Raw genomic sequence first — 70,368 nt, 5'->3', positions numbered from 1 at the left:
GCCCTGGCGGTGCATGGGATTCTTCCATCCTACGTGCAGGACTCTGCACTTGTCTTTGTTGAACCTCATCAGATTTCTTTTGGCCCAATCCTCTAATTTGTCTAGGTCCCTCTGTATCCTATCCCTACCCTCCAGCGTATCTGCCACTCTTCCCAGTTTCGTATCATCTGCAAACTTGCTGAAGGTGCAATCCATGCCATCCTCCAGATCATTAATGAAGATATTAAACAAAACTGGCCCTAGGACCGACCCTTGGGGCACTCCTCTTGATACCAGCTGCCAATTAGACATCGAGCCATTGATCACTACCCGTTGAGCCCGACGATCTAGCCAGCTTTCTATCCAGCTTATAATCCATTCATCCAGCCCATACTTCTTTAACTTGTTGGCAAGAATACTGTGGGAGACCGTACCAAAAGCTTTGCTAAAGTCAAGGAATAACACGTCCACTGCTTTCCCCTCATCCACAGAACCAGTTAACTCATCATAGAAGGCAATTAGGTTAGTCAGGCATGACTTGCCCTTGGTGAATCCATGCTGACTGCTCCTGATAACTTTCCTCTCCTCAAAGTGCTTCAAAATTGATTCCTTGAGGACCTGCTCCATGATTTTTCCAGGGACTGAGGTGAGGCTGACTGGCCTGTAGTTCCCCGGATCCTCCTTCTTCCCTTTTTTAAAGATGGGCACTACATTACCCTTTTTGCAGTCATCCGGGACCTCCCCCAATCACCATGAGTTTTCAAAGATAATGGCTAATGGCTCTGCAATCACATCCGCCAACTCCTTTAGCACCCTCGGATGCAGCGCATCGGGCCCCATGGACTTGTGCTCGTCCAGCTTTTCTAAATAGTCCTGTCATCCAGTCCCAGCTTCTGGCAGTCAGAGGTTTAGGGACACCCAGCACATGGGGTTATATCCCTGCCCATTCTGGCTAATAGCCACTGACGGACCTGTCCTCCAGGAAGTTGTCTAATTCTTTTCTGAGCCCAGTTACAGTTTTATTATAGTGCTTACAAATGTATCCAGGGCTCTGTGTGTTCCTTTTGGGGATGCTGGGCACAGGCTGGGGCCTGGCCCAACTGGTGGAGGCACTGGGGGCCTCATGCATGCCTCCAGGGCAGTGCCAGGAGCAGTGTCACAAGGTCCGTTCTCCCCATGTACAGAGCAGCTCCAGCTTGCAGTGGATTTGCCAAGCAAGAGGCAGTGACTTGTGGGTAGAAGGTGCCCTCTAGAGGCGGAGAGCAAGTACTGCTCTGTGGAAGAGGTGCATGTTCTGGTGATGGCTCACCCTGGGGAGCCAATGGCTGAACCCTGGGCACACAGCCCCGCAGGGCACAAGCCAGCAAACCCAGCCAACATCACAAAGACAGAGTGGGCAGCATCTTCTCCATTCCTGCCCTTGGATCGCCATGCTCTAGGTCCTGGGCTGCCCCCACCGCAGAGTTGGGACCCAGGGGGAATCCCAGCTGTCTTTGGGCACAGACAGCTGGTTCCCTTTATCTCATGTCTGACGAGCCAGCCGTTGGGCACAGGAAGGTCAGGTGACTCGCCTGAGGTCACACAGGGTGTCAATGGCAGAGACAAGAACGGAACTGAGCTCTCCTGAGGGCCGGGCCAGAGCCTCTCCCTCCCCTGTGCTCTCTGTGTGATGGGCAGCACCCAGAGCCCCCAGCTAGGATCAGCCCCACCCCACTGTGCTGGGTGCTGCACAAACCCAGAACTCGTCCCTTCCCTTAAGAGCCTGCCTGCTCTGCTATCCCTTCCTCAGCAGCAAGGCAGCACACGCTTCCCTGGCTACCAGGCCAGAGCTGAGCAAGGCACAGCTTTCTGAGTGATGAGCGGGGGGAGTCTTTCAATCGGGGTTGGAGTCACTCTAGGTCATCCAGAAGTTGCTGGGCTCCATGCAGGACTCACTGGGGGGGGGGGGTCTCTGGCCTATCCAGGCCAGACACAGGATGACCACGTGGTCCCTTCTGGTTCGAAAATGGATGAAGCTGGGGGCACCAGGCAGTGGCAAGCGCAGGCCAGGCACCTCAGCCGGTGCATCCAAACACACAGCGCCTGCGAGGCAGAGGCTGGGCCTGCCCAACTGGCAAAGCTGAGTCGCTGGAGAGGCTGCCCAAGTTAGGTGCCTGCTCCCAGCCACCCAGCTAAGGCCCAGGCTGCTGTGCTGGAGGCACCCTGAGGGGCAAGCGCAGACAGTTGCTTGTGCCCTTCGCACCCCATAAAGATTTCTCTGGGGACACTGACACAGCCACTGGGGGGTGTACACTCAACCTGGAGACCCCCAGTCTCTGCCAGGAGGGGGCGCTCTGGCCACTGCTAGACAATGGGCTCTCTGCATATTCCCACTCCCTCTCCCCAACCCCACGTGTGAGGGACGAGCAGCTTTCCCAGCAGCGTTTATTAAAGGCCATGAGAAGACACTTCGACTTTGGCCTCCTTCCCAAGGAAATGTGAATCCTTTGGTGCTAGGGCAGCGTGAGGCCTTCCTCCCCTCTCAGTCTTCATCATCACCATCTCCACGCCCTCCTCCTCTGCCTGGCTAGCGACAGTGATGGTATGTTCAAAAGCAGCTTGCAGGAGCCAGGACATGAGGCCGGTGAGCCTGGTGATGCAGTAGGCAGGGCCCCAGGCTATTGGGGCCACCAGACTCTCCAGGCGCCAGTAGCAGGTCAGCAGCAGCAGCAGCAGCTTAGTAACAAACAGCCTCTCGAATGCCCTCTGGCAGAGACAAAGGCAGGGCAGGGAGATGAGTGGCCAGCACAGGCGGCAGAGTCAGTGCCAGCACCACAGTCACAGCACAGTGTTCGGAGACACCAGGGCAGGCTTCACAGCTCCAGAAACCCGGCCTGCTCAGGTGGCCGGATTGGCAGGGAGGCAGGGACCCAGCGAGGGGCAGTTCAGTAACACTGGCCAGGCAGGTGTGGGGCTAGCCAGGGCCAATCCACACAGTGAGGGGGATTTGCGGAGGCTGCCAGAGGCAGGCTGGCTCTGGGAAGGGAGACGGCAGGCAGACCAGGGGCGTGCACAGAAATTTAACTTTGATCCCTTTTGGGGGGGCACGTTCTCCCACCTCCCCCACACCGGCTCCAGCAGGAGCTTGCTCTCCTCCCCACAGCCCCGGGGCCGGGAGGCGCTCACACCATGTCTTCCAATGCCAGGGGTGTGGCAGAGACCCCAGACTGGGGATTCCCGTGTGAGTGGAACACCCTGTGTCCCGGCAGCCCTCTCCCCGCACTTCTCACCCAGCTCCGCTGCAGCTGCATCTGGACATACTGCTGGACTCTCTGGGAAGCCTTCCATATGAGCAGCAGCAGCAGCATGCAGCCCAGCAGCAGGTGCTGGGCCCAGCAGAAGAACATGTTGGTGCAGGACTCCAGCGAGAGATGGACGTTGCTGACCACGTCCTCCTGCACCTTCCAGAGGCGGAAGTACCAGGCGAGCAGGCTCATACGCAGAGACAGCAGCCAAAAGCAGAAGGGGTTTAGTAAACCTTGCACAACAGCCTTGTGCCTCGAGGGCAAAGAGGCCTCTGGCCCCTGCTCAGAGGCCTGGTCTGAGGCGTTCTGTATCTCAGAACAGGCAACATGCGTATCAGCCACCTCGGGCAGCTGGGCAGCCCAGCGACTGGAAGGGACGAGCTTCCAGAGCAGCCATTTGTAGAAACAAACATGATTCACATAAGGCTGTGGGGAAAAGTGAGAGTGAGGAGCATAGCGCCAGCAGGGGGCACACACTGGCCCAGAACCCAGGGGAGACATGGGATCTACCCCCAGGGGGCACCCACTGCCTCGGGAACAAGGGAGAGACGGCCCTGCCCCCAAGGGGGCACCCACTGCCCCGGGAACAAGGGAGAGACAGCCCTGCCCCCAGGGGGCACCCATTGCCCCGGGAACAAGGGAGAGATGGCCCTGCCCCCAAGGGGGCACCCACTGCCCCGGGAACAAGGGAGAGACAGCCCTGCCCCCAGGGGGCACCCACTGCCCCGGGAACAAGGGAGAGACAGCCCTGCCCCCAGGGGGCACCCACTGCCCCGGGAACAAGGGAGAGACGGCCCTGCCCCCAGGGGGCACCCACTGCCCCGGGAACAAGGGAGAGACAGCCCTGCCCCCAAGGGGGCACCCACTGCCCCGGGAACAAGGGAGAGACGGCCCTGCCCCCAGGGGCACCCACTGCCCCGGGACTGAGGAGATACGGCCCCGCCCCCAGGGGGCACCCACTGCCCCGGGAACAAGGGAGAGACGGCCCTGCCCCCAGGGGGCACCCACTGCCCCGGGACTGAGGAGATACGGCCCCGCCCCCAGGGGGCACCCACTGCCCCGGGAACAAGGGAGAGACGGCCCTGCCCCCAGGGGGCACCCACTGCCCCAGGAACAAGGGAGAAACGGCCCCACCCCCAGGGGGCACCCACTGCCCCGGGACTGAGGAGATACGGCCCCGCCCCCAGGGGGCACCCACTGTCCTGGGACTAAGGAAAGATGGACCTGCCCCCAGGGGGAACCACTGTCCCGGAACTGAGAGACACGGCACCGCCCCCAGGGGGCACCCACTGCCCCGGGACCGAGGGAGAAACGGCCCCACCCCCAGGGGGCACCCAGTGCCCTGGGGCCAGTGCAGTAGGTCTGGGGATGGATGGGTGCACTGGAGAAATGTGCCCAGATCCAGGGTGAGGTTTTCCTTGGGGCTGAGTTGGTTTCTTCCCCAGGCTCTCTGGTCAGCCACCAGGGTGACAGTTCTCACCAGCTCCATCAAGACGTCAGTGAGGCCTGCCATGGCCCTGTGTGTGCCCATAGTGAGGACTCCTGCCCTCCAGCTCCTTCCAGCATTGGGAGCCCCTGGTGCTGAGCTCACACTGAGCACACACTGTGACATCAGGCCCACCCTGCAAGGCACAAGCCAGTTACCATGGCCATGGTTGTTATGGTGATGCCAGAGCCCCAGATTTGTTGCCATAGGGATAATGCAGAGCCAGACAATAGTTGCCATATGGATGAGGTAGCAGCATCTCTGAAGGATGGGTGCCAGGAGAGCTGGGAGGCCTCCTAGCTGCCTGTTAAACAGTGATAACAATTTGTTTCTCCTCAGTTTCGCACTGTTCCTGTGACCCAGGTCCATCCAGCTCCAGCTCCCCTGCTCTTTGAACCCCACCACACAGCTCCAGGCTCCCCATCAGTGCTCCCTGGTTTGTTTTAGCTTCATTAGCCACAGGCTCAGAAGCCCAGGGACAAACTCCCACTGAGGTCAATGGAGCCAGGATTTCACCCCGGGCGCTGAGGAGCCTTGGGGGCTCGTCTGCCCAGACCACGTCAGCAAGCCGCCCAACCCGGGCCAACAGACTGGGCTAGCAGGGCTCATGTGCAGACAGCGCTTTGAAGTTGCGGCTGGGGCTGGAGCTCTGGCTCTGAAGCCCACCCTCCTTCTTAGTCTTCAGAGCCTGTGTTTCAGCCTGAGCTGCATTTTCCACTCGCTGTCTGCACGGCTGTTTATAGCATGAGTCCTGAGCCTGAGTCAGTCAACCCGGGCTGGGAAACTCACTGCCCCAAGCTATGTAGACAGACAGACGAGCACTGTAGCTGAACTCATGGTTACTGGGCTAGCGGCACCTCTGACCCTTCTCTGGTGCATCTCCTCAGCTGTCAACCTCTTGTCTTTATCTCTCCTGGGGAGCAATTTGGCAACTGTCCCACTAGACCAGCCTCTGTATCAGCTGTGGTTGCCCTGCAGACCTGAGTTTGGCCAGCTGCAGTTCTTCCCTTTGGAAATCTGTGACCATGGTGTAGAGACAAAATGGCCTTCTTAAACCAAAGTGTTGATCCTGGCATTGTCTCTTAACTCTTCACTGTTGGCGGAGAGATGGCTTTTTCTTCCTGCCTGTTTCCCAGACAGCCCCTACTGAGATAATCCAATATAGCCACATGTTAAACTCCCCAGTAACCAGCCCAACATACAGTATTACTGTAAGGTGGGTGCACAAGTGGTTGAAAGACCAACTCAAAAAGTAGTTATCAATGGTTCATTGTCAAACTGGGGGGACATATCTAGCGGGGTCCCACAGGGGTCTGTCCAGTACTATTCAACATTTTCTTCCATAACTTGGATAACAGAATGGAGAGTAGGCTTACAAAACTTGTGGATGACACCAAGCTGGGAGGGGTTACAAATGCTTTGGAGGAGAGGATCAGAATTCAAAATGATCGTGACATACTGGAGAACTTGTCTGACATCAACAAGATTTAATTCAGTAAAGACAAGTGCAAATCCTTAGGAAGGATCAATCAAATGTGCAATTACAGAATGGGAAATAACTGGCTAGGCGGTAGTACTGCTGAAAAGGATCTGGGGGTTCTAGTGGATCACAAATTGAATATGAGCCAACAATGTGATGCTATTGGAAAAAGGCTAATATCATTCTGGGGTGTGTTAACAGGCGCGTGGTACGTAAGACACAGAAGGTAATTATCCCTCTCTACTTGGCACTGGTGAGGCCTCAGCTGGAGTCTGTGTTCAGTTCTGGGTACCACACTTAAGAAAGATGTGAACAAATTGGAGAGTCCAGAGGAGAGCAACAAAAATGATAAAAGGTTTAGAAAACCTGAGCAATGAGGAAAGGTTAAAACACTGGACATGTCTGGTCTTGGGAAAAGCAGACTGAGGTGGGAACCTGATAACAGTCGTCAAATATGTGAAGGGCTGTTCTACAGAGGATGGTGATCAATTGTCCTCCATATCCACTGAAGGTAGGACACAAATTACTGGGTTTATTACAGCAAGGGAGATTTAGGTTTGATATTAGGAAAACTTTCTAACTCTCAGGGAGTTAAGCTGTGCAACAGGCTTCCAAGGGAGGTTGTGGAATCCCCAGCACTGAAAGTTTTTAAGAACAGACTGGACAAACACCTCTCCGGGCTGGTCTAGGCAGGGGTGAAAGTAAGATAAAAGACTTACTGGTATGGGGTCCCAGCTCTGGGCCTCCGGAAGGGCCAGGGCCGCTGGTGGAAGGGGCAGGGCTGGGGGTCAGCCTCCCTCAGCCAGCCCTTCCATGCTGCCCAGCTTGTGCCGGCCAGGGCTCCAGCAGCGATTTAAAGCGCCTGGGACTCCAGCCGCTGCTGCAGTAGTGGCGGAGGCGGCCTGGAGCCACGAGCCCTTTTAAATCACCAGGCCCTGGGGCAGCTGCCCCTTTTGCACACCCTCCCCGTCGGCAGCCCTGGGGGGGCAAAAGGGGCAGCGCTTTAACGTCGGCTGTGGACGGGCCGTACCAGCCGATACGGGCCCACTTTCACCTCTGCGTCTAGGTTTACTTAGTCCTGCCTCAGCTCAGGGGGCTGGACTTGGTGACCTCTCAAGGTCCCTTCCAGCCTGACATTTTGGAGATTCTGTGATTCATAAACTATTGCACAACAGCTCCAAGTCCGTCCCTTTGGTGTAAGGGGATTACAAACTGTGCAGCTGCCCTGGAACCAGAGGCTAATCTGGAACCCTCATAGACAGCAGAGATCACAGGCTCCAACTTTCCAATGTGCCAGGGGGTGCCTGACCCCCGGCTCTGCCCCAGGCCCCACCCCCACTCCTACTCCACCCCTTCCCCCAAGTCCCTGCCCCAGACCCCACCTCTTCCCATCCCCGTTCCGCTCGGGAGTGCGCTGCGTCCTCTGGCCTCCCCCTTCCCCCACAGAGCCTCCAGCTGATCACGGAGGGGAAGGTGCTGATTGGTGGGGCCCACCGGCAAGTGGGAGGTGCTGGGGGAGGCAGGGAGGGCTGATGGGGGGCTGCTGGTGGGTGCTTAGCACCCACCATTTTTTCTCTGTAGGTTCTCCAGCCCTGGAGCACCCACAGACTTGGCACCTATGGCAGAGATGGCAGAGTCCACAGGCATTCTCTGTGTCATTCCTGTACACATACTGCTTTATAATAGATGACAAACCAAATAAATGATGGAAGTAGGAACTTTAGCCCAAGTCCATGTGGTGGCTGACTGCGAGCTCACCTCCTGCTACAGCCTGTGGGTTTGGGTCACTCATCAGGATTATTTGGGTAGATCTCAATCACTTCCCTAGCACTGCAGGGGCCTGGGGCACTGGCGCCCCTGGGTCCCTGCTGGTCTCTGCCTGTGTCACATCATAGTCTGAGCTCCCCTGGGCTATGATACTTTGATCTCATTTCAGTCCTTGGGGTATGTGTCCAGGTGCTGGGTGGTTCTGGTGGCCTGTGACGTACACCTGGTCAGACTGGATGATGGTTGTCCCTTCTGGCCTTAAACTCTGGCTGCATGTAAGGCCGGGGCTACCCAGTGTTTGTACTGGTAGAACTAAGTTGCTCAGGGGTGTGATTCTTTTACATCAATAGTTACACCAGGACAACTGCTAGTGCGGGCGCTACTATACCAGGCTAAAGGTGAACGTGTTCCCCCTGCCCCATAGCAATAAGCAATGTCATATCCGCCCCTTACACTGCTGTAACGGTGACCAGGCTGCGGCTTTCTCAGGAGAGAATGGTGCAGCTGTGTGTGTAGATAAGGCCTATGTTAACAAGCCCCCTCAGTGTGATGGTAACTGTAGGGCAATGGCCCTTTAACTAGCTTCTGAGCCAGCCCACGGTGCTCATGGGTTCCAGCGGAGCAGCGGTGCCCAGGCAGCCAGCCCTCCGCATTGGGTAGATTTAATGCAATGGCTATTTGGACCCCAGGTGGCTCTTTCTCTGCATGTTTGCTGTGTAAGGAGCAAAATGCACGGCAGCCACACAGACAGCCCACAGCCCTAGGACCTGGGGCAGCTCCAGGCACCAGCACGGCAAGCGCGTGCCTGGGGCGGCAAGCCGCGGGGGGCGCTCTGCCGGTCGCGGGCGGGCGGCAGGCAGGGTGCCTTCGGCAGCGTGCCTGCGGAGGGTCCACTGGTCCCGCAGCTTCGGCGGACCTCCCGCAGGCGTGCCGTCGAATCCGCAGGACCGGGGACCTCCTGCAGGCAAGCCGCCGAAGGCAGCCTGCCTGCCGTGCTTGGGGCAGCAAAATACCTAGAGCCGCCCCTGCCTAGGACTCCCCGGCCGAGCCCTGCAGGGGGGCTGGCATGGCTCTCCCTCCCCACAGGCTGGGCTGTGCAGCGGGGCAGAGGCCCTGGGCCAGTGAGGAGCTTTTTTTCTGCCCCTTCCCTGGCATGCCTGGGATGCTGCCACGCCCTGCCGGCCACGCTTCGGCCCCCATAACCAGCCGGCCGCAGAGGCAGGGTGGGAGCGCAGGAGACAGTGATCGGGGCCAGGAGACCCAGGCTGGGCCCGCCCCATTCTGAGGCCCCATAGGGGCTGCGGCCAGTGCCGGGACCCAGCCATAGGTGCTGGAACTAGGGGTGTGGGGGGTGCTACCACACCCCCTGGCTTGAAGTGGTTTCCATTATATCCAGGGTTTGCAGTTTAGTTCAGTGGCTCTCAGCACCCCCACTCTACACATTGCTCCAGTGCCCCTGGGTAGAAGGGGAGTGGGGCAGGGTGGGGGTACAGGCTGGGTGTGGGATGGGGGTTTGACTCATAGACTTTAAGGTCAGAAGGGACCATTATGATCATCTAGTCTCACCTCCTGCACAACGCAGGCCACAGAATCTCACCCACCCACTCCTGTAACAAACCCCTGACCTATGTCTGAGCTACTGAAATCCTCAACTTGTCATTTAAAGACTTCAAGCTGCAGAGAATCCTCCAGCAAGTGACCTGTGCCCCATGCTGCAGAGGAAGGCAAAAAACCTCCAGGGCCTCTGCCAATCTGCCCTGGAGGAAAATTCCTTCCTGACCCCAAATATGGTGATCAGCTAAACCCTGAGCATGTGGGCAAGACTCACCCGCCAGCACCCAGGAAAGAATTCTCTGTAGTAACTCAGATCCCATCCCATCTAACATCCCATCCCAGACCACTGGGCACATTTACCGCTAATAGTCAAAGATCAATTAATTGCCAGAATTAGGCTATCCCATCATACCATCACCTCTATAAATTTATCAAGCTTAGTCTTAAAGCCAGATATGTCTTTTGCCCCCACTACTCCCCTTGGAAGACTGTTACAGAACTTCACTCCTCTGATGGTTAGAAACCTTTGTCTAATTTCAAGTCTAAACTTCCTGATGGCCAGTTTATACCCATTTGTTCTTGTGTCCACATTGGTACTGAGCTTAAATAATTCCTCTCCCTCCCTCCCTGGTATTTATCCCTCTGATATATTTATAGAGAGCAATCATATCTCCCCTCAGCCTTCTTTTGGGTAGGCTAAACAAGCCAAACTCTTTGAGTCTCCTTTCATAAGACAGGTTTTCCATTCCTCGGATCATTCTAGTAGCCCGTCTCTGAACCTGTTCCAGTTTGAATTCATCCTTCTTAAACATGGGAGACCAGAACTGCCCACAGTATTCCAGATGAGGTCTCACCAGTGCCTTGTATAACGGTACTAACACCTCCTTATCTCTACTGGAAATACCTCGCCTGATGCATCCCAAGACCGCATTAGCTTTTTTCACAGCCGTATCACATTGGTCTCCTCCTCCATGGCAGGGGTCTCGTCATCCTCACAGTCCTGGCCAGAGGTCTCTGCCCTGCCAGGCCCACATTTTTCCCCTCACCTTGCACCTGCAGGGATCGGTTCTCTGGCCCCACAGCCGGGCAGGGAGCCCTCTGCAGCCAGGCCCACAGTCCTGGCCCTGCAAACTCACTCCCATGACAGCAGGGTTTGTGGAGGGCTCCATGTGCTGCCACCTAGCCAGGGACACCCAATCCCTGCAGATGCAAGGTGCAGGGGACACTGCCCTTCCATCCTTACTGATGGACGTATTTGTTAGTCCGTTTCCTGCCACACCTAGCGAGGGACGACACTGGTACAGTGGTGAGGAGGGTGGTACCAGAACCTGGACAGAAAGCAATAGAAAGAGAACTCTGCTCTCTTTCTAGCCTCCCTCCAGTTCCCATCACACCACCATTCTCTGTCATCGCCCATCCGTACATCCTGGCCCTGCTTCATTACCTCCTGTCACCCATCCCACACCTGCTCCGTTGTCCCTGTGCCCATCCATCTCCCTGCCCCGACTCCCATGGGCCACTTAGTTCATCTCCTGTCCCCACAACCCCTCTCTGTTCTGGCAGGATGTGGCTGTCCTGGAGCACCAAGCCCCACAGCCAGCTGCTGCCTAACCTTGATGTGGCCTGTGCCACTGGACTTGTGTCTCAGGAGGTAACTACAATTTCCTCAACATTAACAATGCAGGGATTGCTAGCATCCCACGTGGACTGTGTCAGGTGCTCCAAGGGAAGGTCTTTGACCCCCTGCAGGAGGGAAGTTTCCTCCTAGCCCCACTAGCTAAGGGGTGGATGGTCCCCCAGAGCAGGGAACTTAACACCTGGCCAGACAGACCCCTGACTGTCTGTGTGATCTGCCTACGCAGACAAATGCTGTTAGTTCTGCTGAGCCACCAGTCAGGAGCTAGCGCTGAGCTGTGCCAGTGCCAGTCCTTCTCCCCCAGTCGTCATTAGCATCCTGCCTGCCCCTTGTCTGGAGTCTCAGGGAAGGCCCTGAGCAGCACATGTGGGGGAGGCTGCGGCTGGGCAGGGGCCATGGGGGGTTCGATTGGACAGGGGTGTGGAGGGGTCGTGGTTGTGGCAGGAGCTGTGGGGGGCTGTGGCTGGGCAGGGGCTGTGGGGGAATCATGGCTGGATGGGGGCCATGGGTGGCCGTGGCTGGGCGGGGGCTGTGGGGGGGCTGTGGCTGGGTGGGGGTTGCGGGGGAGTCATGGCTGGGCGGGGGCTGTGGAGGGGTTGTGTATTGGCCAGTGTCTGTGGGGGGTCATGGCTGGGTCAGCAGTTGTGGGGGGTTTGTGGATTGGGCAGGGGCTGTTGGGGAGGTCGTGGCTGGGGCTGTGGGGGGTTGTGGATTGGGATGGGATTGTGAGGGGATCATGGCTGGGTCAGCAGCTGTCGGGGGGGTGTCTGGGCAGGGCCTGTGGGGGGTCACTTCTGGGCAGGGGCTGTGGGGGGCTGTGGATTGTGCAGGGGCTGTAGCGGGGTCATGGCTGGAACAGGGGATGTTGGGTGTGTGGATTGGGCAGGGGCTGTGGGGGGCTGTGGATTGTGCAGGGGCTGTAGCGGGGTCATGGCTGGAACAGGGGATGTTGGGTGTGTGGATTGGGCAGGGGCTGTGGGGGGCTGTGGATTGTGCAGGGGCTGTAGCGGGGTCATGGCTGGAACAGGGGATGTTGGGTGTGTGGATTGGGCAGGGGCTGTGGGAGTGTAATGATGCTGCCTCTGGGGGAACACAACTGAGAGTATAAATTCAGTACAAATTGCTTAGAGCAGGGCAGTTACAGACCAAGGCTGGGTTTCCTTTACCACTAAGGCACCAAACCAGCCAGCCAGAGAGGAATTCGGTCTCACCCCACTGGCTAACCACACGTCATACAAGCAATTCCCTTAGACACTCCAGTTCCCCAGTATCACCACCAGCGCCACTCGTTATGGGGACGAATGGGTATGAAAACCAACACCCCAATAAAAGAAAAAAGTTTCTTCTGATCCCAAAGGACCAAGCCCCAGACCCAGGTCAATACACAAGTCAGATCTTACCCACAAATCACGCTGTTGCCAATCCTTTAGAATCCAAAATCTAAAGGTTTATTCATAAAAGAAAGAAGATAGATGAGAGTTTAAATGGAATCAATTCCATACAGTAATGGCAAAGTTCTTAGTTCAGGCTTGTAGCAGTGATGGAATAAACTGCAGGCTCAAATCAAGTCTCTGGAACATCCACAGCTGGGATGGGTCATTCAGTCCTTTGTTCAGAGCTTCAGTTTGTAGCAAGGTTCCTCCAGAAGCTGGAGGCGGGATTGAAGACAAAATGGAGATGCTGCTGCTGCCTTTTATAGTCCATTTGCCATGTGGCTTGTGCTTTCTTTGTTCCAACCACAAGCCACCCAGCAAATGGCATGGAAAAACCTCAGAGTTCTGTCCATAGGCAGGTCCCTGCATGCCTTGCTGAGTCACAAGGTATATCTGCCTTCTCTCCATGGGTCAATTGTGTAGCTGATGGGCCTTAATGAGCCGTCAAGCAGGCTAGGCAGAGCTGATGCCAAACTGGGGTGTCACCCAGAAGCACAGCACAAATTTGAAATACAGACAGGATAGAGCCAATACTTATAACTTTAAATACAAAAATGATGCAGAGAGCACAATCATAACCAGCAAATCATAACCTTTTCATAGACACCTCACTCGACACCTTTGTACAATATTTGCTGCAAATATATAACAGTGGTTGCAACAATGACCTATATGGTCACAGTTTATGTCAATAATGTCACGGGGGGCTCATGGCTGGGCAAGGGCTGGGGGGGGGGCATGGCTGGGGCAGGGGCTGTGGGGGGGGCATGGCTGGGCAGGGGCTGTGGGGGGCTCATGGCTGGGCAAGGGCTGGGGGGGGCATGGCTGGGGCAGGGGCTGGCGGGGGGGAATGGCTGGGCAGGGGCTGTGGGGGATAATGGCTGGGGCAGGGGCTGTGGCGGGGGTGGATTGTGCAGGGGCTGTGGTGAGGTCATGGCTAGGTCAGGGGCTGTGGGGGGGTTGTGGATTTGGCAGGACCTGTGGGGGGTTGTGGCTGGCGCAGCGGCTCTGGGGGGTTATGTGTGGGGCAGGGGCTGCGGGGGGGTTGTGTGTGGGGCAGGGGCTGCGGGGGGGTTGTGTGTGGGGCAGGGGCTGCGGGGTGTTGTGGCTGGGGCAGGGGCTGCGGGGGGGTTGTGTGTGGGGCAGGACCTGCGGGGGGGTTGTGTGTGGGGCAGGGGCTGCGGGGGGGTTGTGGCTGGGGCAGGGGCTGCGGGGGGGTTGAGGCTGGGGCAGGGGCTGCGGGGGGGGGGGTTGTGTGTGGGGCAGGGGCTGCGGGGGGGGGTTGTGGCTGGCTCAGGGGCTCCAGCCTCCTGTCCCTCAGTGCTGCCTGTTCCACAGCTGGTTAGACCAGTAACGAAGGGCCTGGAGCCGCTGCCCGTGTCCCCAGGAGCTGCTTCCAAAGCCGCCCTGCACTGACCTCCCCGTCTGGAACTGGCCAGTATGGCCCTTCTGGGCAGCACTGAGGGACTGGGCTGATGCTTCCCAGCCAGGGGCTACAGAGGAGCCCAGCTCCCGGAGAGGGTTTGCAGGGTGGTCTCTTGTGGCTGCAGCAGGAGGGTGTGAGAGGGCAGGAAACCCCGGGCCCCCTGCTCCAGGCTGGGGAAGGTCCAGCCCCTTCAGCTATAGAGCCTGGGGGGCCCACGGTCACAGCTGAGAACAAAGAATAAAGAGCCCTGAGGAAAGGGCTACAGGCTGACTGGACGTGCCTGATTGGCCCAGGCCTGATCAGGTCCACCAGCCTTTGTGGGCCGACTAGACGGCACTTAGAAACGATGGGAGTACGTGTGGTGTAAGAGCCTACACAGAACAGAACAGACAGGGAGAGAGCACACGTCCAGTGGGATGTGGGTGGGGAGCAGGCATGGGGAGGGAGGGGGGGTGCATGGGGCAGGACACCAGCAAGGAGGGGATACGTGTAGGGAGGTGACAAGTGGGGTGAGACATGGGCAAGGAGGAAATATGTGCGGGACGTGTGGGGTGGGACGTGGGGGGGATACACGAGTAGGTGGGACATGTGGGGTGGAATGCAGGGGGGATACACGAGTAGGTGGGATGTGTGGGGTGGAATGCAGGGGGATACACGAGAAAGTGGGATGGATGGGATGCAGTGGCGGGGAACATGGGGAGGTGGGACAGGTTGAGTGGGATGCAGGCAGGGGAGATACACATGGTGGGGTGGGATGCGGGGGGGATACACATGGTGGGGTGGGATAGGCTGCAGGCAGGGAAACGCATGGGGAGGTGGGGTGGGATGCAGGGGGGATACACATCGGGAGGTGGGATGGGGAGGGTGGGATGCAGGCAGGGAAACGCGTGGGGAAGTGGGACAGGTGGGGTGAGATGCAGGTAGGAGGATACATGTGGGGCAGGACCCAGACCGGGAGGGGAACCCCTGCAAATTTCACACACTTCGGCTTGAAGCCAACATCTGTTTGGATGGCTGTGAAGGGGCCCCTGCGAGCACGTGGGATGGGCCGGGGTGAGGGGGGGATCTCCAGGGGGGGCAAGGCAGGGCTCCTCACACATAGTTCTTAAGGGCATAGCTCCCCAGGCTGGAGTGCTTCACCGCTTTGTACTTCATGGGGTACGGCGCATCTTGGCTGGGGGGGCAGGAGCAGCACAGGGTGGCCCCCCCAAACACCAAGAGGGCACTTGAGGCCCAGCCCACATAGAGGGAAGCCCCCAGCTCCCTCTTTAAAGCCTCTGGCACCATGGGGTTGTAGAAGTTGCTGATGATGGTGTTGGCCGACCAGGACACAGGGATGAGCAGCCCAATCCCGGCCAGAATGAAGACAGCCCCGGCGGTGATGGAGATCTTGGCCTTGGCTCCCTTGTCATCGACGCACCTGGTGCACTCGGCCCCAAAGATGGCAATAAGGAGGGCAAGGAAGGACACCACAATGGAGACCACAACTAGGGCTCGGGCTGCCTGGAGGTCCGAGGAGAGGTCCAGCAGCGAGTCGTAGACCTTGCACTGCATTTGGCCTGTGCTCTCGTACACACAGTTCATCCACAGCCCCTCCCAGAACACCTGGGCCACGATGATGTTGGAGCCAATGAAGGCCGTCACCTTCCACATGGGCAGCGCACAGGTCAGGATGGTGCCTAGCCAGCCCAGCACCGACAAGGCCAGGCCCCCCATCTGCACAGCCATCACCACCATGGCTTACGGGCAACTCACGCTCTCACCTTTGGAGACAGTGGGAAGAGCGGATTAGAGATGCTGCACTGCACACACACACATCCCTCAAACCGAATGCCGGTAGTTTGTGGGAGGTGAAACCAGGGGCTGCAACAGCACGGGGAGATGGAGCAAGGCCCCAAATTAGCTGGTCAGACTCAGAAGACTTGGCTCTGCCACAGTCTCCCTCGGTCACCTTGGGCAAGTCACTCTGACCTTGCTGTGCCTCGGTTTCCCATCGCTACGATGTGAGAAGAAGTCGCACTTGGGGTCTTATGCTGGGCGTCTGCACCACAGGCCAAGTTCTAGGAGACAGAGCTGGCTTCCCATAGGCAGAGCAGCCGTGATACCAATGGTTACCTTTGCCCAACCCTGTCCATTATACCCACCAATGCCAAACTTTACCTGTTCAGGCTGAGCTTTTTCGGTGACTACTCTTCATGAAGGTGGATTGTGTGTGTGCATGTGTACATGTATGTACATGTGTATATGTACATATATAAGTGTGCACATATATGTACATATGTGTATGTGTGCTCATGATTTTCTGAATATTCCAGCTCCCCAGGCCATACTCCCCAGCCTCAGTGAGTGGCCCACGCTAACCAGCCTCTGCCCCCAATTCCAATACCTCTTAGCCTAGGGGGAGGTGCACTGGGCTGAGAGCCAGGAGTTCGAGACAGAACAAGGAGTAATGGTCTCAAGTTGCAGAGGGGGAGGTTTAGGTTGGATATTAGGAAAAACGTTTTCACTAGGAGGATGGTGAAGCACTGGACTGGGTTCCCTAGGGAGGTGGTGGAATCTCCTTCCTTAGAGGTTTTTAAGGTCAGGCTTGACAAAGCCCTGGCTGGGATGATTTACTGGGGAATTGGTCCTGCTTTGAGCAGGGGGTTGGCAACTGTTCAATATCTTTTCATCTTAGAATCATAGAATCATAGAATATCAGGGATGGAAGGGACCTCAGGAGGTCATCTAGTCCAACCCCCTGCTCAAAGCAGGACCAACCTCAACTAAATCATCCCAGCCAGGGCTTTGTCAAGCCTGAGCTTAAAAACCTCTAAGGAAGGAGATTCCACTACCTCCCTAGGTAACCCATTCCAGTTCTTCACCACCCTACTAGTGAAAAAGTTTTTCCTAATATCCAGCCTAAACCTCCCCCTCTGCAACTTGAGACCATTACTCCTTGTTCTGTCATCTGAGAGCTGAGCACAGTGTAGATCCATCCTCTTTGGAACCCCCTTTCAAGAAGTTGAAAGCAACTATTAAATCCCACCTCATTCTTCTCTTCTGCAGACTAAATAATCCTAGTTCCCTCAGCCTCTTCTCATAAATCATGTGCTCCAGCCCCCTAATCATTTTTGTTGCCCTCTGCTGGACTCTTTCCAATTTTTCCACATCCTTCTTGTAGTGTGGGGCCCAAAACTGGACACAGTACTACAGATGAGGCCTCACCAGTGTCGAATAGAGGGGAATGATCACATCCCTCGATCTGCTGGCAATGCCCCTACTTATACAGCCCAAAATGCCATTAGCCTTCTTGGCAACAAGGGCACACTGTTGACTCATATCCAGCTTCTCGTCCACTGTAACCCCTAGGTCCTTTTCTGCAGAACTGCTGCCTAGCCACTCGGTCCCTAGTTTGTAGCAGTGCATGGGATTCTTCCTTCCTAAGTGCAGGACTCTGCACTTGTCCTTGTTGAACCTCATCAGGTTTCTTTTGGCCAATCCTCTAATTTGTTTAGGTCCCTCTGTATCCTATCCCTACCCTCCAGCGTATCTACCACTCCTCCCAATTTAGTGTCATCTGCAAACTTGCTGAGGGTGCAATCCAGCCATCCTCCAGATCATTAATGAAGATATTGAACAAAACCGGCCCCAGGACCAACCCTTGGGACACTCTGCTTGATACCAGCTGCCAACTAGACATCGAGCCATTGATCACTACCCGTTGAGCCCAACGATTTAGCCAGCTTTCTATCCATCTTATAATCCATTCATCCAGCCCATACTTCTTTAACTTGCTGGCAAGAATACTGTGGGAGACCATATCAAAAGCTTTGCTAAAGTCAAGGAATAACATGTCCACTGCTTTCTCCTCATCCACAGACCCAGTTATCTCCTCATAGAAGGCAATTAGGTTAGTCAGGCATGACTTGCCCTTGGTGAATCCATGTTGACGGTTCCTGATCACTTTCCTCTCCTCAAAGTGCTTCAAAATTGATCTTTATCATTTAATGTGTGGCCCAGTGCCTTATTTACTGTCCACTATTCAAAAACTGCACCAAAAACAGAATTACTAATTTCTAATGGGCTTTTCTGTGGTGCTCATCACTACAGTACCTGAGTGCTTCAGAACACCTGTGTTCCCACAGGGAGATGGTGTTATTCTCATTTTACACTTGGGGAACTAAAGCACAGACAGATTAAAGGCAAAATTAATTAATTTGAGTGTCCGACTTGAGTTGCCTTGCACCTGAATTTGACTCAACACTTTTATTTATAGCACTTTATATCAGAACAGGCAGTTACAATATCTTCACACAGCTCCTGTTGAATTCAGCTGCAGCTGTGGGTGCTCAGCACTTCTGCAACTCAAACCCAAGTGTCTCATGCTGGGCACCCAGAAAACAAGGAACAAACAATTAATGACCAACTGTGAACATTGCATCCTACAGGAACTCTGTGGCTTAATCATGAGACCATCCTTTCTCTTCCTGCAGACCCCTGCCCCCTGCACTACACAGCCTCCAACTTCTGCAACAAATGAGGTTCTACAGATAAGAGACTCCTTCGCTGCACCAGCCTGATTCATCCCAGAGCACTCTCCATCCTGTGCAGTGAATGAGGCTGGGGCCCTCTGGAAAACTAGTGTGTAATCATATCATTAAAGACTGTATTGGCATAGAATATCAGGGTTGGAAGGAACCTCAGAAGGTACCTAGTCCAACACCCTGCTCAAAGCAGGACCAATCCCCAGACAGATTTTTACCCCAGTTCTCTAAATGGCCCCCTCAAGGATTGAACTCACAACCTTGGGTTTAACAGGCCAATGCTCAAACCACTGAGCTGTCCTTCTCCCTATGCATAGCCCCAAGGGGGCCCAATAAAGGTTGCATGGACAACTTTAATTTTTGCAGTACCATTGTAGCTCTGTTGGTCCCAGGACAAGGTGGCTGAAGTAACATCTTTTATTGGACCAACTTCTAAATCAGACCAAATAGTTAAAGTTTGACAAAGTTATAAGCAACTGAAAATACGGTTTTATATCAGAAAGAGTTAGGAGACCCTAGTGCTAGACATCACCTAACTGTTCTGAAAGTAATTCCGGGATTCTAACATATTCTCCTAGTTACGTGCTTCCTGCAGGGTTTGCACCAGTTTCAGCCAAGAGCTGGCCAGCTGAAGGGTTCCCACTGCTGTAATAAAAGAAGGGATACCAGCTCTGAGTGGCTTGTAGAAGGCTGATCTTTTGGTCGGGGTGCCTGTTGAGCTGTAGCTTGTCCTGCTGTGGTTGGCTGGTCATGAGTCAGGCTGGAAGGTGTCATTAACCACAGAAATGCAGAGGGTTGTTTTGCAGGGACTGTTGAATGCTCAGCAATTGCTGGTAACTATGAAGTTACTCGCTGGCTGGCTAAGTGCGGTTCTCATTACAGAATGAACTGAAGTAAACACACCAGCATATGAATCCGTGACAGTGTTTGGTTACCAGACACAGCTGTGGATCACTAGGTAGTGTCACAAAGCCCTGCAGAGTGGACACGCCCTGTTACTGCTCCAAAGGAACAACACTGCTATTTGTGTCATTTGTCCCATTGTCTTTGGTTGTAGTCTCACTTCCCTGCTCCCCATTCCTCTCTCCTCCGTTTTGCTCCGGCTCCTTCCTCTTCTCTCTCTCTGGGGTGGGCTCCGGGGCAACAGATTCCTCCTAAAAGTGGGGGGCCACATAGCCATGCCTCCTCCGTGGCCCCACCCCTGCTCCTCCTCTTCCCCGAGGCCCTGCCCCCTGGCCAAGCTGGAAGCCAGAGCTGGGCTGGGGAGTCTGGGCCCATCCACCTGCCCGGGGCAGCCCCTACCCATGTCCCTGCCCTGCGGCGTGCAGGGTCCGTGGCTCCCCACAGCTGCCTGCACAGCTGTTACCCCGACCCGGCTCTGCTTTCCGGCCTGGCCGAGGGGCAGGGCCTTGAGGGCTGAAGAGCCACAGCCAGGCCATGGACCCTCCATCTGCCCTGCACAGGAAGCCTGGGGAGTGGGGACATGGGCTGGGGCTGCTCTTGGGCCCCTCCCCCACCCTGGGCAGGTGGAGGGTCTTCAGCTCCCCACAGCTGCTCAGACTCCCCGGGCTGCTCTTACCTGGGCCGGGCTCCAGCTTCCGGCCTGGCAGGGGGCTGGGCCTGTGGTGAAAAGTGGGAGGGCCATGGCCTGTGGCCCCCCTTCCCCCCGTTTGGTGCCCCTGGGTGGGCTCCCATCCCCCTGACCTTGCAGAAGTCCCTGCTAACCATGGGAACCCATCAGAGCCCCTCCTTTGTAACAGGAGCCCCTGGAGTCACTGGAAACGGACATGTTACAAGTGTCATCTGTTCATCACCCTGACCCATATCAGATGCTGGGGCCCTCTCTTCCCAGAGCTGCTGTGGGTGTGTCATGCCCTGCTCACTTGGGGTCAGGATGGAACAAAAGGTGTTAGCATTAAGGACAAAAGATGGAGTCAGTTCTGGGGCCGGTTTTGTTCAATATCTTCATTAATGATCTGGAGGATGGCGTGGACTGCACCCTCAGCAAGTTCACAGATGACACTAAGCTGTGGGGAGAGGTAGATACACTGGAGGGTAGGGATAGGGTCAAGAGTGACCTAGACAAATTGGAGAATTGGGCCAAAAGAAAGCTGATGAGGTTCAACAAGGACAAGTGCAGAGTGCTGCACTTAGGACAGAAGAATCCCATGCACCGTAACAGAGTGGGGACTGACTGGCTAAGTGGCAGTTCTGCAGAAAAGGACCTGGGGATTACAGTGGATGAGAAGCTGGATATGAGTCAGCAGTGTGCCCTTGTTGCCAAGAAGGCCAATGGCATATTGGGCTGCATTAGTAGGAGTATTGCCAGCAGATCGAGGGAAGTGATTATTCCAATCTATTTGGCACTGGTGAGGCCACATCTGGAGTATTGCATCCAGTTTTGGGGCCCCCACTACAGAAAGGATATGTAAAAATTGGAGAGAGTCCAGTAGAGGCAACGAAAATGATCAGGGGGCTGGGACACATGACTTCTGAGAAGAGGCTGAGGGAACTGGGCTTATTTAGTCTGTAGAAGAGCAGAGTGAGGAGGGGATTTGATAGCAGCCTTCAGCTACCTGACGGGGGGTTCCAAAGAGGATGGAGCTAGGCTGTTCTCAGTGGTGGCAGATGAGAGAACAAGGAGCAATGGTCTCAAGTTGCAGCGGGGGAGGTTTAGGTTGGATATTAGGAAAAACTATTTCACTAGGAGGGTGGTGAAGCACTGGAATGGGTTACCTAGGGAGGTGGGGGAATCTCCATCCTTACAGGTTTTTAAGGCCCAGCTTGACACAGCCCTGGCTGGGATGATTTAGTTGGGTTTGGTCCTGCTTTGAGCAGGGGGTTGGACTAAATGACCTCCTGAGGTCTCGTCCAACCCTGATATTCTATAATTCTATAAAGGAGGTTTATTTAAGTATATCAGGAACAAAAAGAATCCTGACAATGGCATTGGTCCATTGCTAGAGGGAAATGGTAGAATTATCAAAAATTACAGGGCCGCCCAGAGGATTCAGGGGGCCTGGGGCAGTGCAATTTTGGGGGCCCCTTCCCTAAAAAAAAGTTGCAATACTATAGATACTGTATTCTTGTGGGGGCCTCTGCAGGACTCGGGGTCTGGGGCAAATTGCCCCACTTCCCCCCCCCCCCCCGCCCCCTCTGGGCGGCCCTGAAAAATTATGCCATAAAGACAGAAGTGTTCAATAAATATATCTGTTCTGTATTTGGGAAGAAAACTGATGATGTCGTCATATCACATGATAACACTCTTTCCATTTCACTAGTATCTTAGGAGGATTTTAAACAGAAGCCACTAAAGTTGGACATTTTTAAATCAACAGGTCCAGATAACTTGCATCCAAGAGTTCTGAAAGAGCTGGCTGAGGAGCTTGCTTGACCACTAATGTTGATTTTCAATAAGTCTTAGAACGCTGGGTAAGTTCCAGAAGACTGGAAGAACGCTAATGTTGTACTAATATTTAAAAAGGGTAAATGATGACCTGGGTATAGGCCTATTAGGCTTACATCCATCCCAGGCAAGATAATGGAGCAGGCGATATGGGATTTGATTAGAGTAATGTAAGAGAAAGTAATGTAATTAATGCCAATTAACATGGGTTTATGGCAGTAGCTCTCAACATTTCCAGACTACTGTACCCCTTGCAGGAATCTGATTTGTTTTGCATACCCCAAATTTCACCTCACTTAAAAACTACTTGCTTACTAAATCAGACATAAAAATACAAAAGTGTCACAGCACACTATGACTAAAAAATTGCATACCTACTCATTTTTACCATAGAGTTATAAGATAAATCAATTGGAATATCAATATTGTACTTACATTTCAGCGTATAGCATATAGAGCAGCATAAACAAGTCATAGACTGTAGGAAATTTTAGTTTGTACCGACTTTGCTAGTGGTTTTTGCGTAGCCTGTAGTAAAACTAGGCAAATACCTAGATGAGTTGATGGACCCCCAGAAGACCTCTGTGTATCCCCAGGTTTATGGAAAATAGATCCTGTCACACTAACTAAATATCTTCTTTGATGAGATTAGAAGTTTAGATGATGACGGGAATAATGTTGATATAATATAGTTAGACGTCTGAAAGGCATTTGACTTGGTACCGCATGACATTTTCATTAAAAAACTACAAAGATGCAAAACGAAAATGGCACACATGAAATTAATTAACAGCTGGCTAACTAATAAGTCTCAAAGTGTAATTGTAAGTGGGGAATCATCATTGAACAGTGTGTTTCTAGTGGAATCCTGCAGGGAGGGATCTTTCTTGGCCCTAGGCTATTTAACATTTTTATTAACGACCTCGAAGAAAACATAAAATCATCGTGGATAAAGTTTGCAGATGACACAATGATGGAGGGCATGGTAAATAATGAAGAGGACAGGTTTCTGACACAGAGCGATCTGGATCACATGGTAAGCTTGGCCCAAGCCAACAATGTGCATGTTAATACGGCTAAATGTAAATGGATACATCTAGGGACAAAGGATGTCATTCACACTTACATCATGGGAGAGCCCCTGCTGGAGCCCCAGGCCCTTTAAATTGCCCCCTGGGGAAGCCGGGCTGACCCGGTATGGCGCACCGGCTTACTTTCACCTGTGTATACAGGAGGCCAGACTAGATGATCACAATGATCCCATCTGGCCTTGAAATCTATTAATCTATGAACCTGCCTGGCTCAGACGGGAAGGGAACTTGGGAGAGAACTGGAGGAGGCAGCTGCAGCAAGTGGAATTACAGAGAAGCCAGGGAGGGTGAAAGCCTTCTCCCTGCTGCATGTGGCAGGTGCAGAGGTGCTGGAGATCTACAGTAAGCCCCAGTGGGAGTGGGAGAGGACTGCAAACCCCTCGACAAAGCCATTCAGCAGTGCCCGGTATACTGTGACCCAGGCCAGAACGTCACTCAGGAAAGGCTGGCTGCCACATGAGCCCCTGGAGCATGTCACAGATGCATGAGTCTTGCCATCTCTTGTGATTTTATGGTGAGTCTTGTGATGTTTGATGTTGTTACTGAAGCACCAGATCCTGGAGTCCTGTGATTATGGGAGAATTTCAGCTTTCATTTTTAAAAAGTGATTTTCTAGTCCCCTGGTTGCAGAGAAAAGCTGGAAAACAGGCTCCCCCAAGTCCAGCAGGTAAACAGAGACCCCAACTTACAATTTTGTAAAACTCTCATGATTTGGGGGGCCTGGCTTTGTTATTTTGGAGCTCAGGGGGCTGGCAAATCTGCAGGCCTATGTGATAAAGCTAAATCATGTGAAATGAAACGATTAACAGATGGACTAATCAGTGGCCATATTATTTGAGGTATAACTGATAACAAGGTGACCAGGGTATAACCTTTGTAGCCCTGACCATGGCAGGTGGCTGGGGCCAGGAAATAAAGATCATACTCCAGTGTGTGGCACCCTTATTCCCTCCTAAGCCAGGGGTCAGCGAGCCCTGAGGGCGCAACATGGGGACAGCACCATTCAGCGAGGAGACGACCTTGCTGCCCCCACAGCCAGCAGCGAATGGGGAAGCAGCTCTCCTCAGGGCCATGCGTCCCCCTGACACAACCTCCCTCAGCTCGTCACTCACCTAGGCCCGGGGTGAGGCGGAAGGCCTGTCAGTGGAGGTGTTGGGGCCACAATGGACCTGAGGACGGGGCTGGCATAGGAGATCTCACAGCAACTGGGCGCTATGATTCCCAGCCTGGGCAGACCGACTCGCACTAGCTCTGCGTGCATGGGCGGCAACTCAGGCCAGTGCCCAGAGCTCAGACCCAAGGCTCAGGCCAGCTTGGACCGGTGGCTAGCCGGAGCTGCTGCCAGCGCTGCAAAGACCACGCCGAGCTAGTGGTGTGGGCTGGGAGCTTCACTCCCATCTGCAGTGCAGACGTACCCTCAGAGCACTGAGACCTCAAGGGTGGCCCCAGCCTGACCTCTGCCACCCCCAAGGGGATGATCCTTCATTTCCCCAGTAGCCTGCTTGCTGCCTCATCCAGCAAGCCCTGTGCCCCAGTCTTCCTTAGCAGAGTCCCACTGCCCATTCCAGACTCCTGCGTTCCCAGGCCAAAAGGGTCACTGTGACAATCTAGCCTGACCTGCTATATAACACAGGCCAGAGACGTGCCCCACAGGCATTCCCAGAGCAGAGCTTCACTGAAAAACGGGCAGTACCTTCGATTACACCTGGGGATTACAGTGGATGAGAAGCTGGATATGAGTCAGCAGTGTGCCCTTGTTGCCAAGAAGACCAACGGCATATTGGGCTGTATTAGTAGGAGCATTGCCAGCAGATCAAGGGAAGTGATTATTCCCCTCTATTTGGCACTGGTGAGGCCACATCTGGAGTATTGCGTCCAGTTCCCCCCTCCCCCCCTACAGAATGGACAAATTGGAGAGAGGCCAGTGGAGGGCAATGAAAATGATCAGGGGGCTGGGGCACATGACTTACAAGGAGACGCTGAGGGAACTGGGCTTATTTAGTCTGCAGAAAAGAAGAGTGAGGGGAGATTTGATAGCAGCCTTCAGCTACCTGAAGGGGGGTTCCAGAGAGGATGGAGCTTGGCTGTTCTCAGTGGTGGCAGTGACAGAACAAGGAGCAATGGTCTCAAGTTGCACTGGGGGAGGTCTAGGTTGGATTTTAGGAAAATCTATTTCACTAGGAGGGTGGTGAAGCACTGGAATGGGTTCCCTAGGGAGGTGGTGGAATCTCCTTCCTTAGAGGTTTTTAAGGTCAGGCTTGATGAAGCCCTGGCTGGGATGATTTAGTTGTGGTTGGTCCTGCTTTGAGCAGGGAGTTGCACTAGGTGACCTGCTGAGGTCTCTTCCAACCCTGAGATTCTATGATTCTATGAATCCACCACAGTCTCTGATAAACTGTCCCAATCAGCAATCAGGCCCAGGCCCAGCAACTGGGGAGGTGGCAGAGTGTGTGGGAAGAACAGGCTAGGAGCGGGGTGCGGCTCTGGAGGGGGGGTCGTGGGGTGTGTATGGAGCACAGACTGGAGGCAGGGAGGGATTCTGGAGAGGGGGATGTCGGGTGTGTTGGGAAAACAGGCTTCGGGTGAGGCTCTGGAAGGGGGACGTAGGGTGTGTGGGGAGCACAGGCCGGGAGTGGGGCTCTGGAGGAGGGATGTGGGGTGAGCACAGGCCAGGGCCGGGGTGGGGCTCTGGATGGGGGGACGTGGGGTTTGTGGGGAGCACAAGCCATGGGTGGGTCTCTGGGGGGGGATGTGGGATATATGGGGAGCACTGGCCCGGACGGGTAGTTCAAGACAAGTGTTGCTGCTGTACCAGGCCTGCAGCCCTGATGCTGGAACCCCCCGATCCATCCCCTGCCCCATGCCCCATAGCTGCCTACAACGTCCGTGAACGAGCTGCCGCAAGGCGTGGGCCACAGGCTCAGCCCACGTTCGTTGGATGGGGAAACGAGACACAGCACAGCAGGGCTTGGAGCAGCTGCAGTTTAATGTAGAAAATCGCACTCATTTATTAACATTTCACATCGGCAGGAAGATCACAGCCTGGCCCCCAGTCTGTGGAAGGGGGCTCCCATGTCACTCTGGGGCACAACCCCCTTCCAGCACTCTCCTGGCATCCCAGCGCCCCAGCTCGCCCCGCCCATCCTCCTCCTGGCACTCCCAGCCCCGGAGCCAGCCACTCTGCTTGTCATCAGCGGAGCTCTGCCCCGTGCTCCAGCTCTCGGGGGCAGCCTATGGGTCTCCACTGGGGAAGCAAATCAGCCACACCTACGGGGGGGCCCTTCCCAGAGGCGAGCCCTGGAGCTGCCTGGTCTAGTCTGTATAATTGGGAGCCAACATCAGGCCGCAGGATGTGCCCGGTGCCTCGTTGGGTGCCTGCCCCTCCCCAGGGATGGCAGCCCACAGGAGGTGTAGCCAGCTGACTGATCTGGGCAGCCTCCAGGCTGTTCCTGTTGCAGTGGTCTGGGTGCAGCTGCCCTGTTCCAGACTCAGCTGGAGCGAGACATGGGTGGCAGCCGGCTCCCAGGGAGGGTGTGCGCCACCAGAGGAAGCACCTTTCCTTTCTGCTCTTGCTCAACCTGCCTGGCTCTGCTCCCACCTCCCAAACCGGTTTGCCCAGCTGGGCCACTGACATCCAGTCCCCAGCACTGCCCCTCCTGCGGGTGCCGCTGACACAGAAATCACAGGTGCAGCTAAACAAATACAGGCCTGAGAATGGGTCAAAGCAGAAACACACAGCAGGGGTGGGCCGGTGGGAAACAGCTCCCTGCTCAGCAGCCCAGCCCCTCAGGATGGGCCATCTGAACTAAGCACTGTGTGACGGATACTAGGAGCTGGCCAGAGCCCTGTCTCCACTCGGAGTGTTGCCATTATGGCTCTATAGGTACAGCCACGGGGGCAAACCTCCCAGGGGAGCTGCAGCTTGTCCAGCAAGAGTGCTGCAGCCAATACAGCTTAGCCTGGCGCCCTGAGAGAAATAAGCTATGCCAGCAAAGGACTTTTCTGCTGGTATTCCTGCGCCTACTTGGCAGCTTTTGCCAACACAGAAATGTGGTACAAAGCACACCCCTACGTGACACTGTGCTACCAGCAGAAGTTTCTAGTGTAGACCTGGCCAGAGCCACCAAGAGCAAGACAGATCCCTAGAGAGTGAGACAGAGACACGCACTGAACGACAACGCTGCGAGTCAACAGGCACACACAGAAACTCAGAGACACACCCAGAGACACAGACAGAAACGCAGCCACGGAGACATGACGCACGCCCAGCCTGAGACACTGACAGACACATGGACACACACAGGGGGCCTGTTGCAGTTTCACTCTAATGAGACAGTCTCAGACTGAAAGCTCCCGCTTTGACCCCTGTGCAAGGGCCTGTCCAAAATGCCAGCACCTGCTGGAGACCCGAGTTCTGGTACTGGAAGGAGGCCTAGCGGCCCCCACCCTTCCCTCAGGCGCTGCAGGGGAGGAATGGCAACGCCTGGGCCTCGCTGCGGCTTTCCTTCCTCTGCAGGAGCTGGGCTCACTCCTCCCGGCCAGGGAGGACCTGCCCTGCTCCAGCGTCATCTCTCTGTCCCCCTGAAGCATGGCGCTGCCAGAGCAGTCAGGGACGGTTTCTAGCTATTCTCCATGTTAACTTGGATTAAAGAACCAGCTGAAATCTCAAGGGAAACAGAGAAGCAACTACCCTCCCCCCGCTCCCGCACATATTCCCCAGTGCACCCCTCCCCCACCTCCCCCTCCTGAGTGGGCACAGGTGGTGCCAGAGCTGCGAGGGGGCTGGCTGACAACGCCGGAGCTAGCCGTGCCGTGGGGAGATGCCCAGCAGAGCCCTGACTGGCAGCCAGGTCCAAGCTGCCTGGCTTTGCTCAGGTGACCTTGGGGAATTTCAGGAGCTCTCTGTGCACTGGCACAAACAAGCTGCAGTGGCAGATTCTTAGCACTGGGGCCCGTGCAGCCGCTCACCAGCTGCACCTGTCAGCCAGGCATGTGCCGAGGGCGTGTCTGAGCAGCCAGCCTGCCCTGGCACTGTGGGGCTTCTGCTCTCAGGAGGCCGAGCCGCTCTGCCAAGGCCCCCGCCCACAGAAAGGCCACAGTCTTCTCCTTAGGGAAGCTCCTTGCCAGCTTCTGTCTGTGTTCAGCCATCAAGTCCAGGGCCACGGGGGGACAGCTGGGCTCAGGCAGAGGCACAAGGTACAAGCAGAGCAGCGGACTGGATCTGGACAGGATGGCAGCTCCTTGATTGTCTTGCTGGGGTAGGAGGGGTGGCCCCCGGGGTGGAGGAGGCACGGAGCACGCGCGGTCCCTAGACGTAGTTGCTGGCCGGCACTGAGCGAGCAGTCGTGTACTTGGCAGAGTAGGGTTTCTCATTCCGGGGGGGGCAGCTGCAGCAGAGCAGGGCCCCCCCGATGAGCAGGAGAGCAGATGCAGCCCAGCCGATGTACAGGGAGGCCCCCAGTTCTCTCTTCTGCGCCTCGGTGACCATAGGGTTGTAGAAATCCCGGATGATGTTGTTGGCTGACCAGGAGACAGGGATGAGGATCATGATGCCAGCAATGATGAAGATGATCCCAGAGACGATCATGACTTTGGCTTTGGCAGAAGCGTCCTCCACGCAGTTGGTGCATTTCCCTCCAATGATGGCCAGGAGGAGGCCGAGCACGGCCAGCACGATGGCGATCACCACCAGGGCACGTGCCGCCTGCAGGTCCTGGGGCAGCGCCAGCATGGAGTCGTAGACCTTGCACTGCATCTGGCCCGTGCTTTGCACCACGCAGTTCATCCACAGCCCCTCCCAGATGATCTGAGCCACCACAATGTTGTTCCCGATGAAGGCCGTCACCCTCCACATGGGGAGCCCACAGCACAGGATGGTGCCCAGCCAGCCAATGACAGAGAGGGCAATGCCCAGCACCTGGAGCCCCATCGAAGCCATCACTCCCTGCTCTCTGCCTTGCACAAGCCCAGACAGAGCTGACTGGCGTCCCTGGAAGCGGAGGTGCAATGCTCCTCGGCTGGACCATTTGGAGAAGTTATATGCCTTTGCAGTGGGTGGAGTTTCATCCCCCTTGCTCCATCCACTTTGCACAGACAAAATGTGTAAAACCAGTTCCCCAGGATTCCTGGGCTCTTCATTCTCACCACAGCAGTGGTGCTCCAGGACAGATTACAGAGGGACCAGTTCTCACGCCCTGCCATGGAGTCTGCTCCCAGGGGCACACAGCTGGGCAGCCTTACACCTCCCTCCATTTGTCCTAAATTAGGATTTTCCCCATCTTTGCTCAAGTTCCATCTGGAAAGAGCCCCCCAGGTAATGGGCGGGGGGGAGCAGGCTCTGCAGGTGGAGGGAAGGAAGCTTGCAGAGAGGGTCTAAGTCAGTGGTTCTCAAACTTTAGTACTGATGACCCCTTTCACACAGCAATCCTCTGCGTGCGTCCTCCATTATACATTAAAAACAATTTTTTATATATTTAACACCATTATAAATGCTGGAGGCAAAACGGGGTTTGGGGTGGAGGCTGACAGCTTGTGACCCCCCCATGTAATAAACTTGCGACCCCCTGAGGGGTCCCGACCCCCAGTTTGAGAACCCCTGGTCTAAGTGCTGGAGCAGGAGTCTGGGCTCAGTTCCCAGCTCTGCCACTGACCACTGTGTGATTTTGGCCATGTCGTGCCTCAGTTTCCGCCCCCTGTAGAATGGCGCTCCCGGGGGCGCTGCTGTTATAGGGTTGGGCTCTCCACAGCTGTCAGTGATTATCTTCTGGGCCCCTCCCCACTGGGCAGCCCCTCTTTAGCACACTGCTGGGAGCCTGCTGGGAGCCTGGTCCCGCCCAGTCCCAGCAGGCAGAGCACAAGCTGCTGCCCTCGTTTGTACCAAGGCTGGTTGTTGACAGCATCCAGGTATGAATCAGGCCTCAGGGATGTGGTGTCCCCAGTGTGTCTGGCCCCGCCAATCACTGAGAGCCCCAAACCGGTCTGAGCTGCTGGCTGCTGCATATTGCCAGAGAGGAAGGGCTGGGCAGATCCCTGTGAACAAGCACTGCACACAAGAGCTTTCTGTGGACTGTCATCACACAGCATCCCTCCCTCCTTCCCTCCTCCCTAGCACAGCAGTGTCCCACAGGCGCCTGCAGCCATCACACCGCCCTGCTGTCCCAATCACTGACTCAGCCCAGAACCCTGCTGGGCGGCCCTGCCCAGAGAGAGGTTGGGGGAGGAACAGGCAGACTGGGGCAGGGAGTGGTGCAGACCTGCCTTTTGCCCTGGGGTGGCTGGGGCTGATAGCTGGGGTGTAGCAATCCCTTGGGTCTGCACGCAGCTAGCAGCACCCATGGGCCCAGTACTCCTGGCTGAGAAACCCTTGCTATCAGGGCAAAGGTGCAGGAGGTCATGGGCCTGGCCCAGGAGGGGTGTTGGGGAGCCCAAGGCAGATCTACTTCCCCAGCCCAGGTCACAACGGGTCCATGTCATGGGGTGCGCTCATTGAGAGCACAGCTGGTTACGGCTGACTCACGGCCTTAGCTTGGGCTGGGACACAAGCGGGATCTTATGTTGCTTCCGAAGGGAAATCCACTGCAGAAGAGACAGCTGGGCCCCAAGCTTCACGGCCCTGCAGAGCCACCAGCTGGCAATGGAGGAGTCACAGGTACTTGGGGGGATAGAAGACAATGGAGAAATGGTCTCTCTTGCCCGTAAATCTCTATCCGTCCCCAGACAAACCCCTCTAGCTATCTAGGCATTTCTGCACCATCCCTGTGGTTTCGAGGCAGCCATGACCACTGCCCAGACCCAGAGAGTGAAAATGGGCAGTTCCTGGGAGAACGCCAGGAGCAGGGTCCTGAACCCTTGGTCCTTCCCAGAGACCAGCACGACACCAGCCCAGGCACGCAGCCAGTGGCCACTCGTGACAAGTATGTGATCCAGAAATCAGAGCCCACCCACTGAGAAGAACCTCCCCCATGCCCCTGCATCTCACCATCCGGGAGGGACTGTCTGGGAATGGCAGAACAACAGGACCCAGTGCCCCCAGCTCCCTGAATTCAGCCTAGCGAGCAATGGGGATCACAGATGCTGCAGGAAAACAGCAGAGTATCCTTGTGAGGAAGCCTCAGACTCCTGCAGTGTGGGAGGAGACCCAAGGAACAAACTGTGTGCTTCAGCTTCTCCTCAAGGCTAGGGCAGTGTGACAGCATGGAGACCAGAGACTTATCTAGACAACCAAACAAAAGCCCAACAGTTAAATCACCTTGGTTATTGTCACCTCCACTGTGATCCTTCCACAGCCAGTCCTCCTGATGCTCCCCTTACATCACCACCTGGATACAGATGACTCACCTGGATACAGATGACTGATATGCATCTAGGGACTCAGGAGCAGCAGGCACAGACTATCAAGAGAAACTCTTATGAGCAGAGCAAAGGCATATCACCCTCTTTACTAGCCTAGTGGAAAATTCACAATAGTATAAGCCCAGAGAGCATGAGTTCTAGTCATCTACTGACGGCTGTTAATATTGCTGGACACTTCGCTACCCTTATTAGGCATCGCACTGTGCCTTGAGGGCAACTATCACTTATGTGTTTAACAGAAAAGGTACCTGAGAAAAGGTCACGTCAGGTACAGCTTGGAACAGAACCTAGGCCTCTAACACAACAGATGAAGAAGGCACCGTCATTTTGCCACTCAGAAGGTCTATATCAGTACAGCAGTTTCTGTAACCCACATTAACCCAGTCTGGCTCTGTGTCAACCCCTAGTGACTAGATGACATAAAGAGGTTTATGAATGCAACTGCTTCCGCGCTAAAACAGCTCAAGCAATAAAGGCTCCTTCTTGTACATACAGACAGTTAGGGGTCAGTCAGCCAGATGACTCAGACAAAGGCAGTGCTGCAATTGACTATGTTGTCTGGGCCATGTACTGCCTGCTTGGTAATAACATGGGAGGACACCATGCTTGTAAAACTAACCTAGCTCTTTCTAAAGAGAGCAACTAGCACTCTAGCCATATGCACGCAGACAAGTTCCATGCAGGCAGCTACACTCACTGTAGCCAGGAGACCACTGAGGGCACCCACTGGCTCCCATACATGCTAACAGTATGCTCCTCTGGCCCATTAGGTGCTCCTGTAAGTGAGGTAGAACCTGGGTTGTAGAACTGAAAGTTAGATGTTCAAACTCTGTGGATATCCCATATAGTGCTGAAAAAATATGCATGAAGAAACCTGCAGAAATTGTTGGATTAGTATAACACTTCTGTACTTAGAAGTGAATTTGGATGTTATCTTAATACATGTTTTGCTGTTGCATTGTCAGTGTTTGTATTGTGGTTAATGGGAGCTGCACTTTAAGAATAGGGTGGGGCACTTCACTGAAGACTGTTTGAGAAGGACGGCAGCATGTGGGAGATTTTACCTGTTTGTCTGGAAAGGCGAGATAGGGCCTGTGTGAGCTTCAAAAAGGTCAGAACTTACTTTTCCTGAAAACAGTCTCATTCATGAAGATAAGTGCTCAGGGGGGAACTGATGGCCTCAGGACACTGCTAATGAGCTACAGAGCCTGAATCCTGCCCTGCGCAGCACTGTTCAACCTTGTTCTCATGTAATGGCTGTTTGGTGGCCTCCACGTGAGGCGAGTTTGGTGAGTCCTAGTTCCTGCCCCTAGACCACAAACTCACTATTTTATGCTCGGGGTGGGAGACTCAAGGGGGACTCGGGTGCTTAACTGCCATTCTTCAGACAGGTGAGGGGTAGCTCAGTGGTTTGAGCATTGGCCTGTTAAACCCAGAATTGTGAGTTCAATCCTTGAGGGGGCCATTTAAGGATCTAGGGCAAAATCAGTACTCAGTCCTTCTAGTGAAGGCAAGGGGCTGGCCTCAATGACCTCCAAGGTCCCTTCCAGCTCTACGCAATAGGTATATTTTATTTTATTTATTTTACCTCTCTGTCAGGGAGTAAAACCGGTACTGACCCTGAACCCCAGCTTTGTCCTAGCTCCTGGTCCTGAACCAGAACTGAACTGAAAAAAATGTGGGTTCCCAGTTAAAATAAAAGGTCTGAATTTGTAACATTGACAGACCGCTCTGGTCAGGATCAAACCTGGAACTTCTAGAGCTTAGTGCATGAACCTCTACTACATGAGCTAAAAGCCACCTGGGCCTTAGCTAAGGCTGAAGCAGACTCATTAATCTCTCGCTCAATGCCACTAGAGACGACAGAGCACCACACCCAGGAGGTGTGTGGGTTACACATTTTTTTAGCTCCATATTTAAAAAACACTGTGATCTTATTTTCATTATAAAACAAGACAACAAAACGGTAGCAGCGGAAGCTCCTAAGAGCTACAAAATCTTGCAGCTAACAATAAAAAAGAAATTAATTTGTCGTTCTATTCAAAATGTAGCTCCTTTACTGGAGCATTAAGTCAGCAGTTCAGGGGATCTCTAGGAAGCATTTTGTCATAAGATGAATCTCTTTAATAATTCCCTCCCAAAACCTTCTAATTCTGGGACACACACAACCACCACATGCACAAGTATGTCCCCTGCTTCCCCACAACCCCTCCAGCACAGCGCCTCTCTAGTAGTAAAAATAGGATGGATCTGAACTGCCATCTTCACAGTTATGATTTTTGGGCATAGTGATGAAAAAATGATGGAGCTTGTTAATAACAATGATGCTATAGGCAGCCACACAGGCAAGAATCCTAACTCAGGCCTAAGCCTTTGAACATGTCAAACAGCAGGTGCTGTTTCTGTGTCACACTGAGGATGCAGCATGAATAACAGCTAACTAGCCAGGCTGAACCACAAACTCTTACAAGGTTGTGAAGTAATTTCCTCTTTTACCTCCTCTTCTATTTTAGATGCTTTATGCTTATAGAATCATAGAATCATAGAATATCAGGGTTGGAAGAGACCTCAGGAGCTCATCTAGTCCAACTCCCTGCTCAAAGCAGGACCAGCCCATTTGTACTAGAGCTATAGTAGATCAAACTATATATTGGATACACCAGGGGGGCTGGAACAATTTTTATAGTGGGGGTGCTGATGACGGAAACCATGGAAACCATGTATTTGGTGTTTGTTATTACTACTTCATGCCGGGGGAGCGGCAGCCCCCCCAGCACCACTGGGATACGCTATTCTACGGTATAATAAGCTAGGAACGAAGGTGTGCCGATGCCTAACTCCTAGGTGCCCTGCCACCCAGTGGAATTTGCAGCCCAGAGCTAGGCACCCACAGTTGGACCCACAAGGGGAATTAGGTGCCCAACTGCCACTTTAGGTGCCTAAACCCAATTTCTGGATCCTCAAAACCTTGGCTAAGAAGCTGCCTGACCCTTTAAGCACCTGAAAGCCCCAGGACCTAGATCCACAAATGCCAAATCCCTAAGTGCCTATGTGTCTGCCTCTAGACCCGTACACTGTTCAGACATCTCTCTCCTGCCCAAGCCCCAGCGCGATCCACAGAGCAGGAGAAGAGGGGCGCTCCTCCCGCACCCATGCGCAGAGACTGCCTACCGAATCGGGTCCCATGCAGACTCTGGCGGGTGCCTCCCTTATAACTTTTAGCCCAGTGGTTAGAGCCCTCACCTGGGATGTGGGAGACTCAGGTTCAATCCCCACTCTACCGGCGGGGGGGGAAGGATTTGAACAGGGGTCTCCCACCTCCCAAAAGAGTGCAGTAATCACTGACCTACAGGGTGTTCTGATTGAAGGAAAAGGGCCCCTCAGTCTCTTCTGTGGGAGCTGTTCCACTTTGGATAAATACAGAGAGAGGCTGAGCCTGTAGGCCAGGCAGCCTCTGTGGGAGGCCCAGGCCCAGGTCCAGTCCTCCTGCTCCAATGACTCTTCAATTATTTATCCAAACTGGAGCAGCTTCACCAGCAGACTAGCCCATAGCCCTGTGGTTAGCACCCACTCCTGGGAGTCCTGTTCAAATCCTTTCTCCCCTCTTGCAGATGGGGGACTTGAACCTGAGTCTCCCACACCCCAGCTGAGTGCTCTAGTCACTGGGTGAAAAGTTACCAGGCAGGTGGCTCTTCCTCCAGCTCTTTCCAGAGGCAGGTGCCTAACTCATTCTGACACGGAATGACTGAGGGAACGTCAACACTGCAATAAAAGCCCCCCGGCACAACCGCAGCTGGCTTGGGCTCTGGGCTATAAAATAGCAGTAGAGAGGTGCGGGCTCTGGCTGGAGACCAGGTTCTGAAGCCCTGGGGGGCGGGGGCAGGGTCTGGGAGCCCAGGCTCCAGCCTGAGTCCAAATGTCTCCACTGCAATTTTTAGCTCTGCAACCCAAGCCCCATGACCCCAAGTCAGCTGAGACTCGGTGCCAGGGGTGTTTTATTACAGCCTCGACATACCCGTAGACACCTACGCTACCGGACTCCAGCAGAGGGGTTCCCGGCTGTGGATCACAAGTAGAGATAGGCGCCTCCCTGCAGCCTGGACTTAGGTACCAAACTCCGAGGGAGGGGCAGGGCTTAGGAAACATCCATCTCATCACCATCTCCCATTGGCTAACACTGGCAGCTCCCCGCCCAGCGTGCTGGCGTTGGTGACTCGCATTCTGAGGTGCCTCTCGCTCCCCGTGCCTTGTAGAGGGAGCCTAGGTGCCTAACCCAGGCTCTGTGGGTCACAGTGGTTTGTTCCTGTGATCTTCTAAATGCCGAAATGCTGAGTGTTGCAACACCCGAGTCCTACTGGGGATCCGGGCCTGGTACCTAACTCCCAGCTGGGAATGCCGCTAGGCAGCAGGACACCTAACTGTCAGGCACGACAATACCTGTGTGGATGTAGGCCCTGAAGGGCTCAGTGTGAGAAGGGGAGCTGCAGGAAGCAGGCTGGCTCCTGGGGCTCCTCCCGCCCCAGCAGATGGGCTGCAAGGCCAGGGGAAGAGTGCCCAGGAGCAGGAGAGTCAGGCAAAGAAGTTGCTGGGCCTAGGTAAAGGTAGTTATTGGATCTGTGCTGAGCTGCTTTATTTGGGGGTTACGTGTCAGTGCAACCCATAAACGGTGCCCTGAAGAAAGGGCCTGCGCAGACCCTGGCGCACACACCAGCCATCTACAAGAAAGAGAACTCATTTTTAACAAAACTGCATCTCACGAGGGATTGATTTTGCATTAAAGGAGCTGACGCAGCCCCGTGTCATGCTGAAGCTGTATGACTGGCAGTTGCACTGAGAACCTGTTGCACCTGGGGCTCCTACTAACCTTATTACCGAGGTTCAGGGACTAATCCAGGACCGGTACAGAGATGCATACAGCTGTTTTGTGCTATTTCATTAATTGCTCTCTCCTGTTGGTGATGACCAAGCAAATGAGTCAAATGACTTGACATTGCTGCAGGACAGAGCCATCCAGGAGTGTGAGGAGACTTTCCAGAAAGACTGACTTCAAAATGGACATGTCTGCAGACAGCAAAGAGTGCTAATGGAAAGAGCATGCAATTGCATAGAGTTGGCCAAAGGAGCTCACCACAGAGGGCCCAGGGAAGGTGACTTGTGGAAGTAGGCTGGAGCCATGAAGAGTTGGCCAAAGGAGCTCACCACAGGGCCCACAGAAGGTAACTTGCGGAAGCAGGTTACTGACTGGAGATGAGCCAGTGGGTATTCAGCGGATGGCCCAACATGTACTATACAAACTGATATGGCACAAAATATTTTGCACAAAGAAACGGGAATTATCCAGAGACAAAGTGGCAAGAAGCCATAAAGGGGACAAAACTCATCTTCTGGTTTGACATTTCAAGCTTTCCCAAGAGGCATGAATGAAAACAAAGTTTTGTTCAATATGTCACTACCTGAAGTTGAAACATCTGGACAAGAGAGACTGTTAACAGGACTGTCGTCACCTGGCCAGCAAGTGTGCCCTCTGTTGGGTAACAGCGAAGGATACTTTGGCTCCTAACTGCCCCACTAGGGGCTCAATCCAACATTTAGATGCCACTGGCATTCTCAAAACCTTCACTGACCTACTGCCTAACCTCGCCGCACCTCACTATCTGTTGGTGGACATGAGAAAGATGCCTAAATACTGATGCCACCCCACAGCTAACGAGCTGCTTTGAGCCCTCGCTCATGCTGACACATCAACTGGCTGCTCAGATGAAATATTCCCCACCCGCCTCCCCAGCAGAACTCGGTCTGGTAGGTGTTCTCAAACCATGCCTACAGGATCAGGCCCTGCACAAAACTGCCAGGGGCAGGCAAACTGGTCGTTCTTCAGGCTCACAAGTGTGCACACACTCCCAGGACAGCCAGTAGCCCAGCACACCCTGTTTAAATCCCTCCTCTTCCTGATTTGGAGCAGGGACTTGAACCTGACTCTCCCACATCCCAAGTGAGTGCACTGGGCTACAGAATCACTCGCACACTCGCACTGGCCCAATGAATATTTCAGTAGTTACAGGAAATGGAACGGCTTCAACAAGTCAGATTAACAGAGACACGTGCCAGAACAGTCAAGAGCCTGGCAGTCCGGCACTTGCCTGGGAGAGCTGCATTCATGGCCTTGTTCAAAATCAGGCAAAGGAGAGACTGCCAGACTGGGAATCCTAATAAAAAAATAGGCCTCTGGCCTGACAGGCCGGGATCAATAGGAGCTAGGTACCTAAGTACCTTTATGAATCTGAGAGCTAAGCCCTGCCCCTCTCCTCAGCATTTCCTATTAGCTTTCTTAGGCATCCCCCCACTCCGCATGCTTCTGAGAACTCGTCTTACAGACCTGGTTCTCCCCACACACTGTATCATGGAGCCGTTAGCTTAAATCAGGGCTCAGAATCCCACTAGGCAGCGGGATGCCTAAGGATTCCGTGTTGCAGTGCCATAAGTTCCTTTCTGAATGTGGCCCCTCTGTCTTTTAAAGTCCTATCTGGGGAGACCACTGCAAAATTCAGAAAAAGAGTAAGACTCCAACTGTCCTAATGCCTTGAGTGACTCACCTGAATGAACTCTGATCTCACTCAAGAACCAGTCATTGCAACAGTGAAGCTAAGCTGGAGAACCCACATTCATACCAGTTCCAACTGTTAAGTAGCAGAACAACTTTTATTCATGTGACGATTTGGTCATGTTAGGCTAAATGCTTCTCAGAAAGTATGTACCTTTATTAAAACCCTCTGAATGACTCAAATGTATGTGCACTTGTATTTCACTAACAAGTTTAGTCTTAGTTATTTACAAGTCATGCTGATTCATTATGTCAGTTGAGAGTGCTAGGACAAGAGAAACTCATCACTCTAGCTCAGCCTAATAATGATGTAATTGAAACCTGGGCTTCATTACAGCAAAAGTTACTTTGTCAAATCCTGAGTGTTTTAAAGACGTCAACCTAAAAATTAGACAACTTTCAAGAGAATTAGACAAAAAGAAGAAGACACTTTAAATTGGCTTATAAACTAAAGATTTTCCCACTATTGCTGTAATTCATCTTTTTATGAAGAAACAAACAAGAAAAATTACAAAAAAAAAAACCAATAAAAATGATTTGACCACTATTTGAACCTTTGGTTAAAGTGGCATAAGAACCTGCAGCACTAGTGAAATTCCAGAGAAATTAGAACAACTTCATAATTATGACATGCATATTACAGTTTGGGCTTAGCGTATGATAGTCTTGTGCATGTGTAAGTGGCAAAGTATGGCTCTGAGTCATGGGCAAGGTCATTCTGAACTGAAAACTAACATTCTTTGATAACGAAGTCATTTGTCTAAAATTCTAAATCCTGCTATAAAATTGTTAGGTGGAACTGACAAGAGCAGTTCCATAATTCCACTGGGATATAATCTTGATGGGAAGTAAATATGGAGCTGTAATTAAGGATCCATAATTCCGTGCTGGAACCACAATCACTTGCACCAGACTAGTACAGAACTAGGACAAATGTTATCTTTGCAACAAGGTTATGATAACACCTTAACTGATTCATCGTCTCTTGATAACTGTAATTTTTCATGTTAAATTCCATTTTGACATTGTAAATATTATCAGCCAACCATCTGAATTCTGCTTTTTGTAATTTCTTATTAGCCAACACACCTTTTAAAGCAAATAATCCTCAAAGATTTATATAAATTCTCCAGTTTGTACTTTAGCTAAGGAATACAAATCCAAAGAACAGTGAGAAATCTAGAGAAGGAACTGTAGAAGCAGCAAAGAATCCTGTGGCACCTTATAGACTAACAGATATTTTTGCAGCATGAGCTTTCGTGGGTGAATACCCACTTCTTCGGATGCAAGTCTTGATGGGAAGTAAATATGGAGCTGTAATTAAGGATCCATAATTCCGTGCTGGAACCACAATCACTTGCACCAGACTAGTACAGAACTAGGACAAACGTTATCTTTGCAACAAGGTTATGATAACACCTTAACTGATTCATCGTCTCTTGATAACTGTAATTTTTCATGTTTTTCATTCCCTGTTAGTCTATAAGGTGCCACAGGATTCTTTGCTGCTTCTACAGAACCAGACTAACACGGCTACCCCTCTGAGAGAAGGAACTGGCAAGTTAAACCATGTCACCAATGTGCATTACATATGCCCGCGCTCTCTGTCTCTCAGTAGCGGAGAGGGCCGCTGGCATGGTGTGCTCCAGCCGTATCGGCCTCTAGCATGGAGCATTGTGGTTGGCGTGGGCCTTTGGCCTGGAGCATGCTAGTGCCACGGGAACCCCCCCGGTACTGTCCTTCTGCATCTAGCAGTCAGAGGCCTGAGCCTCCCTTGCTTTGCAGTGTAGCCCTTGTGCAGGGTCCCCAGGAGAGTTCTGAGCAGCAGGGAAAGTTTCCTTCCCAACACCTCTCTCAGTACAGCAAACCTTCCCCTACAGAGGCAGCTCAAGGGGCCCTCTGGGGAAGCAGGCACTGGCCTCCTGCTGTTGCACAGCACAAGTTGCAGGGCTCACGTACACACACCCTAGTGCAAGATGGCAGACAGGCAGTCTGTTGTTCTTTGCATCCTACCCCGCCTGCTCTCCTAGCCAAGACAGGAGCTGCCATTGATGCCAAGAGCTGATTTACCTGCTGTTGAAGAAGGGCCCTCATGAGATACTCAACAACAGAGCATCTGTGTGTTCTGGATGGGAGAGGATCTAGCAGCCCAGCTCCTGAAACACAATCAGACAGGAAGTGTTTACAGCCCCTGCCCAGAGGCACGTTTTCCAATCCTTTAATAATTCTCATGGCTCTTCCCTGGACCCTTTCCAATGTAGCAACATTCTTCCTGCATTGTGGGCACCAGAACTGGACACAGGATTCCAGCAGTGGTCGCACCACTGCCAGATACAGAGGTAAAATAACCTCTCGACTCCTAATCAAGATTCCCCTGCATTAGCCCTTTTGGCCACGGCATCACACTGTGAGCTCATGTTCAGCAGATTATCCACCATGACCCCCACATGCTTTTCAGAGTCGCTGCTCCCACAATACAGCCTGTCACAGAGGGTGGGGGAGTCAGGGCTCTGCACCCCCCACTTCCTGCAATTCACCATGACTCTCAGCCAGCCAGTAACACAGAAGGTTTATTAGACGACAGGAACACAGTCCAAAACAGAGCTTGTAGGTACAGATAACAGGACCCCTCAGTCAGGTCCATCTTGGGGAGCAGGGAGCCCAGACCCTGGGTCTGGGCCTCCCTCCATTTCCCCAGCCAGCTCCAAACTGAAACTCCCTCCAGCCCCTCCTCTGACCTTTGTCTCTTTCCCCGGGCCAGGAGGTCACCTGATCTCTTTGTTCTTCAGCACCTTCAGTTGGCACCTTGCAGGGGAGGGGCCCAGGCCATCAGTTGCCAGGAGACAGGGTGTCGCCATTCTCTGTGCAGACACCATCACACTTGCCCTCTCGGGCTCTGCAACAATCACACCCCCTTATCCCACCACCTAGATACTTAAGAACTGCATAGGGGAAACTGAGGCACCCACACAGTATTCAGAGAAAACATTATGAACATTCCCACTTCATCACACAGCCCCCATCCTGTAGGTACGGCCTGCATTCTTTGTTCCTCCATGGATAACTTTACATTTGTTTGCTTGCATCCCGTTTACCAACCGATCCTGATCTCTCTGTATCACTGACCTCTTCATTACTGACCACTCCCCCAATCGTGTCATCTGCAAACTTGATCAATGATGACTTTCTGTTCTCTTCCAGGTCATTGATAAAAATGTTAAATAGCCTAGGGCCAAGAACCAGTCCCTGTGGAATCCCGCTAGAAGCACACCTGCTCAATGGCGATTCCCCATTTACAATTACTTTTTTCAACCAACAGTTAGGCAGCTTTTAATCTATTTAATGTGTGTCATGTTAATTTTATATTGTTCTAATTTAATACTCAAAATGGCATGCAGTACCGTGTCAAACGCTGTACAGAAGTTTCAGTCTATTACATCAATACTATTCCCTTTAGTAATCTCAACAAGAGAAGATATCAAATTACTCTAACAGAAGAGGGAGGGATAGCTCAGTGGTTTGAGCACTGGTCTACTAAACCCAGGGTTGTGAGTTCAATCCCTAAAGGGGGTGTTTAGGGGTCTGGGGCAAAAACAAAACAAAAACCTATCAGGGATGGTACTTGGTCCTGCTAGTGAATGCAGGGGACTGGACTGGATGACCTTCCAACTCTATGAGATAGGTATATCACCATGTATCATTTTCCATAAGCCTGCGCTGATTGACATGAATTATATTACCCTACTTTAATTCTCTATGAACCAAGTCCTGTATCAATCAATCCATTATTTTGCCTGGGCTCCATGTCAGACTGAGGGGCCTATAGTTAGGGGAAAACCATTCTGGCAGCTTGGTGGGGGGGAGGCGATCCTCAGACCTCCTTCCCTCCCCTTCACACCACAGTGACAGGAGCTCAGCCCTGCTCAAGCCTTGCCATGGTGGGATGGGAGTCACGTGAGATGGGAGTCACGTGGCACGGCCCTGCTGCTCGCAAACATTGTGATTCATGACTCCTGAGCCCCTGTTGCCTGGGCCCATGTGAAGTCGGGAGCAGATTCTGCCCAGGCTGTTTATCCCAGTGCTTTGCCCTTTGGGGAACGGGGAGAGTGCAGGGGAACAGACCCCACCCCAGGACGTGACTGTAGTCTGACTGTTCTGACCTTCCTCTAGTCTAACCACTGCCTCCACCCCATGCCAGGGGGCTGTTGCTGCGGAACCTCCCGCTAACGTGAAGCCTGGCCCAGCCCACCCCTCCCCATGGCACACAAGGAGCAGAAAGGCAGGCCGCCTTTCTCAGCCACATTCGTGGTGGCAGCTCCCGAACGGCTCCTTGGAGATTTGGGGCTAGATTCACATGGAGACTGCTCCGCATTGCGGCACTTAATGTCTAGGCACTCTGTACCCACTGGAATTCGAAAACCCGAGGTAGGCCCCCAGGCTCCCTATACACTGCCTGGGGAAAGTGACCCACTAAGAAAGGGATTCACAAAAGCTGAGTGAAGAGCCCCCTAAGTGAGCCAGCAGGAAATGCCAGGGAGTTAGGCAGCTGTGAGTCTAGGGCTGAACCAGGTCAGCCTTTTTTTCAGGAAAAACTAAGGCGGCGGCAGCATTCCCCCTTCCCCTCTCCCCGTGTCACAGCATTCATAGGCGCCGACTTATATGGGGCTCTGGGGCTTTAGCCCCATGAATAAATCCCAAGCAGGGGCTCTGCCCCACCAATGTTTTTTCTCCCCTGCTTGGAGCGCCCCCCCGCCGCTGCCGCAGCCGCCGCCAGGGCTGCCCAGAGCCCTTTAAATCCCAGCCGCGGCCGGGAATCAGAGGGCTCTGGGCTGCCTGCTGCGGCGGGGAGCCCAGAGCCCTCTGATTCCCGGCCGCGGCTGGGATTTTAAAAGCTCTGTGCTCCCCGCGGGTGCAGGCAGCCCAGAGCCCTTTAAATCCCAGCCGCGGCTGAGATTTAAAGGGCTCTGGGCTCCCCGCCGCAGCGGGCAGCGCAGAGCCCTCTGATTCCCGGCTGCGGCTGGGATTTAAAAGGCTCTGGGCTCCCCGCGGTTGCAGGCAGCCCAGAGCCCTTTAAATCCCAGCAGCGGCTGAGATTTAAAGGGTTCTGGGCTCCCCGCCGCAGCGGGCAGCCCAGAGCCCTCTGATTCCCGGCCCCGGCTGGGATTTAAAAGGCTCTGGGCTCCCTGCGGTTGCAGGCAGCCCAGAGTCCTCTGACTCCCAGCCGGGGCTGGGATTCAAAGGGCTCTGGGATCCCCGCGGCTGCCAGCAGCCCAGAGCCCTTTGAATCCCAGCCTCTGTCCGCTGATTGCCCCCTCCCCAGACCCCTGCCCCAACTGCCCCCCAGAACCTCCACCCCCTATCTAAGCCCCACTGGTCCTTGTTCCCCAATTACCCCCTCCCGAGACCCCTGCCCCTAACTGCCCCTTGGGACCTCAGCCCCTATCTAAGCCTCCCTTCTCCTTGTCCCCAACTGCCCCCTCCTGAGACCCCACCCAACTTCCCCCCCCCAGGACCGCACCCCCTACCTGTCCCCTGATAAACCTCTTAGACTCCCATGCCTATCCAATTGCTGCCTGTCCCCTGACTGCCCCTTCGAACCTCTGCCCCATCCAACTCCCCCTGCTCCTTGTCCCTTGACTGCCCCCCGGAACTCCCTACCTCTTCTCCAACCCCCAAACTGCTTACTGTGCCACTCAGACCAGCGTGTCTGGCTCCATGCAGCTCCAGACAGTTGCTGCCATGCTCCCCCATGGAGCCCCCAGCCCTCTCCCACCCCCAGCACCTGCCTTCCAGATTTGAACACCTCAAAATTCAGGAGTGCTCAAGCTCGGTTTGGGCAGCTTTTACTTCATTTCTCCCAAATCAGTTTCCCCTGCAAGGTGCCAACTGAAGGTGTTGGAGAACAGAGAGATCAGGTGGCCTCCTAATGCCTGGAAAAGAGACAAAGGCCGGAGGAGGGAGTGTCAGTGCCTGTGCGGACTTCTGGGAAGTGCACGGTGTGGAAGGGGATGCTGTGATGCTTTGGAACATCTCCATACAAAGCCAGTCAGGACTCTGGGGGAGCCTCCTCTCTCGGAGCATACTGTCTCCAGGGCAAGAAGCTTACACCTTCCTGGGTCTGACCTCGGAGCATTCAGCATGCCCTTCCACGTCATGCACTTTCCAAAGTGAGTCTGCCCAGGCTGGTCCTGGGGCAACCAGAGGTCGCTGCACCCCAACTCCGCAGTCAGATGTGACTCTCAGCCAGACAGTAAAACAGAAGGTTTATTAGATGACGGGAACACAGTTTAAACAGAGCTTGTTGGTACAGAAAACAGAACCCCTCTGTCAGGTCCATCTTGGGGGGTGGGGAGCCCAGAACCAAGTTCTGAGTCTCTCCCAATTTCCCCAGCCAGCTCCAAACTGACACTCCCTCCTCTGGCCTCTGTGTCTCTTCTGGACAAGGAGGCCACCTGATCTCTTTGTCCCCAACACCTTCAGTTGGCATCTTGCAGGGGAAACTGAGGCACCCACACAGTATTCAGAGAAAATATTAAGAACATTCCCACTTCATCACAACAGATGCAACAAAATATAATACCGTATATTGAAGTAGGCAAGTGCTGCTTCTGACTTTCCACTTTTAATTGACCCTTGTAATCTTGTGGCACTGACGCGTTGTAGCTTCATTTTATATCGGCTTACAGGGCGGGAGCGGGGGGGGGGGCACCACCATTTTGGGCCCCACCAAAAATTATACAAACCTGCCGCCTATGACAGCATTTACCCAGAATACAGGAGACCCAAGTTCAAATCCCCACTCAACCTGATTGGGAGCAGCTCGCCTATCTCCCCAGGGAGTGCCTGAACCGCCAGGCAGAGCGACCGCTCAATCTGTCCGGCTGGAGCTGTTTCGCTGTATTTAAAATACTTACAGATTCACTGGATCAAAAAGAGAGTGAGATGAGCATGACTCTGTAGCTCAGTGCTTGGGGTGGGGAGCCCTGAGTTTACTTGCACTGGGGTCCCCATGTCCTGTGTGAATGCTCTATCCACTGATCACTTGAGTCTATGGGGGCACAGCCATCTCCCCCTTGGGTGTTTCGCAGGCAGCCCGTGGGATTGGGCCGGGCAGGCATGATAAGCAGGGGAACACCTGGCTTGAGGATCTAGGAGCTGAGTGGACAGCCTCTGGCAGAGGCATAAGGGGCTGTACTAGGGGAGACCTAGACACCTGCAGATCAGCTTGTTTGAGGATCTGAATTTTGGACTTCGGTGCCTAAAGTGGCAGTTACGTGCCTAAATCCCTTTGTGAATCTAGCCCTCTGCCTCCATTATCTCATTCTCCTCCTTTCCCTTCAGGCCCTAACTGACTCAATGTTCCTCTTTCCCCATATAACAATTATACTAATGAATTAATGCCGACACCTTCCATCCCAGGATCTCTGGGTGCTTTCCAGACAAGCGTGAATTTGTCTTCCCACCCCTCGTGGGGCTGATCCCTATCCTCAGCCCCAGGCCCTCGGTTCCCATGACAGTGCGCACAGTATAAAATCCTAGAGAGACAGGAGATGAAAGTGAGTTCAGGGAACTGGTGTGATTCCCACTCATGTCAAGGGACAGTCTTGGAGCGGAGCTGGGTCGAACGAAGCGTATCGGGGGCTATGCAGAGATGTCGATGCCTACGTGTAGACACCCATTTTGAACATCTTGCCCAGTGACTTTTAGGCTTCTCTGTCCTTCCCACGGGTGGGTTTGACTCAGCTTCCCGCTGGCCATCACAGGGCCCTGGGCAGAGGGGGTCCATGGGATAGCGCCAGATAAATGCTATAGGTTGACTGCATGTAAGAACAGCCGGAAAACAAGCTGTGTCCCCGCTCGCCCAGGCCTGCCGGTGACGGGGCCAGCTGTGCAGCTAAGCAACACAACCCCAAACAGGACGGAGCCAACAAACCTGGCAAAGAGCAGCTCAGGAGTTTGGGACAGGGGACTGCAACAGCCATGTGAGGGGGAGTCCCAGACTGGAGAGCCAGACCCTCCCTAGCCCCTCTATGGGGCACCGAGGTCCCAGGCGGGACAGCCAGCCCCTCCCTAGCCCCTCTATGGGGCACCGAGGTCCCAGGCGGGACAGCCAGCCCCTCCCTATCCCCCCTATGGGGCACCGAGGTCCCAGGCGGGACAGCCAGCCCTCCCTATCCCCCCTATGGGGCACCGAGGTCCCAGGCGGGACAGCCAGCCCCTCCCTAGCCCCTCTATGGGGCACCGAGGTCCCAGACGGGACAGCCAGCCCCTCCCTATCCCCCCTATGGGGCACCGAGGTCCCAGGCGGGACAGCCAGCCCCTCCCTATCCCCCCTATGGGGCACCGAGGTCCCAGACGGGACACCCAGCCCCTCCCTAGCCCCTCTATGGGGCACCGAGGTCCCAGACGGGACACCCAGCCCCTCCCTATCCCCCCTATGGGGCACCGAGGTCCCAGGCAGGACAGCCAGCCCCTCCCTAGCCCCTCTATGGGGCACCGAGGTCCCAGGCGGGACAGCCAGCCCCTCCCTAGCCCCTCTATGGGGCACCGAGGTCCCAGACGGGACAGCCAGCCCCTCCCTATCCCCCATGGGGCACCGAGGTCCCAGACGGGACAGCCAGCCCCTCCCTATCCCCCCTATGGGGCACCGAGGTCCCAGGCGGGACACCCAGCCCCTCCCTATCCCCCCTATGGGGCACCGAGGTCCCAGGCGGGACAGCCAGCCCCTCCCTATCCCCCTATGGGGCACCGAGGTCCCAGGCGGGACAGCCAGCCCCTCCCTAGCCCCCTATGGGGCACCGAGGTCCCAGGCGGGGCAGCCAGCCCCTCCCTAGCCCCCCCATGGGGCACCGAGGTCCCAGGCGGGGCAGCCAGCCCCTCCCTAGCCCCTCTATGGGGCACCGAGGTCCCAGGCGGGACAGCCAGCCCCTCCCTAGCCCCCTATGGGGCACCGAGGTCCCAGAGGGGACAGCCAGCCCCTCCCTATCCCCCATGGGGCACCGAGGTCCCAGGCGGGCACCCAGCCCCTCCCTATCCCCCCTATGGGGCACCGAGGTCCCAGGCGCGCACCCAGCCCCTCCCTAGCCCCATCCCCACACGGGGCACCGAGGTCCCAGGCGGGCACCCCAGCTGGCCGGTCCGGCGGGTGGCGGCGGGTCGCGCTCCGGTCACTCACCGGGACCTGGGTCCGCGGCTCGCGGCGGAGCGCTCCGGGCGGCGGCTGCGGGCTAGGGGCTCCCGGCCGCAGGTGCGGCTGGGAGGGGAGCGGGGGGAGCGGCCTCCGCGGCCGGGATTGGGCGCCCAGCAGAGGCGGGGAGGAGCGGGCAGGGGCGCCGGCGGGGACCCCCGAGCCCCCGGCCGGTGTGAGCGGGGCTGACTGGGGCGCGGGAACTGGCCTGACCTGGGAGGGGGGCGGGAAGGTTGCGGCCCCGGGGAGGCAGAGCGGGGGGGGGCAGTGATGGGGGGCGGAGGAGCGGGCCGGGCAGTGCGGGAGGGGAGCTGGGGGGGCCGGGCAGTGCGGGGGGGCGCTGGTGGGGGGGGCGGGCAGTGCGGGGGGGGGCGGAGGAGCTGGGGGGGCGGTGTGCGGGGGGGCGCTGGTGGGGGGGCCGGGCAGTGCGGGGGGGGGGCTGGGGGGGCCGGGCAGTGCGGGGGGGGCGGAGGACCTGTTGGGGAGGCGGGCGGAGGAGCGGGCCGGGCATTGCGGGGGGCGCTGGTGGGGGGGCCGGGCGGAGGAGCTGGGGGGGGCGGTGTGCGGGGTGTGTGACGTGGGCCGGGCTCTGGGTTGCGGAGCCGATACCTGCTCCCGTGCGTGGTCCTGACTCACGGGGACACAGGTCCCGACACCGGGACTCCCAGGGCTGGTGAGTCACCCGCAGCCGAGCAGCCGCTTCCTTCCCGGCAGTTTCTGTGGCCCTGCGGGGAAGTCCCTCCGGGAGCTGGGCTGGGCCAGGAGCCTCAAGCCTCCCCGCAAGGCCCTGGAGAGCTCGGCCAACGAGAGGTGCACTGTCCAGCCATTCCCCGCGCTGGACTCCCAGTGCCCCCGCCCCTGCTGATTGGCCTGGCGACTCCAGGAATTAAGATTAATTTTTCATTGAAGATTGTCATGTAATGAAGCCCTGGGAATAAACCCAATCAAAACTGGCAACACTACTCCCCCCTTCCCGCCCCCCCCCATAGAATCATAGAATATCAGGGTTGGAAGGGACCTCAGGAGGTATCTAGTCCAACCCCCTGCTCAAAGCAGGACCAATCCCCAACTAAATCATCCCAGCCAGGGCTTTGTCAGGCCTGACCTTAAAAACCTCTAAGGAAGGAGATTCCACCACCTCCCTAGGGAACCCATTCCAGTGCTTCACCACCCTCCTAGTGAAAACATTTTTCCTAATATCCAACCTAAACCTCCCCCACTGCAACTTGAGACCATTACTCCTTGTTCTGATCTCAGGTACCACTGAGAACAGTCTAGATCCATCCTCTTTGGAACCCTCTCTCAGGTAGTTGAAAGTAGCTATCAAATCCCCCCTCATTCTTCTCTTCTGCAGACTAAACAATCCCAGTTCCCTCAGCCTCTCCTCATAACCTATGTGCTCCAGCCCCCTAATCATTTTTGTTGCCCTCCACTGGACTCTCTCCAATTTATCCACATCCTTCTTGTAGTGTGGGGCCCAAAACTGGACACAGTACTCCAGATGAGGCCTCACCAATGTCGAATAGAGGAGAATGATCAAGTCCCTCGATCTGCTGGCAATGCCTCTACTTATAAAGCCCAAAATGCCGTTAGCCTTCTTGGCAAAAAGGGCACACTGTTGACTCATATCCAGCTTCTCATCCACTGTAACCCCTAGGTCTTTTTCTGCAGAACTGCTGCCCAGCCATTCGGTCCCTAATCTGTAACAGTGAATGGGATTCTTCCGTCCTAAGTGCAGGACTCTGCACTTGTCCTTGTTGAACCTCATCAGGTTTCTTTTGGCCCAGTCCTCTAATTTATCTAGGTCCCTCTGTATCCTATCCCTACCCTCCAGCGTATCTACCACTCCTCCAAGTTGAGAGATAAAAAGACTTCCTTTAAAAAGTGGAAGTCAAATCCTAGTGAGGCAAATAGAAAGGAGCACAAACACTGCCAACTTAAGTGCAAGAGTGTAATAAGAAAAGCCAAAGAGGAGGTTGAAGAACGGCTAGCCAAAAACTCCAAAGGTAATAACAAAATGTTTTTTAAGTACATCAGAAGCAGGATGCCTGCTAAACAACCAGTGGGGCCCCTTGACGATGAAAATACAAAAGGAGCGCTTAAAGATGATAAAGTCATTGCGGAGAAACTAACTGGATTCTTTGCTTCAGTCTTCACGGCTGAGGATGTTAGGGAGATTCCCAAACCTGAGCTGGCTTTTGTAGGTGACAAATCTGAGGAACTGTCACAGATTGAAGTATCACTAGAGGAGGTTTTGGAATTAATTGATAAACTCAACATTAACAAGTCACCGGGACCAGATGGCATTCACCCAAGAGTTCTGAAAGAACTCAAATGTGAAGTTGCGGAACTATTAACTAAGGTTTGTAACCTGTCCTTTAAATCGGCTTCGGTACCCAATGACTGGAAGTTAGCTAATGTAACGCCAATATTTAAAAAGGGCTCTAGGGGTGATCCCGGCAATTACAGACCGGTAAGTCTAACGTCGGTACCGGGCAAATTAGTTGAAACAATAGTAAAGAATAAAATTGTCAGACACATAGAAAAACATAAACTCTTGAGCAATAGTCAACATGGTTTCTGTAAAGGGAAATCGTGTCTTACTAATCTATTAGAGTTCTTTGAAGGGGTCAACAAACATGTGGACAAGGGGGATCCGGTGGACATAGTGTACTTAGATTTCCAGAAAGCCTTTGACAAGGTCCCTCACCAAAGGCTCTTACGTAAATTAAGCTGTCATGGGATAAAAGGAAAGGTCCTTTCATGGATTGAGAACTGGTTAAAGGACAGGGGACAAAGGGTAGGAATTAATGGTAAATTCTCAGAATGGAGAGGGGTAACTAGTGGTGTTCCCCAAGGGTCAGTCCTAGGACCAATCCTATTCAATTTATTCATAAATGATCTGGAGAAAGGGGTAAACAGTGAGGTGGCAAAGTTTGCAGATGATACTAAACTACTCAAGATAGTTAAGACCAAAGCAGATTGTGAAGAACTTCAAAAAGATCTCACAAAACTAAGTGATTGGGCAACAAAATGGCAAATGAAATTTAATGTGGATAAATGTAAAGTAATGCACATTGGAAAAAATAACCCCAACTATACATACAACATGATGGGGGCTAATTTAGCTACAACGAGTCAGGAAAAAGATCTTGGAGTTATCGTGGATAGTTCTCTGAAGATGTCCACGCAGTGTGCAGAGGCGGTCAAAAAAGCAAACAGGATGTTAGGAATCATTAAAAAGGGGATAGAGAATAAGACTGAGAATATATTATTGCCCTTATATAAATCCATGGTATGCCCACATCTCGAATACTGTGTCTCCTCACCTCAAAAAAGATATTCTAGCACTAGAAAAGGTTCAGAAAAGAGCAACTAAAATGATTAGGGGTTTAGAGAGGGTCCCATATGAGGAAAGATTAAAGAGGCTAGGACTCTTCAGTTTGGAAAAGAGAAGACTAAGGGGGGACATGATAGAGGTATATAAAATCATGAGTGATGTTGAGAAAGTGAATAAGGAAAAGTTATTTACTTATTCCCATAATACAAGAACTAGGGGTCACCAAATGAAATTAATAGGCAGCAGGTTTAAAACAAATAAAAGGAAGTTCTTCTTCACGCAGCGCACAGTCAACTTGTGGAACTCCTTACCTGAGGAGGTTGTGAAGGCTAGGACTATAACAATGTTTAAAAGGGGACTGGATAAATTCACGGTGGCTAAGTCCATAAATGGCTATTAGCCAGGATGGGTAAGAAGGGTGTCCCTAGCCTCTGTTCGTCAGAGGATGGAGATGGATGGCAGGAGAGAGATCACTTGATCATTGCCTGTTAGGTTCACTCCCTCAGGGGCACCTGGCATTGGCCACTGTCGGTAGACAGATACTGGGCTAGATGGACCTTTGGTCTGACCCAGTACGGCCTTTCTTATGTTCTTATGTAAGTTTAGTGTCATCTGCAAACTTGCTGAGGGTGCAATCCACGCCATCCTCCAGATCATTAATGAAGATATTGAACAAAACCGGCCCCAGGACCGACCCTTGGGCACTCCGCTTGATGCCGGCTGCCAACTAGACATGGAGCCGTTGATCACTACCTGTTGAGCCCGACGATCTAGCCAGCTTTCTATCCACCTTATAGTCCAATCATCCAGCACATACTTCTTTAACTTGCTGGCAAGAATACTGTGGGAGACCATATCAAAAGCTTTGCTAAAGTCAAGGAATAACACATCCACTGCTTTCCCCTCATCCACAGAGCCAGTTATCTCCTCATAGAAGGCAATTAGGTTAGTCAGGCATGACTTGCCCTTGGTGAATCCATGCTGACTGTTCCTGATCACTTTCCTCTCCTCTAAGTGCTTCAGAATTGATTCCTTGAGGACCTACTCCATGATTTTTCCAGGGACTGAAGTGAGGCTGACTAGCTTGTAGTTCCCCGGATCCTCCTTCTTCCCTCTTTGTAAACATGGGCACTACAGTAGTCTTTTTCCAGTCATCCGGGACCTCCCCCGATCGCCATGAGTTTTCAAAGATAATGGACAATGGCTCTGCAATCTCATCGGCCAACTCCTTTAGCACCCTCGGATGCAGCACATCCGGCCCCATGGACTTGTGCTCGTCCAATTTTTCTAAATAGTCCTGAACCACTTCTTTCTCCACAGAGGGCTGGTCACCTTCTCCCCATACTGTGCTGCCCAGTGCAGCAGTCTGGGAGCTGACCTTGTTTGTGAAGACAGAGGCAAAAAAATCATTGAGTATCATAGAATCATAGAATCTCAGGGTTGGAAGGGACCTCAGGAGGTCATCTAGTCCAACCCCCTGCTCAAAGCAGGACCAATCCCCAACTAAATCATCCCAGCCAGCGCTGTGTCAAGCCTGACCTTAAAAACCTCTAAGGAAGGAGATTCCACCACCTCCCTAGGTAACCCATTCCAGTGCTTCACCACCCTACTAGTGAAAAAGTTTTTCCTAATATCCAACCTAAACCTCCCCCTCTGCAACTTGAGACCATTACTCCTTGTTCTGTCATCTTCTACCACTGAGTACAGTCTAGATCCATCCTCTTTGGATCCCCCTTTCAGGTAGTTGAAAGCAGCTATCAAATCCCCCCTCATTCTTCTCTTCTGCAGGCTAAACAATCCCAGTTCCCTCAGCCTCTCCTCATAAGTCATGTGTTCCAGCCCCCTAATCATTTTTGTTGCCCTCTGCTGGACTCTCTCCAATTTATCCACATCCTTCTTGTAGTGTGGGGCCCAAAACTGGACACAGTACTCCAGATGAGGCCTCACCAGTGCTGAATAGAGGGGAATGATCACACCCCTCAATCTGCTGGAAATGCCCCAACTTATACAACCCAAAATGCCATTAGCCTTCTTGGCAACAAGGGCACACTGTTGACTCATATTCAGCTTTTCGTCCACCGTAACCCCTAGGTCCTTTTCTGCAGAACTGCTGCCCAGCCATTCGGTCCCTAGTCTGTAGCAGTGTATGGGATTCTTCCGTCCTAAGTGCAGGACTCTGCACTTGTCCTTGTTGAACCTCATCATATTTCTTTTGGCCCAATCCTCTAATTTGTCTAGGTCCCTCTGTATCCTATCCCTACCCTCCAGCGTATCAACCACTCCTCCCAGTTTAGTGTCATCTGCAAACTTGCTAAGGGTGCAGTCCACACCATCCTCCAGATCGTTAATGAAGATATTGAATAAAACCGGCCCCAGCACCGACCCTTGGGGCACCCCACTTGATACCGGCTGCCAACTAGACATGGAACCATTGATCACTACCCGTTGAGCCCGACCATCTAGCCAGTTTTCTATCCACCTTACCGTCCATTCATCCAGCCCATACTTCTTTAACTTGCTGGCAAGAATACTGTGGGAGACTGTATCAAAAGCTTTGCTAAAGTCCAGAAATAGCACATCCACTGCTTTCCCCTCATCCACAGAGCCGGTTATCTCATCATAGAAGGCAATTAGGTTAGTGAGGCATGACTTGCCCTTGGTGACTGTTCCTGATCACTTTCCCCTCCTTTAAGTGGTTCAGAATTGATTCCTTAAGGACCTGTTCCATGATTTTTCCAGGGATTGAGGTGAGACTGACTGGCCTGTAGTTCCCTGGATCTTCCTTCCATTAGCTTTTTCCACATCCTCTGTCACTAGGTTGCCTCCCTCGTTCAGTAAGGGGCCCACACTTTCCTTGACTTTCTTCTTGTTGCTAACATACCTGAAGAAACCCTTCTTTTTACTCTTAATATCTCTTGCTAGCTGCAACTCCAAGTGTGATTTGGCCTTTCACTCCTTCATGCCTGAGCAATATTTTTATTCTCCTCCCTGGTCATTTGTCCAAACTTACACTCCTTGTAAGCTTCTTTTTTGTGTTTAAGATCAGCAAGGATTTCACTGTTAAGCCAAGCTGGTCGCCTTCCATATTTACTGTTCTTCCTACACATTGGGATGTTTTTTTCCTGCAACCTCAATAAGGATTCTTTAAAATACAGCCAGCTCTCCTGGACTCCTTTCCCCCTCATGTTATTTTCCCAGGGGATCCTGCCCATCAGCTCCCTGAGGGAGTCAAAGTCTGCTTTTCTGAAGTCCAGGGTCTGTATTCTGCTGCTCTCCTTTCTTTCTTGTGTCAGGATCCTGAACTCGACCATCTCATGGTCACTGCCTTCCAGGTTCCAATCCACTTTTGCTTCCCCTACTAACTCTTCTCTGTTTGTGAGCAGCAGGTCAAGAAGAGCTCTGCCCCTAGTTGGTTCCTCCAGCACTTGCACCAGGAAATTGTCCCCTACACTTTCCAAAAACTTCCTGGATTGTCTGTGCACCACTGTATTGCTCTCCCAGCAGATATCAGGGTGATTAAAGTCTCCCATGAGAACCAGGGCCTGCGATCTAGTAACTTGTGCTAGTTGCCGGAAGAAAGCCTCGTCCACCTCATCCCCCTGGTCTGGTGATCTATAGCAGACTCCCACCATGACATCACCCTTGTTGCTCACACTTCTAAACTTAATCCAGAGACTCAGGTTTTTCTACAGTTTCATACCGGAGCTCTGAGCAGTCATACTGCTCTCTTACATACAATGCAACTCCTCCACCTTTTCTGCCCTGCCTGTCTTTCCTGAACAGTTTATATCCATCCATGACAGTGCTCCAGTCATGTGAGTTATCCCACCAAGTCTCTGTTATTCCAATCACATCATAGTTCCTTGACTGTGCCAGGACTTCCAGTTCTCCCTGCTGGTTTCCCAGGCTTCTTGCATTTGTGTATAGGTACTTAAGATAACTCGCTGATTGTCCCGCTTTCTCGGTCTGAGACAGGAGTCCTCCTCTCTTGCACGCTCCTGCTCGTGCTTCCTCCCGGTATCCCATTTCCCCACTTACCTCAGGGCTTTGGTCTCCTTCCCCCGGTGAACCTAGTTTGAAGCCCTCCTCACTAGGTTAGCCAGCCTGCTTGCAAAGATGCTCTTCCCTCTCTTCGTGAGGTGGAGCCCGTCTCTGCCTAGCGCTTCTCCTTCTTGGAACACCATCCCATGGTCAAAGAATCCAAAGCCTTCTCTCCGACACCACCATAGGGGAGTCAAGCTCTGGAACAGGCCTCCAAGCAGGGTCCTGGAATTGCCCCCACTGGAGGTTTTTAAGAACAGGCCAAACAGCTGCCAGGAATGTCCCGGGTCCCTTCCAGCCCCACCTTTCTGGGATTCTATGTCAGACAGAATTTGGTTCAGGTGGCCTGAGCCACCTTTCTCCTACAGCCCCTCTGGGGTACATGGGCACATGGCTGTCAGCCTCAAGACCTCAAAAATCATTCTTTTCCGTCTGTCTTTTGACTCCTTAACTCCCCTGTAGTCCTCCCTCAGTCTTCTCTTCTCCAGACCAACAAACCCAGTTTTTTCAATCTTTCCTCATAGCTCATGTTTTCCAGACCTTTAATCATTTTTATTGTTCTTCTCTGGACTTTCTCCAATTTCTCCACATCTTTCCTGAAATGTGGCGCCCAGAACTGGACAACCAACACTGCTCCACCCCCGGGTTTGAGATTGGCCAACCCCCAGAACTGGACAAACAGAGGCTGGGGCACCATCCCTGACCATCCCCTAATAGCCATTGATGGACCGATCCTCCATGAATGTATCTAGTTCTTTTTTGAACCCTGTTATAGGCTATGTCCACACTGGCAATTAAATGACAAAACTTTTGTCTTTCAGAGGTGTTAACCCCCCCACCCCACCCCACCCCCCGAAAGACAAAAGTTTTGTCACGACAAGTGCCAATGTGAACAGCGCATTGTCGGCAGGAGTGCTCTCCTGCTGACAATGCAAATGCCGCTCATTGGGGGTAGAAGTTTTTTGTCAGCAGGAGAGCTGACAAACAGTAGCTCCACTGCATGACTTTTAGCAGCACGGCTGTGTCAACACAGCCATGTCGCCAAAAGCTGTGTAGTGTAGACATAGCCATAGTTTTGGCCTTTCAGACATTTGTATTCCTGCCACAAAGTTACAGCTGTGGGGCTCTCAGGGCAGTGCCTCTGGCTGAGATTACGCAGATTATCTGCATCTGTTAAACTCAAGGTCAAAATAAAAACAAGGGGACCAGAATGGAAACCTATTTATCTCCTGGAGAAGAGCAGCTATAAATCCCATTGCCCTGCAGTCTGCACAGCCAGCATGCACTGACTCACTGCAGGGCTGCCAGGGAGGAGCCTGCAGGCACAGAGAGAGTAGTGGGGCTAGTTGTCATTCAGGACAGGTTGTTGATCTCAGTCATGGCAGGTTCTTTGCCCCTCTTCTTTGTCCCAGTGCTTTGTGGGGGGAGCGTGCCCCTGTGAAGCATGCCTGCACTTTGCACAGCGATGCAAAGGGAGTCAACTGCTCCCTGAGCACACTGGGCTGGTGGCAGATAAGAAACAATCTGTGTGTATATAAGGTGATAGGGCTGTAATCTTAAATAAATGGCCTTAGTTTTGGACAGCATGTTAAATGTAAGATGTGATAAAGAACTCCAGATATTAAATAAACTCCACTTCTGTGCAAAAAACAGTGTTTCTACACCATTCAGTACAGCGCCTCCTGCTGGGAGAGGCTGGGACTGGAGTAGCTGGGAGCTCCCCCCACAGCCAATGCTCCTGCCCCCTCCCCACAGCACCTCCTGTGAGTACAGACGGGAACTAAAATAGCTGTGGGCTCCCCAGGCTGCCTGTCCTACAGAGCTTCCAGCTGGGAGAAGCAGGGACTGGAGTTTGGGCTCGAATTCCTGTTCTGCATGAAATTCTTAAATTAAAAAAATATATATTCTGCATAGGAAAGAAAACTCCCAGCTTCCGAATTTCCCGTGGAGCTTGGGTGGGGAGGGGGACTGAAACTTTCATTTCGAAGAATCAAAATGACATTCCATTTTGCCTTATCAAAAGAAAGTTGACGCGGCTGCCCAGAGCTCCAACTGCCCACTTGGTGGTCTGCTGAGAAGCTGTAAGCCTGACAGCTCTGGCTTGAGCCTTTCCCCAGGGCATAGCTTCAAAGGGCTGGGTTTTTTCATAACTGGAGTTGCAATAACCTCTCCCTAACGATTCCCCAGGAAATCCATTTCACACTTACTGTCCTGAAAGACCCCACTTGTCTGGCACTTTTTTCAATATAATTGTTGGAATTCCCAGGTCTCACATCTGTCACAGCTGTAACCCTAAAGAGGCTACCTACACTCCTGTCCCACAGTAATACACAAACAAGAATGTCTTCAAGGATATTGCATGAACTTGCCATATCTGTCACTGCTCCCTGGATTATGGTTTTGCCGGCGCAGTCTCTCCATCTTGAGCTGATATTGAGATTCCCTGTCCTCTCTCTCCTCATGCTGCCACTGTTTCTTCTCTGCTCTCTTGTGCTGCTGCTGGCACTGGGTTTCCAGATACAGTCTGTCTCTCTCCAGCTGTATCCTCTCTTGATCTACCTGTAGATCTGGCCCTGATCCTCGTTGCAGTGATATATTTGATCTGGATGGAGCATGGGTGTTGACTTTGTCAGCCTCTTCCTTGCTTCTGTCCAGGGAGTTGGCTCCAAGATTTCCCCCGCCTGCTGGACCCTCTGCCAGTGGGCTGGATGCACCCTGCAAACCAGGACAATCTTTTGATCACCAGAATACAGCAAGTCAACTTTTTCCACTCCTCAGTGTGCAGCTGCCTTTCTCTGCAGAGCTCAAGTGGCTGACTTTTCTCCAGCTGTTCTTAACTCATCATTCCCTGTCTGTCTTCACTGTTTCTTTCCCAAAAAGACTCAGACTTGCTCTGAGCTTTTTCCCTCTACAGGACATGCTTTCAGACCTGTTGGCACTTATGCAGTTCCCACAGTCATAGACCCCATATTCACTTCTTCCACCATCTATGTCACAGTTTCAGGGCAATTGCATCTGTACCCACTCTATGGTCCACCAAGGGCACCCACTTTAGGCTTCCAGCTCCCGGCCACCACCTCTCCTGGGCCAAGACCTACGTCTCACACCCTCCTGACCAGGGATTTTAAACATGCCTCACACTGTGATATCTACAGCAAGCCAGACTGCCTACAAAGCCAGTGTCTGTGTTTTGCTTTCTCTCCTAGAGCTATGACCAATTTACTGCCTGCAGTTATAAGTTATCCCACAGCTCCTTCTAAGCAAGCACATTTATTCATACGGTGAAAGCATTACAGAGAAAACATATTAAAACAATAAAAGAAACTACGCACATACTAATAAGCTTACCAGAGGTCACCCCCCCCCCAGCTCCAGCCTCGGGCTCTGATAGATTTTAGTCCTTTAAACCCCACAACTGGGTTTTATCTGTGTTTACAAGTTCATCCATCTTAGGTCTAGAACCAGAACACCGAGACTGGGCAGATCAGCCATTCTTTTACACATTGCGGGACTTTGATCTTGGCCTTTGTTAACAGGTGATCAGCAGCAATAAGCCTTTCCTCAGGGTGCAGCATCAAAAGGCTGAAGTTTTGCATAAGTCGAGTTGTAATCTCTAGGGATTCACCAGGAAATCCACTTACCTCTTATTGTGCCAAAAGGCCATACTTTTCCCGAACATTTTCAATATAGTCTTTATAGATTCCAAGGCCAGAAAGGACCATTTTGATCATCTAATCTGACCTCCTGTATAACACAGGCCAGAGACCTGCCCCCAAAATAATTCCTAGAGTAGATCTGTTTTAAAAATCCAATCTGAGGGGTGGAGAATCCACCATGAGCCTTGGAAAATTGTTCCAGTAACTAATTGCCCTCACTGGCAAAAATTCACATCTTATTTCCTGTCTGGATTTATCTAGCTTAAACTGCCTGCCATTGGATCGTGTTAAACCTTTGTCTGCTAGACTGACAAGCCCATTATTAAATATTTCCCCGTGTAGATCATTTATAGACTATAATCAAGTCAGCCCTTAATTTTCTCTTCTTTAAGCTAAATAGACTGAGCTCCTTGAGTGTATCACTATATGTGGGCACCAGCACTGGACACAGGATTGTTGTATCAAGCAGGCAAGGTACTAACAAGCTTCAACAGGACTTTATTTTTACAGTGGAAACCTCTTTACCAAGCTGCTGCTGCACCCTCTGTAACTCTCACTTCGCCTCAACTGCTCCCTCCTCCTTCCTGTTTCCTGTCCTTTCTGACTCCCAACAGCCAGTGCTCCCAGTTCTAATCATCACAAGCAGCATCTAAACACCACATTCCCTCCTCTCCTAAGAAACTTTCCCAATTAAGATAAACATTGTTGTTCTAACCACAGGAACAACTAGGAAACAAGACCAGGGGCGGCTCTAGCAATTGTGCCGCCCCAAGCAGCGCGGCACGCCGCGGGGGGCGCTCTGGCGATCGCCAGTCCCGCAGTCACCAGTCCCACGGCTGCGGTGGACCTCCTGCAGACGTGCCTGTGGAGGGTCCGCTGGTCCCGCGGCTCCGGTGGAGCATCCGCAGGCACGCCTGCGGGAGGTCCACCGGAGCCGCCTGCCGCCCTCCCGGCGGCAGGCCGCCCCAAGCGCGCGCTTGGCGTGCTGGGGTCTAGAGCCGGCCCTGAACAAGACACTATACTGTTGGCAGAAATATTACACCGAAAACACTGTAGATACTACATAACATAGTCTCTAGTCCAGGCAGGTAGTCATCTGGATCTGACAGGCCATCTCTCAAGCCCCGGTTCCAGTGCAATGTCTTGTTGTGTTGGTTCTACGGTGAAGTCATCCAGTGCAGACTGGGCGTTGGCATAACCTCCTCTTGGTCCATAGGCAGGTGCAAGATAAGAAGCATTCCATACCCGCCCATCAGGAAGTCAATAGGTGTAAGGTCCCTTCTTCTCTAGGATTTTAAGAGGAGCTGTAAATTTATGGTCCCCTTTGCGTAAGATTCCAGGTTTTCGTATTCTAACAAAGGAACCACAATCAAACTTTGGTTCCTTAGCACCCCACCACTTGTCTGGGAAAGCCTTAGACTTTGCTTGGTTCTGTTCAACTGTTTTTCTCACATCATCCTCGTTTGGGGCATCAGGCCGTGCCGTTAACAATCCAGCAATGTTCAGTTTAGTATTAATCTGGTTCCCATGCAGTAACTCTGCGGGTGATTTTTGCTTTGTGGCATGTCGTGTAGCCCGGTATGCTTGCAAGAAATCAGTAGTGAAAGGTATCCACTATCACCCTTCCAGTTTAGTTGTTTGCAAATTCTCTTTCAAACTTCTGTTAAACCGTTCGATTTCCCCATTGGCTTGAGGGTAATATAGGGATGACCTTCTGTGTAAAGTGTTCCTCTCTGCTAGAAAGGTTTCAAACTCCAGGGAAGTATATTGACTCCCATTATCAGAAACCCCAGTTCTTTGGGGTTACCTTCCCTGCTAAAAACTGAAGAGAGGAACTTAATTACTGCAGCAGAAGAGATTTGCGATGTAAACGCTACCTCAGGCCATTTACTGAAATAGTCTATTAAAGTGATGGCATAACGACAGTCAATTGGAGCAGTATCAAAGGGTCCTACAATGTCAATCGCCACTTTTTCCCATGCAGATTCAGGAAGAGGAACAGGCTGTAATGGAGGGGTACATGTCACTGCTGTCTTATCATGCATTTGGCAAGTGACACAGGATTTTATGTGGGCTTCAGTTTGAGAGTCCATCCCTGGCCACCAATACAGATCCCGTAGTCGTCGTTTGGTTCTGACAATTCCTTGATGGGTATTGTGTGCCAGGTGTATGAGTTTTGACTGTAATTCTTTTGGCACAAGTAGCCGGTGTGTGCCTTGTAGCACACAGCCATCGAGCAAAGAAAGTTCATCCCGAACTCTAAAATAAGGCAGCAAAACTGGGTCAAGGTTTTTAGGATTACTGGGCCGTCTCTTTGTCAGAAATTCCTGTCGTTTTTGTTAAATTGGACACGCTGAACAAGCGGCTTGAAGTTCTCTTGTAACTGCAGTAAGAGTGCTTGTAATAAGCGCACCTATTACATCCTCATCCTCCGGTGGACCATCTGGTGAAGCAGGGGCGGCTCTAGCCATTTCGCCGCCCCAAGCACGGTGGCACACCGCAGGGGGCGCTCTGCCGGTAGCCGGTCCCGCGGCTCCAGTGGACCTCCTGCAGACATGCCTGCAGATGCTCCACCGAACCTGCGGGACCAGTGGACCCTCCGCAGGGACGCCTGCGGGAGATCCACCGGAACCGCCTGCCGCCCTCCCGGGGACCGGCAGAGCGCCCCCCGCGGCGTGCCGCCCCAAGCACACGCTTGGCGTGCTGAGGCCTGGAGCCGCCCCTGTGGTGAAGGCAAAGGCGGATGGCCACTGTCGGTAGACAGATACTGGGCTAGATGGACCTTTGGTCTGACCCGGTACGGCCTTTCTTATGTTCTTATGAGAAAGGCAATCAGCTACCACATTTTTGTTTCCAGGCTTACATTCCAGTTCATAATTGAAAGAGAGTAGTCCAGTCTTGCAGACTATCTAGCAATATGATATCCTGCTCTTCCCAGTCCTTTCGTGGTGAGCAACATCATCAAAGGGCTGTGGCCTGTGTGCAGCTTGAACGTGCGGCCCCACAGGTAAGTTCTCCCTTTTTCAGTAGCCCAGACACAAGCAAGTGCTTCTTTTTCAACTGTAGAATATTTTCTCTCAGCATTACTCAGTGTCCTTGAAGCAAATGCAACAGTCGTCTCTGTGTTATCCTCATGAAGTTGCATGAGAACAGCCCCAAGTCCATAATCAGAAGCATCAGTAGTTACAATTGTGGACAATGTGGGACTGAATAGTGCAAGTACTGGACTACGTGCAATCAAGTCTTTCACCGTTTCGAAACTAGCTTGTGCATCCATTGTCCACACTAAGGTTGAACTTCTCCGTAGTAATTCTCGTAACAGTTCAATGACAGAAGCATAATTGGGAATGAATTTTGCATACCAGGAGGTAAGACCCAAGAAGGAGTGTAAGGTTTGCAAATATGTTGGAGGAGGAGCATTTGAAATTGCCAGGATATGATCTGGATCAGGTTTTAGTCCAGCCTGTGAAATTGTTTGCCCCAGAAAGGAGAGTTCAGTTTGTCTAAATTTGCATTTGGACCTATTGAGCTTGAGGCCTGTTTTGCTGATGCAGTTTAGTACAGACTGCAGGTTATTGTCATGCTCCTCAGTAATATTTCCAAACACGATAATATCATCCAAATAGCACTGAACTCCATGTTGATTCTTCAGAAACAATGATATTTTTTGGAAGGCACTTGGGGCTGATGCGAGACAGTATGGAACATGTTTAAAACAAAATAGTCCCTTGTGTAATAAATGCTGTGAGGTTTCTGCTGTCTTCATGCAACATAACCTGGTGGTATGCGCTCTGCAAATCAAGAGTAGAGAACATCTTTGCTCCACGGAGTTCTGCAAATACTTCTTCTATGTGAGGAAGAGGATGGCTGTCAATCACAATAGCTTTATTTGGCTCCCTTAAGTCCACACAAAGGTGAATGCCTCTACCCTTCTTCTGCGTCACCACTATAGGTGAAACCCATTCCGAGAACAAGTTTTCTAAGTTCCTCTAAAACAGCTTCCCTGACTGAAAATGGTAAGCGCCGTAATTTCTGTCATACAGGCATCACATTATTCCGCATTTTAACTTTATGCAGAAACCCATAAACACAGCCGAGTTTCTCCTCAACCAGGTGTTGGGTCCCAGCTGAAACTGGTGTGTGTACCGCAAGAGTGCTTTGCTGAGGAAGATCAATTCATCCATTAACTACCCTGAGATTTAAAGCAGCCAATAAATCTCTGCCAAGGATAGGAGTGCCTTTGTGGACAATGTAGAACTCTGCAGTTACACAGCAATCACCAAAAGTAACTACTGCTGGCAGGCAGCCATGTACTGGAATATGTTTTTTCAAATAGCACACCAACTGAAGTTTGGGTTCAGTAAGAGGCACATCTTTAAAGTAATGCAAATACATGGAATCAGGTAGTATAGATACTGCTGAGCCAGTGTCCATCATTAGCTGACTAGAGTGTGATTTGCCTGAGGGTCTGGCGGAAACGTTTTACAGTGCACTTTATCTGTTCTAGAATATCTGCAGTAGTGATTTTGTCCACACTCAGCACAGCAACATCTGGTATTGTAACTGCATGCACCTGTTGATTGAACTGGCTACTGCGATATACTTTAGCAAAGTGCACAATCTTTTTGCAATGATTGCACTGAGCTACTTTTGCTGGACATCCTGTGTAGCTTGCAAAGTGTTGTGGGGATCCACAGCGAAAGCATGCTTTTACTGTATTTTGCATTTGCTGATTTAGTGGCTTTTTATTAGTTTTCCTCTTGCAATTGTTTGTCTGCAGCGATAGTGAACTTTTCTGCAAAGGAATCACAGCCTGGACTGTGCCTCCTGTATCTTTGCTTATTATTTTGGCTTTGCCATCAGCTGTAGCTGACTCAATCTGAGTAGCAATGGTTATTGCTTTTTCTAGTGTAAGTTGTGGTTCTAGAAGTAAGCGTTCTCTTACATGAAGCATGGTTGTTTTCTCAATGAGCTGGTCTCTAATCATCTCATCTGCCGTATACCCAAACTCACAAGTTACAATCAGACTCCTCACGGAAGCAATATACTGCACATCTACCAACGTGATATATGCCATCATGTGCCAGCAGTGCCCCTCTGCCATGTACATTGGCCAAACTGGATAGTCTCTACGCAAAAGAATAAATGGACACAAATCTGACATCAGGAATCATAATATTCAAAAACCAGTGGGAGACACTTCAACCTCTCTAACCACTCAGTGACAGACTTGAAGGTAGCAATTTTGCAACAAAAAACTTCAAAAACAGACTCCAAAGAGAGACTGCTGAACTCAAATTAATATGCAAATTAGATACAATTAATTTAGGTTTAAACAGAGACTGGGAATGGTTGGGTCATTACACTAATTGAATCTATTTCCCTATGTTAAGTTCTCCTCACACCTTCTATGGGTCATCTCAATTATCACTTCAAAGGTTTTTTTTCTCCTGCTGACGATAGCTCATCTCAATTGATTGGACTCTTCCAGTTGGCATGGCTACTTCCACCTTTTCATGTTCTCTGTATGTATAAATATCTCCTGTCTGTGTGTTCCATTCTATGCATCCGAAGAAGTGAGCTGTAGCCCATGAAAGCTTATGCTGAAATAAATTTGTTAGTCTCTAAGGTGCCACACGTTCTTCATACTGCATTATAGTCTCCCCTGGTTTCTGCTCACACCGGTGAAATCTGTAGTGATTAGCTACTACATTCACTTTTGGCACAAAAGTTCTTTAATGCAGTGAGGGCAGTCTCATATTTATCATTTGCAAGGGGAAAAGTGTAAAATATACGCTGCCCTTCTGCTCCCAGGCAGTGGATTAGCAGAACACGCTTTCTTACTTCAGAAATCTCTGTAGCACTGATTGCAAGCAGATAAGTCTCAAACATATGGATCCAGATAGTAAAAGCAATTGGAGGCTCACTGGGCTTGGCAGAAAGGGTGCAGGTGGGTTCAGAGGCAGAAGATCCCATCTTCGTTGCCAGAATATTGTATCAAGCAGGCAAGGTACTAACAAACTTCAGTAGGAATTTATTTTTACAGTGGAAACCTCTGTACCAAGCTCCAGCTGCACCCTCTGTAACTCTCACTCAGCCTCCTCAACTCCTCCGCCCTCCTTCCTGTTTCCCGTTCTTTCAGACTCCCAACAGCCAGTGCTCCCAGTTCTAATCATCACAAGCAGCATCTAAACACAACAAGGATTCCAGCAGTTTTGGCACCAGTTTCAAATACAGACAGGGGTGGCTCTAGGAATTGTTCCGCCCCAAGCAGGGCGGCACGCCGCGGGGGGATGCTCTGGCGGTCGCTGGTCCCACGGCTCCGGTGGACCTCCTGCAGACATGCCTGCGGAGGGTCCGCTGGTCCCGTGGCTCCGGTGGACCTCCCACAGGCATGCCTGCGGATGCTCCACCGAAGCCGCGGGACCAGCGGACCCTCTGCAGGCATGCCTGCAGGAGGTCCACCGGAGCCGCCTGCCGCCCTCCCGCGGCACGCCGCCCCAAGCACGCGCTTGGTGCGCTGGGGTCTGGAGCCGGCCCTGAATACAGAGGTAAAATCACTTCTCTGCTCCTACTTGAAATACTCTTAAATACCACATGCAATTCTGGCCGCCCTCATCTCAAAAAAAGCTATATTACAAATGGGAAGGTAGAGAGAAGAGCAACACAAATGGTTAGGGGTATGGAACAGCTTCTGTATGAGGAGACATTTAAAAGAGTGGAACTGTTCAGCTTGGAAAAGAAACAGCAAACTGGGGATATGATCAGTGTTCCCTCTAATTTTTTCCATCCATGCACGGAATGAATTTTGTTATGTGCACCATATTGAGGTAATGTGTGGATCTGTACCACCAGTAGAAACAAAAAAACCTAGATATAATATATATATTTTTAAAAGTTACCATAGGTGATAATTACTACAGCAGGACAGGTTAGGCATTTTAGAACTCACTACTCAAAGTATTAAATGTAAGCGTAAGAGAGAAATAAAAATTATGAAATGCATCGACCAGTCAAAAAACTAAAACAACATCTCCCTGGATCTGAACAGCAAGCAAGAGGCTCCCGGGAGAAGCTGGCCAGGGCTCCAAGGCAGAAGCCAGGAGCAGCGCAGCAGTGCGGGGAGGAACACCTGAAGTGCACAGCACTTGATAGCCTGCTGGGCAGCCGGCCGGCTGTGCAGCTTAGAGGGAATTTAGGATATGATAGAAGTCTATAAAATCATGATGTGGAGAAAACCAGGGGTCCCAATGAAATTAATAGGCAGCTGCTTTAAAACAAACAATAGGAAGTATTTCTTCACACAACGCACAGTTAACCTGTGCAAGTCATTGCCCAGGAATGTTATGAAAATGAAAAGTATAACGGGGTTCACAAAATAATTACGTAAGTTCCTGGAGGACAGGTCCATCAATTGCTATTAGCCAAGATGATCAGGGACGCCACCCCCTACTCCGGGTGGCCCTAAACCACTGACTGCTAGATGCTGGGACTGGATGACAGGATAGATCACTTGATAATAGTTCTATTGTGTTCATTCCCATTGAAGCATCTGGCATTGGCCACTGTCAGGAGACAGGATACTGGGCTAGAAGGACTATTGGTCCCTTGTTTGTGCATCCAAGGATTGCAAGGAATCCATTTTGAAGAACTTGGAGGAGAGGAAGATGATCAGGAACAGTCAACATGGATTCACCAAGGGCAAGTCATGCCTGACCAACTTGATTGCCTTCTATGATGAGATAACTGGCTCTGTGGATATGGGGAAAGCAGTGGACGTGGTATATCTTGACTTTAGCAAAGATTTTGATACAGTCTCCCACAGTATTCTTGCCAGCAAGTTAAAGAAATATGGCTTGGATGAATGGACTATAAGGTGGATAGAAAGCTGGATAGACTGTCGGGCTCAACAGATAGTGATCAACGGCTTGATGTCTAGTTGGCAGCCAGTATCAAGCGATCTGCCCCAGGGGTCAGTCCTAGGGCTGGTTTTGTTCAATGTCTTTATTAATGATTTGGATGATGGTGTGAATTGCACCCTCAGCAAGTTCACAGATGACACTAAGCTGGGTGGAGAGGTACATATGCTGGAGGATAGACAAATTAGAGGATTGGGCCAAAAGAAATCTGATGACGTTCAACAAGGACAAGTGCAAAGTCCTGCACTTAGGAAGGAAGAATCCCATTCACTGCTACAGGCTGGGGACCAACTGGCTAAGCAGAAGTTCTGCAGAAAAGGACCTAGGGGTTACAGTGGATGAGAAGCTGAATATGAGTCAGCAGTGTGCCCTTGTTGCCAAGAAGGCCAACGGCATATTGGGCTGTATCAGTAGAAGCGTTGCCAGCAGATCGAGGGAAGTGATTATTCCCCTCTATTTGGCACTTGTGAGGCCACACCTGGAGTATTGTGTCCAGTTTTGGTCCCCACAGAGGATGGGAGGGATGTGGACAAATTGGAGAGAGTCCAGCAGAGGGCAACAGAAATGATTAGGGGGTTGGAGCACATGGAGAGGCTGAGGGAACTGGGCTCATTTAGTCTGCAGAAGAGAAGAGTGAGGGGGGATTTGATAGCTGCTTTCAACTACCTGAAAGGGGGTTCCAAAGAGGATGGATCTAGACTGTTCTCAGTGGTGGCAGATGACAGAACAAGGAGTAATGGTCTCAAGTTGCAGTGGGGAGGTTCAGGTTGGATATTAGGAAAAACTATTTCACTAAGAGGGTGGTGAAGCACTGGAATGGGTTACCTAGGGAGGTGGTGGAATCTCCTTCCTTAGAGGTTTTTAAGGTCAGGCTTGACAAAGCCCTGGCTGGGATGATTTAGTTGGGTTTGATCCTGCTTTGAGCAGGGGGTTGGACTAGATGACCTCCTGAGGTCTCTTCCAACCCTAATCGTCTATGAGTCTATGTAATATGCTTGAAATATGATAATATGCTATGACAAAACTTTTAAATTCTTGACTGTGAAACTGAGGTCCATTATCAGTCATTACCATATCGGCAATGCCATGCCTTGCAAAAATTGATTTAGTTTTATTCATGACTCGTTTGGCACATGTGTTTTCTAGTATAGATATTTCAGGAAAATGTGAAAAACAATCAAGAATTTTCCCATATGCATGTCCTTTATATTAAAATAGATCTAAACCTATGATCAAGGTCTTAAGTTTTCTTGAAGAAATGCCATAGGTGGTTTAGACTGAGCATTTCTACATTTTGACACGTCACATTCTTTTATATAATCCTTTATATTTGTGGCCAATACAGAACTTCTCTTGCACAGTGTTTACATTTTTCTGTGCCTAAATGTCCCTCGTGTATGTGTTTCAACATCTCTGTTGTTAGCCCTAAGGAAATTACTCGCTTTTACTCTTAAACAAAATGTCTTCAATTACTGATAAATCGTGAATAATTTGATAATATGGCTTTGGTATCTTTTTATTGTATCCTTTTTTCAATAGATTTAATAAACCTTTATAGTCGACCAGTGTAGTTGCTTCTCATACACTTTCTGACATAGGAAATGTTTTAAGTACAACTACATGTACCACATCTCCTTCTTCCATTACATTGGTTACATCATAAGCTTTAGAAAGAGTATCAGCAAGAATTAATGATTTTGCCTGGCTGATTTTCTAATTTTAAATAATATAAATACAATTGAAAATATAATCTTTGTATCTGAGGAGATCTGGCTGTCATGTTCCTTTTTAAAATATGAACTGATGGTTTATGATCTGTTTCTGCCCGTACTGATCTACCATATGTGGCATTTTTGGTATGCAAAAACCAATGCCAAACCTCTTTCTCTATCTGAGCCTCTTTCTCTAACTGACATTCCGGTTTGACATTGCACTGGATGCATAAGCAGCTAGTTTCCATAGATCACCACACTTCTGCAAGAGAACTGCTCCTAGGCCTTGTTTGGATGCATCTGAAGGCAATTTTGTAAGTCTGCTACTATCAAATCATTTGAATACTGGAGCTGTTTTTATTAAATTGCTTAAACTGCCTAAATTATAGTTGATGTTGTCTGTCCCATTTCCACTGATTAGTTTTACAAAGTAAAGCCCTTATATTTGTGTTTTTTTCTGCTAAATTAGGTATGTGTTTTCCTACAAAATTAGCCATACCCCCAAAATTCCGTAATGACCGACTCCTTCTCTTCTGGGTAAGCAATATTATCAGTGGCTTGTATTCAGCGTGGATTAGTCTGTAATCCCTGACTGGGCAGCTTTTTTCCTAGAAACATTCATTCTTGCACTCTACATTTACATTGAAGTTTCAGTTCTGCTTCTTTTGCTCCAGATATTGCTTGAGTTAATCTTATATCATGCTCTTAAAAGTTCTTCCCCATATTATTAGATCATCTATGTACATGTGCTGCCATCTATATCTTCAAAACTCTTTTGTATTGCTCTGTGAAATGCCCCTGGAATTGAACATAATCCAAAAGGTAATCTTTTAAACCAGTAGCTGTGTTAAATGTACATAGCAATTGACTTTCCTGCTCTAACGCTATTTGCCAAAATCCATTCAAAGCATTGAAAGAAGAAAAGTATTTTGCTCCTGACATTTGTCCAAATATTTCTTCCCTGGTAAGTATTTTAAATGTTTCCTTTTAACATACTCATTTTAGACTTTTGGGTCTAAGCATAAAGGTAAGAATCCATTTTTTTCTGCTATTACTAATGGATTCACCCACTCAGTGGGCTCTTCCACTGTTTTAATTATATCTAAATTAACTATCCTTTCCTCTTCCTTTTGTACCCTATCTCTTCAAGTGAATAATATTTTTCTAGTTGCCTGTATAACTGGTTTCTTTGTTTCATTTAACTCTATTTTATACATTGTATCCAAGTCACCCATGCCAGGGAATAACTCTTTAAATTGATGTTCTATTTCCAGTGTTTCAGAACCCTGAACAGTCTGAATTCTACCAAATAGATTTAGTGCTAAACATGTTTCTAAACCTGAAGTAGAAACTTAACTACTACAAATCTTATGTTTTCTAAATTATCTTTAACTATGACCTGTAATTCACAAATCCCCACCACAGGAATTTTTTACTACTATAAGATTGTAAATTAATATGTATTTCTAACTACAGGTTTTACTTTTAGATATTTTATAACTTCTTCTGACATTATATTAGCTTGTGCACCTCTATCTATTACATATGAAATAAATATTGCACCAACAGACAGAGTAACTGTCCAATCCTCCTTGTAGTTCACAGAGTGACTCTGTTTCAAAATACCCAGAAACAAACTTTCTGCATATGTAATGTCAGCTCTGTATTCCTTATTCGGGAATTTTGAATGAAATTTATTTTTTCTGAGTTTTTCCAGACTCTCCATTTACAAACGTTTGAAGAATGATTCTGTTTCTTGTATATATGACAGGTTTGACCATATGCTGGACATTGTTTACATTGGTGCTTCCTTCCACATCTAGAACATTTTTTCATATGTTCAGATGTTTTACCTTTAATACTTTCACTCAGTTTTTCTCCATAGTCTTGTTCTTTCCTTTTCCTTATTAAGTCTATATTCACATCAGTCTGTTTTCTTTCTAAAAGGTGCAATCAGTGTTGATTAAGATTATCAGTTTGGCAAATTCTCACTGCTTTTTCCAGATTTAGATCTGGCTCTTCTAACAGTCTTTTTTTTTTTACACTGATATTTTGATGGGCATCACAATTTGATTTCCTATCATTGACTCAGATTGACCCTGGAAATTACATGTCCGACTTCTTATCTTTACATCTGTTAAAATTATTCAGAAGTCTCTTCCTCCATTTGATTTCTCGAGTGGAACTGAAATCTTTCAAATGTTTCATTTCTTTCTGGTAACCAGTATTCTTTTAGAGAAAAACTCATGGCTAGCTTGTTCTCTAACATTAAGCTGAAATGAATTATGTAATGAAATTGCTTCAGTACCTGCAATACTCAAAAAGATGACAATCTTTTGTTCATCTTCCTAGTGAGCAGATCCCAGTGTCCTCAAAAATTAATCAAATTCTTGTTTAAACCTTTTCCAGTTTTCTGCAGCATTTCTGAACTTTTTAAAAAAAAAAATGCGGGTACGCTTAATTGATCCATCTTATTTCATTCAAACCTAAGG

General features: G+C 51.6%; 3 protein-coding genes across 4 annotated transcripts; all 3 read right to left on the bottom strand.

The window, feature by feature from the left end:
• Window positions 1–2,397: 2,397 nt before the first annotated feature.
• Window positions 2,398–4,873, bottom strand: TMEM270 (transmembrane protein 270). Its single transcript, XM_044994101.1, has 3 exons — window positions 4,744–4,873; window positions 3,249–3,689; window positions 2,398–2,724 (listed from the first exon to the last, which is right to left on the bottom strand). The coding sequence occupies exons 1-3, from the start codon at window positions 4,792–4,794 to the stop codon at window positions 2,407–2,409; spliced, it is 810 nt and encodes a 269-aa protein (XP_044850036.1). The 5' UTR covers window positions 4,795–4,873; the 3' UTR covers window positions 2,398–2,406.
• Window positions 4,874–13,871: 8,998 nt separating this feature from the next.
• LOC123353183 (claudin-4-like) lies at window positions 13,872–47,952 on the bottom strand. Of its 2 annotated transcripts, none has more exons than XM_044994103.1 (3): window positions 47,818–47,952; window positions 40,092–40,177; window positions 13,872–15,808 (listed from the first exon to the last, which is right to left on the bottom strand). In XM_044994103.1, exon 3 carries the CDS (start codon window positions 15,780–15,782, stop codon window positions 15,138–15,140), a length of 645 nt encoding a protein of 214 aa, XP_044850038.1. In that variant the 5' UTR covers window positions 15,783–15,808; window positions 40,092–40,177; window positions 47,818–47,952; the 3' UTR covers window positions 13,872–15,137. The 2 variants fall into 2 exon arrangements, with proteins under 2 accessions (XP_044850038.1, XP_044850037.1); XM_044994102.1 differs by lacking the exon at window positions 47,818–47,952 and adding an exon at window positions 47,197–47,281.
• Window positions 27,826–29,412, bottom strand: CLDN4 (claudin 4). Its single transcript, XM_044994104.1, has one exon. The coding sequence runs from the start codon at window positions 29,004–29,006 to the stop codon at window positions 28,377–28,379; it is 630 nt and encodes a 209-aa protein (XP_044850039.1). The 5' UTR covers window positions 29,007–29,412; the 3' UTR covers window positions 27,826–28,376.
• Window positions 47,953–70,368: the final 22,416 nt, after the last annotated feature.

Source organism: Mauremys mutica, chromosome 19, assembly GCF_020497125.1.
Source record: "Mauremys mutica isolate MM-2020 ecotype Southern chromosome 19, ASM2049712v1, whole genome shotgun sequence".
NCBI classification, from domain to species: domain Eukaryota; kingdom Metazoa; phylum Chordata; order Testudines; family Geoemydidae; genus Mauremys; species Mauremys mutica.
The sequence above is the reverse complement of the archived record's forward strand: the minus strand, read 5'-3'. Positions and strand labels throughout refer to the sequence as shown.

What these genes read in the sequence shown, in the direction of transcription:
- TMEM270 (XM_044994101.1), bottom strand. Translation starts at nt 4,794, where the DNA reads ATGGGCACACACAGGGCCATGGCAGGCCTCACTGACGTCTTGATGGAG. An exon ending in CTGACGTCTTGATGGAGCTG is followed by an intron (nt 3,690 to 4,743) that starts GTGAGAACTGTC and finishes TTTTCCCCACAG; the next exon opens with CCTTATGTGAATCATGTTTG. An exon ending in TGCAGCTGCAGCGGAGCTGG is followed by an intron (nt 2,725 to 3,248) that starts GTGAGAAGTGCG and finishes TGTCTCTGCCAG; the next exon opens with AGGGCATTCGAGAGGCTGTT.
- LOC123353183 (XM_044994103.1), bottom strand. Translation starts at nt 15,782, where the DNA reads ATGGTGGTGATGGCTGTGCAGATGGGGGGCCTGGCCTTGTCGGTGCTG.
- CLDN4 (XM_044994104.1), bottom strand. Translation starts at nt 29,006, where the DNA reads ATGGCTTCGATGGGGCTCCAGGTGCTGGGCATTGCCCTCTCTGTCATT.